The sequence below is a fragment of the Stegodyphus dumicola genome, chromosome 12 (genome assembly GCF_044657685.1).
Source record: "Stegodyphus dumicola isolate Sdum_Otavi_A_Nest chromosome 12, ASM4465768v1".
NCBI classification, from domain to species: Eukaryota; Metazoa; Arthropoda; class Arachnida; order Araneae; family Eresidae; genus Stegodyphus; species Stegodyphus dumicola.
In genome coordinates this window covers 86,356,907-86,428,995 of record NC_140779.1, presented here as the reverse complement: position 1 = coordinate 86,428,995, position 72,089 = coordinate 86,356,907, and positions in this window count along the sequence as shown.

The following is a 72,089-nucleotide window of genomic DNA, read 5'->3' as shown; positions in this document are numbered from 1 at the left end:
ATTTCTTTCTGCTCTGCGTCACTTCGAGATTAATCCATCCCATATGACTTTTAGAAAACGCTGATGATGAAAATGGAACAAAAACTTAAACAGCCAAATAATAATTTTTTACGTACGTATTAATTATCCAATCAAATGCACTGAACCGAAAACAACTCATTCTGAATTAAGATTTCATCCTGAATACAACTTGCTTGCTTCATGCACTTAGGCGTAGCTGAACTGCTGCTTCCTGCTCTCTGTTGACTGTAAAGCTATCAAAAATATAAACGTTTTGATATAAGCATGAGTAATGTGCCAAGTTGTTCTTGCCGTAACACGATTTTTGAAATAAGGATGGATATTTAATTCGCTTCGGATGCCAAGTTGCTTTTCAGTATGTATCAAAGTTTCAGCATGTTATGCTATCAATATTTCTATAACAGCAATATAGCTAAGCTTGCTTCATTACAAACACTGAGACGCATATGTAAATATAGTTGTTTTATATTTACATATGCGTCTATGAGTTATAAAGAATAATAAGAACTTCACGAATGTAAAATGAACAAGATGAATAAAGATACATAATTTATAACCCAAATTAAAACACTGGATTGATCGCTAAGATGGAATGGATTTGTTCTTATTGTGTTATTATAAAAAATCATACTTTTTGTATAATTTGTGACTGGAAACGACAGCATGAATAAATACCTTTTTGAAAAGCAAGCCCATATATTTAAGAAATATATGAAATTGAATAGAATTCCAGATTACAACAATTTATGTCGTGCCACATTTTATTAAAAATGAACAAAATGTAAATCTTTATAAGGACTCTGCGGAAAGAATTAGACAGAAGTAAGGATAAAAAATAAATTGTCTCACACGTTTAAATTAAAATCTGTGAAAGTCGTGTACAAATGCTGTTAAATATCTATGTTATGCACATTTAATTAGACTAGAAGGATATGTACTGCTTTTAATAGCAATACGATCTATCACTAAGATAAATTTAGTCTCATCATTATAGGAAATAATGGGTATGAAATTACGATATATTTTTTCCAATGGCAGATTGTGAACAAGCAAATGTACCCCAGTCCATTAATCTATACAAGGCTAGATGTGGTCTCTTTATTATGGAGGCACCTAGTAGGTGGGCCACTATCGCCTTTCCTATTAAGAGACGGACAGTTACAACCATGTCTTCTCCGAGATTCGAACCCAGGCCCTTCGGCCTCGCAGTCAGCTTCCCTGACCACTATACCGACTGGGCGGCTGAAATTACGATATTAGACATACGATTTAAAAATAGCCAGTTTTTGAAAATGGCTTGTCTTTAATTATATGTGTTATCTATAAATTATATGAATTTCATTATTGTGAATTTTTTTCGTGTATGTAAGTTTTTTAATGATAATTAAAATATATTTTACGTAGTGAAAAACAGAGGGACAGGTAAAAATTTCAATTACGATTTATAAAAGATGCTACAATTCGACAATGATTTTTTAAGTAAGTTTGCAAGTTCTAAAATTGACGTTTTTCTTTAATCGTCGGAAAAATTGTATAGGTCAAATGCTTTTCAGATATGTTTTTGGCTTAATTTTGCACATTACGGTATCATATTTCTTTAAAATTTATTTTTTCATTCTCTTTTCTGAAGTGGCATAAGAAGAGATTTACTAATTATTTCATTTTTGAGTATAAATATTTTATGTGTAAATTTTATGTGTTTTGTAATTTTATGTGTGTTCATTTTAAGTGTTCATAAATTTACAAAATTTGTCATATGTTCAGAATTGTTGTACTCTACACATATTTATTAATTTTTTAACTGTCATCGATTTACAACCTGGAGTCTTTTATGTCGATTATCGATCTAGGTTTCTTTTAATTCGATCATCGATCTGCTACCAGCTGTTTGAAAAATCTTATAGTGTGTGTGATTTTTCGTATAATAAACATTTTAACAGTTCATAAATAAAACTCACGATTTAAATCTAGTTATGTCAAATATATTCTTCGAGAAGAATTAAATAAATTTTAAAACTCATTAAATGGCGTTAAAATGCTTAGAAATTGCTCAATATTTTAAAGTATTCTTACAAAATATAAAGCAGAGACTATCAAGAATGTCATACAAAAACATAATAAAGCAAATCCTCTTAAGATAAATTTCGCAGAACTGTCTGAAAGAAACAAAAACACATTTTGTGCGAGTGGTAAATTGATGAGATTATGAACGAAGTGGCATAGAATAAATGGTATTTAAATAGAAAATTCCTTCATACTTTACATTTTTGTTTAGCTGATTTCTGAATGCTATACACACTTAATTACTCTAGATAAGAAGGACATATATTGCTTTTAATAGCAATAAGATAAATTTACTCTCACCATTATAGAAAATAATGGGTATAATGGGATTTATCAATTATATTAATTTATTCTCATCATTATCGAAAATAATGGGTATGAAATAACGATATTAGACATACGATTTAAAAGTAGCCAGTTTTGAAAATGGATTGCCTTTAACTGCATGTGATTTCTGTAATTTTTTATATTTCATTACTGTGAGTTCCTTTTGTCAAGTACATAATAATGTAAGTATTGTAAGAGAACCTAATAAACATTCGTAATATATATGTATAGTTATTTTAAATTTGGAGTTTCAAATGTAGAATAAGAACTTCAGTAAAATGAAGGGAAATGGATGAAGATGCTTTTTCTTGACAACTGAAAAGCTTGAAACAGATCAAGATATCAGAATTGATGATTCTTGTTTTATGGTACATTTAAATAAATATTCTAGAGTTGAATTAGTAACTATTCCAAGTAAACCTGTATCAAAATAAATAAATTGTACAGAACTCAAGCGTTTTCTTCTATGATATAGAAATGCTTTTTTTGTATTGCTCTTATACATGCAATGATCGAAAAGAAAATACAATTTTATGAACTTATCTAAGTAACGTCTGGTCTCCATCATTTTCAACTTTATTCTTTCAACCTTTATCCACCCGAGCCAGACGTTTTGGTATGGATAAAGTGCTGCTCAAGCCTTTGAATGCTTTAACGTGTCTAACAGGTTCAAAGATATGGCTCGAAATGAGCATGGCATGAAAAGTTTGATCATTCATATGGAATTTTGGTTTTTAAAATACACTGTTGGCCACCCAAATTGCAACATCAAGAAAGACAAGAGATATCACAACAAAATTATTTAGTAGAAAACATGTTGACCGAGTATCAAATGATTAAATTTATAGACTTCTGTGAAGTGTCGTTCCTTCCAGAATCAGTAGCCAGAGTAGCCGCCATTGTTGGAGATCACCGCTGCCACACGCCTCGTCATTGATTCAAAGAGACTTTGGATGTGTTCTTGGGGTACAGCAGGCAAAGCAGCTTAAACACGCTGCGAAAGTTGATCTGGTGTGGCAGCTTGGGATGTAATCTGGGTCAATCGTTCAGCAACCATGGACCACATGTTTCCTATCGGCGAAATATCCGGAGAGCTAGCCAGCAAGGGAAGCAATTCAATATAGCGATTGACGAAGAATCCTTGGATAATGCGTGCCACGTGTGGTCGCGCATTATCCTGTTGAAATATGACTGTGGGCAAGCCCGGAAGGTAAGGAAGGACAACTGGCTCCGACACCTCGCAGATTAGAGCTGGCTAATTAAAGTACCGGCAATGCGTATTAGAGGATTGCGAGAGTGATATCCAATACCGCCCCATACCATAATACCCGGTGCAGGACCAGTGTGGCGGTGCATAACGTAGCTATTCAGCATCCTTTCTCCACGGTATCTCCAGACTCGAATCCGACCATCGTGGTGTTGTAGACAGAAGCATGACTCGTTAGTAATGATATTGTGCGTCAGATAATGTGCGTCTGCGCTGAAATTCTAATCATTTGTATACCTCACTTCCGCTAATACATGTTGTAAATTTCATGTTATTTGCATGCTTCCTTGTGTTGCATTTACGGTGGCCAGCAGTGTAATAAGAGAAAACATTAGGATGCCATATCCAACAAATTAAAGCGTGAGTGGCAAATATTCATTTCTTTCATTAAAGAAAAATAAAATATAAAAACCTATTTTGTTTAGAGCGCTTAGGTGAAGCAGTTAATTTTTGTCTACATCATGGTGAAGTAACCAGTTTCTGTCCTTGCACGATTTATTAATTAACTATTTTCTGTAAATCAAAGCATCACATTATATAGTCAAAATGGGTGTCTCATCTAAAACAGAAAATGTCTTGTACACAGAGTCATATGAAAATATATGAATATTATCTTCGCTTTTTTTCTAGTCTTCTTTGGCTTTCTAGTCTCAAGGGATTAGGAATCCTTTATTTTTTTACATCGTCTTTCAGTAGAAGCTATAATTCATAATTCTCACTGAAAGCAAATGATATAATCTAAGACATTGATTGTGCAGAGAACTAATTATAAAAGCTAAATGACGGACCCTGTTAGACGCTTTTCTTTTAAGACTTCCAAGGGCCACCTCAAGTACAATCAAAGGCTGGAGTCAATAGATAAATGCAAACTGGAGTAATCTTAAACGGAATTACCAGGAAAGAGAATTTAAGTTTTAAACTTTGGCTTAATTAAAAGCTTGATTCCTTTTTGAAGCAGTTTAAAATATAACAAATATTCAAAATTAATGATGAAACATACACATAATCATGTATAGAAAGTTTCATTTTAAAGAATATCAGACTGAGGACGAAGTATAAAATTAGAGAATGAAAGATATAATACATTGTAAAATTTTGAATTTAATAGCATATCTTTCATTACTTGAAGTGTGACGATTGAAATAAAAACGAACCTTCAAATCTTGAGTGTAAAACCGTTAAAAATTTAGTTCTAGATTGCGATAACTTTCAAAGAAGTACTGAATATAATTTGAGAAAATGTGCTATGTGTTTCTTTTCTTGATACGAAACATTTCTCTTTTTGAAGCCTGAATTAGCCCAAAATAGAAAGACTCACTATACAAATAGAACGCGTAATTGAATATATATTCCACGAAGAAGGAACTCCTAGAAGAAGAAAATTTGAGTGCGCTTAACGTTATTTTGTACCTTGAAGAAAAGATCATTGTGTAAGATTACCTCCAAATACGTAGAATGTTTCTCTGAAAATTCTAAAATTAAATCTTTCCCAGGTTTTGAACATGGTGCTCTATTTTAATTTTTTTGCAGGGTTCAACATATTTAATAAAATCATCTTGCTATTAATGAATCAATGAAACTGTAATTAATCCTTCCTAGTTTTTGAGTAAAATGCTCCGTTTGGAATTCGTTGCTTAGTTCAACTACATTTAATAAAATAAGTTTATTATTAATAAACCAATGAAATTGTAATAAAATCACCGAAAATTGATCTATTATGTGAAAAAAGACCCTGAAAACCTAAAAGCTATTATAACAAACCGTGAATATTACTAAACATTATTGCTACTAGTAAAATGAATCTGCTATTTACGAGCACCTTGGGCTGATAACTAAATTATGCTGTACGCCACGTAGATTATTATGTGGATACGAAATAACATAACATGGACTATATACATAGTATTATCGGAACTGTTGTTTTTAATTTCCTTCTTAAGTCCAAAAAATAAACCTTAATTCTGAAACAGTCTGAAAAATATCAACAGGTTCCTTTTTTATTGAGAGAACATAGGAAAGACAACATTAACTGAAAGTAATATAGATTTTACAAAAATATCTGAATACAATATGTAATGCATTCAAATAAATAATATGATATTGCATCTAAATAAAATTCTGTTTACTTAATGCTTGACTTCAAAGTGTTTTAATGCGAATTTATATAATTTTAGAGTAAGAGGATACACGCTTGCAATAAGCTATGAAGATGTCTAATTTCCTTATGACTAAGAAATCTATATTTTTTAATTGATTTTGCGTAGTATGAAAAATAAAATCGACTTTTGCTACTCAGAGTGAATCACTTCATTAAAAACGATTATTTAAAGCACAATCATTAAGGCTATTTTAATATACAGTACCACTTATTAGTTATCTTTTATCATGATTTGTACAACAAATAAAGATCTTTGTATAAAGATGTATGAAATGCATATTATATATTTTGTATTTATTTGAACTTAAAAACTCTGAAATAAAGAAAAATTTGCTTAACTTTTCAAAATATGAAAAAAAAAAGTCACAATCTTCAAATGGAATTTTAAAGAAGTTTTTAGGAAATGGTAAATAGAACAACAAAATGTAACATAAAACACTTTGCAAAGAAATTCACAAAAACTCACAACACAAAAACTGGAGCATAGATATTGATTTTGAAATAATGAATGAATAGTGCGTAATAGCGGTTATCAAACATAAAAATAAAATTTTTAATTTTTAAAAACTCTAAATTCTAGTTAAATCATAATCCTAAAATGTAATGTGAATATTGACTTTAAAACTATAGTATAACAAATATAAGCCTGAAGCATTAAACGTTAATTCAATGAATTAAAATAGTAAATGAAGATAAAAAATGTAAATTAACAAGCCCCACGCCCTTTTATAGAGAGATAATAAATTTAAACGGCTTCTTTTAAATAGCTTTTAATTGATATTTATCAATATTTTTTCTAATTATTATGCTCTCTTTGTGTGAACAGTATTACGCATAAGCATTTCCTTTTAGAATTTTACATGTTAGGAAAAAAGATACGTTTTAGAAATCTGAGTTTATGAAAGAACTTGAGAATATTTATGGAAGCACTGGAATTTTTAAAAATAGATTTATTGCTGTAAAATCATTGAAATACAGACGGAAGATGTAATTGTATGTTTTGAAGAAAATACTTTCGTTCGAAGTGATGTACTGAAAATTTCAAATTTGAAACAAACATCCAGTATTAACTGCAAAGGACTTTGAAAAATTGATAAAATTCATTATCAAATTTGAAAAAAATGATTTAAAAAACTCATTTGGGAAGTAAAAATCTTTAAATGACAAATTAAAAAATAACGCTACGGAACAGTTAACACAACATGATCAAAGAGGAAGAGAAATAAAAAAAAATTATGTAGCTGTAGAGCATTTTTTTTTCGGGGGGGGGTTGTTTTCCTTAATAAGTTTTTCAAAGTTTAGATATGTATTTATAAAATTCTATTCATGAAAAATATGTGAAATTTTATTTTATAATGTTACTTTTCACATATACGTTGAATGAACCTATTTAAATGAATCTATGAGAAGTAACGAATAATTGAGGTTGTCATTTTGTTTAAAAATATTCCATATTTTTTTAAGAATTAAAATAATTTTTATATATAAATTCGTCAAAGGTTTTAGCTCTTCGTGCTAGAATAAAAATAGGTTCGCTTAAATTTCCGAACATATTCATAAACATTGACTTTTTTCCGAAGTGATTCTATGAAGAGGAACATTTTTCATGTGTACCCTATTTGTAATCATGTATCTGAAATCTACCATTTCCTGGACCTTCTAAAACGTGTTCCCAAGTAATACCTCAGAATGTAAGTAATAATAATGTATCCGATGGCCCTAGATTATAATTGCAAAATGATTTGAAAAGGGGTGGCGTAACTTGGTCAGCGAACTTAGCTGTTTTCGTGAAGTCTAGACTGCTGTTCTCTATTTTTGTTTAGAGACTGCTGTTCTCTATTTAGTTATGCATATAAAATTTCATGTTTTAGATAACAAACTTTTCTAAGCCCCGTGTTGTACATTTGCGGTGCACTGGGAGATTGCATGGGTTAAAAATATGTAATGTTCCAAAGTATAGTATTCTAATACTATTCCAAAAATATAATACTGAGGATAAAGTTAAACATTTATACTAACATAATAGTAAAATATGTAGCTTCTATTAAAATAATTCATTATTCCCTAAGGAGTATTCTTAATACTAATTCATGAAAGACTTCATTAGTCATTATTCTTTTCTTGAGATTCGTACAAAACAGTCTTTTTTATAACTGAAAATTTTCCGTTCTTCGCTGTCGGAAAAATCTTACATCCGTACTAAAATTACAATCATTTATCACTTTGACTGTCCGATGTGTCATATAAAAAATAAAATTAAAGAAATTCCTACGAAAGCCAATAAATTGTCCAACCTAGATTTGAAATAAAAAATTAATATTTAATTAGAATAAAATACAGATCCACTCGAACTTTATTTTTAATGAAGTAGTAAATATGTGTTACAGTATATCATTCTGAGGTTTTATTTCTAATAAACTTAAGTCTATACGAGAATGAAAGTTTTAATTAATGAAAAATTTCTTTCGACATTAGAAAAATTATATAAGATTTCGATCACAGTTATACGTATATAAGTTCAAGAAAATAAGTTTTCTAAACCTAATTATTACTTCAAAATTTAAAAATATTTATAAAATACTTACCATATTCCTTAAATGTGCAGCTTTTTTACCATTCATATATACTGTGATAAAATGAAAGCATGACTTACATAATATTATACATATTATATTGCGATTTTAAGGACAGATGCCGAAAAAGGGAGAGTGAATATGTGGAAAATAATCCATCTATTCTTCCGAATCTTCCTCCTTTTAATCTTCTTACGAAGAGAAAGTTTTTTTAAAAATATTTTTAAGGGCTGTTAGAGGATTTTGTCTCAGTGTGCGGAGAGTAAAGCTGGTATTTTTTTAGGAAATTTTGTGAAAATATATCGAATACTATGGGAGCTGTCGCTTGCAGATGTTATTTCGCCACTGTTATATAAAATGCTTACTTTGTGCTTATTTTATCATTTTAAAAATTATCTTGCTTTTAAAATCTCTCTTGTGCATTCATAATGTAAGCTTAATCTAAAAGTCTCTAAACTAGAGCGACATGATTATGTTTTCCAAGATTTTTTTATACTTATTGTGACAATAAGTATAGAAAAAAAGCTTTTTGGTGATTGGTTGCTTTATTCAATTTTTTTAATTTTGGTTTTTTTCAGTGAAAAATAAATTTAATATGTATAAAATACATAATTAATTAAACTAAAACAATTAAAGAGTTAATTGAATTTAATAGCAAACCTTTCCTTGAAAATGAATGCAAAAAACAAACATTTAATTAAAATGCTAAAAAAGCCTTTAATTTTCTATAAATAATGTCACATTACGAGCTAGATGACGAGCTTATACGAAATTCTGTGGAAAGAAAGATAACTCATTCTATAAACTTCTGTCAATTAAAAGATTTAACAGAAGAGGTTTGTAAAAATATTTTTACTTTTGTTATTATTTCAGAATTATATCTGATCCTGTTTCATTAAGAAATTTTTCTTTTTTTTTCCTACATTTTTATACGAAAATAAATTAAAAATTTTAAATAATGTAAAAAATTGTTCAAGGAAATGAAGTTAAATATAAACAAATGAATATTTGCTTTATGCTCAAAGAAGTTCCCTCAAATTAACAACTTTATAATGAAGTAACCATTAATTTAAATGAGAAAAATCGCTATAAAATCACTAACACTCCAATATAATCAGCAGCAACTAGTAATAATTCTAGCTGCTCGTTATGATTACGAAATTTTGTTTTTAAGAAAAAAATAATTGTAATTAACAATCAATGCATATTTTGCATTTGAATCCTTTACAATGAAATAATTTATTGCAAAAATCACAAACTAGGTAACAAATAACTTAGTTCTATCACGACTACCTATACTGCAATAAAATAAAACATATATTCTTGCAGAAATATATTAAAATGTAACTTAAACGAATTTTATTAGTATATATATATATATGCTTTATCTGTATTAAAAAATAATCTACATTTTCATGTATCCAAATTAGATTGCATAATAGACTGGAATGAAAATGCATCTTTTAGATCATTTTTAATATAACTGTTCATAATGCTGCATTTTTCTCTTACCTGATTTAATATTTCTTCGTATATCAATAAAACGGAATTAAAACATATTTAAAATACAGGAAACCAGTTTAACAACATGTATTATCAGTGCTATTTATTCTACATGTTATTTTTTATCATAAGTAAATTAAAGAACAAAATATTTTTAAATATTTAAAAAGACATTACATTTTATTTTGCACTTCAAGTTATTTTAGTTAAAGCGAAGAAATAAGAGTATTTTGAGTAAAATCCATTTAATTTATGCCAAAAAAAGTAGTCTCGAATTATTCCCCACCAATATAGATTTTTTCCTTACCTCTACAGTAGTAAAATCTTTTTTTCCATAGCACTTCTTCCTATATCCCTATCTTTGCTCCCTGATCAGATGGACGACCCACGTCCCATTGCATCTCCCATAACATCAGACTAACAAGCGGTGCAGGAAGGCAAAAAAAGGACCACTTTGTCAGAGCAGCCTATGAATCCTAAGAACTGGCCAAGACTGCGGTGCTAGCTTTAAGCAACATATCAGGTACGGTTTGGTGAAGACGGTATCGTTGGAAATTTTTTGATTTTTACTTTCGACTGTGGGACGGTACAATAGAATCTTTGGATGCGTATCTTCGTGGTTTCAAGCAAGTGGAACTAGGGGCCTAGAAATTGTCCTATTGTACGGCAGTGTGGAGTCGTACCATTTCTTACCCTGCTCACATCTCTGGCTACACTAGCTAGCTTAAAACCCTGCAGGCAGTAGAAGCCTTCTGCATCTAAAGCGCGAATCGATAGAGGAGAGGCGGGTAATCAAAAATTCCATATCGGACCTTTTGAGGGATGTTTTTATTGCTTACTTGAATGTGGTGCCACGGAAGCAAAAAATAATGTATAAAAAAAAAAGATGTTCCCTAATAAGTTTTAGAGAAATTGTAGTAACATTTGTTTCCGAAATAATTTGATTTAGAAATTCTTTTGGTGGGAATTCCGAAATGGGAGGATAGGTCTGCTCCTCTAACGCCATCTCTGGAGTTGTTTTCGTACTAAAACTCATAACTTAAGCTTGTTAGTAGCAATCGCACTAAAGTCAAACAATTAGAAACTCAAGTAGAAACAGCTGTGGATTAATGACCACAGAAAACTCTCAGTAAATAATTTTAACACATTTAAAAAACAGTTATTTTTTATATTTCTATAATTAATTAAATTGAATTACAATTGCTTACGCTAATATACATATACAGTTTATATTATATACATTACTGTATATAAATATATACAGTTTTTAATTAATCATATCCAAGGAGAATATAATCAAACAAGGATAAAGAAATTTAAAGCAGAGTTACTGAATATTTGGAATTTTAATATTGCTGTAATATTTGTAGTACATATCAAGTGTTAGAAACCAGAATTAATTAGCAATTTTATTTGTATCTGCATGTTAACTCTGCACAAAACTTAATATTTACATTTAGCGTAAAAATGGAAAACTACCACATAAAATTTCTGTTCATGATTTATGAAAATATGCAAATTTTATGTAATTAAAAGTAAAAAAGTTTAGGAGAAAAAACAAGCGTTTTATGCTACTTAAATTTATATTTTTTGCATAATGTTTATGAAATAAGATATAAAAGCAATAACATACATGAAGGACTAAAATCAACCACTTTTGATTATTACATATTACAATACTATTTTCATATTTATGACCTTTTCATGTTCATATCCAAATCTGTTATTCGGTCCACAATTGAAAACAAATAAATTGAAGTCTTTCATTTTTTATAATTTCGTCTTTTGAAAATTTTGAGACCCTTAAAATTCTGAAGCATTGCTATTGCTTAAGACGCCAAAATTCTTTTGGTATTTTTAACGATAAATTTTGAAAATATTTTGTATGAGTCCTCAAATTATAGGAATCCTCAAACAATAGGAAAATACTCAAAATAATTATATTATTAATTCAAACATTTAGATTTATTACATGATTTAGTACTCAAACTGTTTATTTAACTATGGCAAAGACATCGATGGTTATCTGATTAGTGAAGGGATACCTTCGTGGAGGGCTGTCTAAGGAAATCTGGTTCGTATACACGTTACACATGGGAAAAACTACGAAAACACCTATGCAGCCAACCAGTTCGCCGAGATTTAAAATCCCAGACCGAACTACCAGTGTTATGAGACTTTACCCTCGGCCGCTGGCGGGCCAAGTACTATAACCCTGTAAGATCATGTTTAATAAACTATAACCCTGTAAGATCATATTTAATAAAAAGGAGTGAATGGAAACGAAATCACCTTTATGAACAATTTTTTCATTTTACATTAAAATGCATATCTAAAGAAAAAGACTTACTGGCATTAATCGAATCTCCTATACAGTTTCTATTCATAATTAGTATTTCAAATCTGTGAGGTACAACCAAACAAGATAGCTATATATTCTTACGTGGTCATGAAAAGTACAGTTAGACATTTTGAGGGTGTGTGTGTGTGTGTGATTATGGTAAAGCTTCGAGGGCTATCTGCCTAAGGGGAGGGATGCCTTCGTGGAGGACTTTCTTGTAAATGTATAGCTGGCTCGTATACGTAGACATTTTGAAGTCACATTTAATGTGACATCAAAATTATTATTTACGTACAGTGTGATATTACAGATGATCAATGCATACATTCTCGAATGTGTTCATATATATAAGAATAAAGGTTTGTTTAATTGAATAACGCATGGCACACAATCTCTACCTTCTTAAAAATAAGAATGCTTTCATGGAGGATGTTATAACGGAAGCTTACTGTACTGGTATTCAGTGGAAAATAAGGTAAGATGCTAGCCTTTTATTAAAAGTAATTTGTGATTAGACAAATAAGACTGTAAACAACAAATCGCTATGTCTTGAGAAATATTTAAGAGACTTGGGAAAGGTGCAAAAGACCCTTTTGTTTAAATTTTAATAAGTTAAATAGAAGGCACACCTGATGCTTACAAATGAGCCAGCATTTATGGCTAGAACCAAAATAGAATAAATTAAATTAATCTCGAAAGTTGGCTCTTAAGCTTAAACCAACGTGAAAACAACTATCGGCAAGAATAAAGCAACGCCGAACACCAGGATCTCTTATTTTAGAACAGCAAACTATTAACGTGGCCTTCAGCAGGCAGAACACGCTCTGTGTAAACAATCCCAAACCATCACTTAAATACACGAACTAACCTGCATTCTAACGGGAAAACGGAAAGAGAGAAAAGATAGTACAGATTCGCCAACATAAAATAACCGGTCGAGAAAAGTAATAAGAAACTTTACAACTCAAGACAGTAAGAGATCGAAGCTTTTAATTTTTATATATCGGGGTCGTAAGACATTTTTATTCATTAATTTCGTTAGAAGTATCTATCTAAAGGGAAAATTTACATTTTTCATCTATTTTATATAAAAATATTTTTTTTTATTTATTTATGTTTGAAAGTATAATTAGACCTTCAGAGCTTTAGATTTCGTAAATAATAACTTAAAATTTCCAGCTTAAACACATTTACTTATTATTTATTTTATGGTGGTTCAGTTATAAAAGAACTAAAAATCTGCAGCTGTATATTTTAGTTTGAAAACGAAGATTTAAGATAATTTTAAATAAATAAGATATGCAAATACCAATCTGAGAGAAAAAGCGTGAATCTTGGAAACTTGTAGTCATAGACAGCCAATATGAATGAATCACTACGCAACAATAAAGCCTAACGTCAATAGAAAAATGTTAAAGAACATGAGAGAAATTGTTTAATTCATGAGATCAGAAGTGCATTTTAAGTTGCGTATTTCACACTAGCTTTTCCCTAACATATGCATTTTGAAGTTTTAAGAAGTATTAAATCTAAGTGTGTAAACTTTCGAAGTTAAGAAAACGCAAATATTTCCTTCGATATATTAGTTTTAAAAGAATTATGATGCAAAATGGTCATACATTTAATTTCGATTTAAATACATTAAATAAAATACTAAAAAAATTAAATAAAATACTAAAAAAATTAAATAAATACAGCAAGTGTTGCTGTCTTGTCCATGAATTTCATGGAAGACTATTTGCCAGAGTCTCAGGGAAGTTGGATTTTTATCCCTTCCCCCCAATTTTGAGGGAGGTAACCCCGAAGGGAGGTCCAAGGGTCTCTCACTCCTCTCCCTTACCATCAATCCACAAGAGAGGATTTTCGGCACGCCATATATTTTAAAGTATCCCCATGCCGCTAAGACGCTATACATTTACAAACGTCCATGCCTTTTCCGAGATTCGAACCTGGGCCCTTCAGTACTCCTCCAACAACTATTATTTTATATCCTGAATAATAAATGAGATCGCGTGACGCCCTTGATAAACTTATGAAGATAATAGTTTACACTTTTGATAATACAATCTGATCACTCGATTTGTTATTTAGACACCCAACACTTTTATTATTCGAGATTGTAAAATTGATGATAATTTCTTAAAGGAGTCCCAAATGGGAATTAGGGAGTCCCAAATGGGAATTAGTCCAAATGGGAATTAGGGAGTTCCAAATGGGAATTAGTCCCAAATGGGAATTACGGATGTTAGTCAGCAATGGGATTATATGCAAAATGTCGTTATGGGACTAATCCTTAAATACGAAAAAAATTGTTTAATCGAATTTCATGTGATGTAAGCGCCAAGAACGGGTTATTTAATAACTAAAGTGAATTCACAAACATTAATAAAAAGAGGAAAAAAAAAAAAAGCTTACTAAAGCCATGTTGAGTAAGAAAACTTAAACATCGATGTCATGAACTGAGAGAAGACTGAAAGAAACAGAAATATATATGCCAATACTTAACGCTGCATCAAGAATCATAAACGGATACTGCTACGCTGTTTTAAAATATCTGTAATTTTGCTCTTGAATTATATATGGCATAAGTGCGAAGAAATTGATGCTTAATAATAAAGCTGAAAAGACAAAAAAAAAAAAAAAAAAAGGGTTAGTAGGTGTAAGTGTAACAGCGGACTGGTAGACTGCTAGCTTGACGAGAGCGTAAAGAAACTTAACAAACCCTTTTGGGCGGCCTCTAAAATTTGAAACTTTATAGATAGCTTATTTTCATCCTTTTAGTTTGATTGACATATTATATATCAAATTCACTTAAAAAGCAGTTTCGAACAATGAATAATCACTATTTTACTTCCAACAATTCTGCTCCTTCAGGTGATCGAAAAATGTTCAGCGAGTTCCCCAAAATGTCAGAAAATACATTAAAATCTCGGATATACTCTTCCTTTTTAAAAGGCTTTTTCGGATCTATTTGATGGTGTAAACAGTGAAATTATGATCATCAAACAAACGTATGTGTAAAAAATCATTTCAACTCTAAATTAAGAAAAATCTAAATAAGATCTTGAAAAAACCATCCATATTCAGGGTGTGTGCAAAACTTGAGCTCGATAGCCTATCAGAGAATAGTTTAAAAATGGGTGGTAAAATTTTGACTATGACACAGCGAGTTAAATAGAAGCTTATAGAAACGCAACTGGCTAAATAATTAAGAAAGTCAGTTCTTTGATTTTGTTAATCGTCTTTCTTTTAAAAGTAATAGAAAAGCCTTCTGAAATCTCTGTGAGAGATGCTTGTAAATTGCTCAAATCTCTGTAAATTTCAAATCTCTGTAAGAGATATTTTTTTGATGTTAGGATTTTAAAGTCTTATAAAAGATAGTAATAGTTCTCATTATAATAAAACTAAGAAAGTCAGTTCTTAAAATGAAATTCTGAGAAAATTATATATATATTTATGAAATGGAAAAATTATTAATATGCCTTAGATTTCATTATGAGTTTCATTATTTAGTAACATCATAACCTTAAAATCAGGTATTATAGCAATGCCTAAGGGGATGAATTTTGCCTTCCGTTTCAAATTTAATTTTCCTTTCTGTTTCACACTGTAGCACATTTCTTCAAAATGTAGAGGAGAAACGTCGACTTACTACTTTTTATTATTATTCTTGTTTTATAAGAGAGCGAAGTGTGAAAGAAGCGAAGAATCTGTGAAAAGTTCAAAATTTTGAAACCAATTTCTTTTTAGATGCTGACATGTTAAAATTATAAACGTCAAATAATTGAAAATATTGAGCAAATTTCTAAAATTTGCCATAAAAATCAGAAATGATGTTTAAAATTTGAATGGTGCAAACAGTAACATTCTGAAATTTAAAATTTTTTCCTTAAATGAATATATTTAAGAAAAATCGTTTAAACATTAAAGTTTAAAAAAAATATAAATCGAATTTTGAAAAATATAGATTCACAACATTGCATTGCCATCCACAAACAATATGTGTACAAAATGTAAACTCGGTAGCTTATCAGGAAATAAACTTAGTTTCGATGATAATCGTTTGACCATAGCGACAACACCATGAGTGAACGAAATAAAAGTTTATAAAAGCGCCGCATGGACGCAAATGATATCTAAACGCATGTAACTGAAATCTTAATTAACATTCTCATTCCTGGTACATTATTTGTAATCAGAATGGCTTTCACTGTTTTATAGCATAGTTACTATTAAACAATTTTATTAAATGATTAGAAAGAATATGTTTTATAATTAAGATACTTAGAATTTTTTTTTTAGCCGAAACGGGCGTCAACCCAGAAGGCCTATAATCTCAAAATGGCATTCAGCGTCGAATCACTAAAAGTCATTTTTCAGCTTTTTATCACCAAATAGTAGCGTCCTGTATTATGTGTAAAGAAATTAAATAATGAAGAATCTACATGAAATAATGTATATTTTGCCTATCGGAAATTCTAAAGATATGTTGTTTTTAAATATTTTTAGTCCAAAGAGGCGGTAATTCAAATGGTCTCGAAACGTTTATGTGTGTGTAAATGAAAGCAAACGCTCCTATGGGCGTTATATAAAATCTTCCAGATTTTTTTAAAAATACCATTGTGAAGGCTATTAACTTAGTTAAGAATATTTAATTTTTTAATTAATGTAACTATTAAACTATTAGTATAATAAATGTAATGGATTAAATAGATTAAAGTAACATATTTTTCATTAATGCAACCATTAAATAAACTATTAACTAATAAAACGAAAGCAATTATCTAGTTATCATGGGCCGGATGCTTTCTGCTCATTCTGCTAGCCATTAACTAGCCATTAAAGTGAAATCTTTATAAAAATAGACATATGAAGTGAAAATACGATAGTTCCTTCTTCACATGAAGTATTTTATCTTATGATACACAGAGCATATATATATGTAATAAATTCTGTAGTAAAAAGCAGGTGGTAGTATCCACAATGAACAGCTAGAATTGTGATGCCGTAGAATGCTGAAACGCCGATCCACAAGGAATAAGAAATTTGGCAGTCAAGGTATATTTAACTTTTGTTTCAGTAAACATGTTGTGTCCACAAACAAGTTGGCACATTTATTGTGCCTAACTTTTTAGTAAGAAAGCAGTAGCAGACAGCAGTCCAGCTAGGCCAAAGCGTTGAAAGCAAGTGCGTTATGTTCAGACTGAAATCTTAATTCAAACTGAGTTAGGTTTGGTTTTTCAGTGCATTTTGTTTGGATGGTTAATACCGCTGTAAAATTACTATTGGCTATTTTAGTACCATTTACATCATCAGAATTATGTAAGAGTCATATGACATAGATTTTTCTCGAAATGACGCAGTGCAAATAGAAGTTACTGTTTTTAGAATACACAAGGGAATTAATTTTCTCTGCTAATTTAATCTTTTACATATTCTTTATTTTTCTTACATATATTATATATATATATTTACTTATTACGTACTCCACTCTTAGGTACTACTCAGAAAGGGATAGATGTCCTCTAGAGGTCTTTTTAATGGAAACTGGCTCGAATTCCCCTTACACACCGGGAAAATCCCGAAAACGTCCATGCAGCCAGCCCGATCGTCGGGACTCGAATCCCGGACCGGACTACAAGTGATCAGAGGCTTTTTTATCGCTCGGCCGCTGCTGGGATACAGATCATAATTACAGCCAATTTACATTCGATGAATTTACCAGCGCTATGCGTCGCATGATTTTTATCTATTAATATCTTTTATTCTTGAAAATTAAAAAAAAATAAATTATTTAATTAATTAATAATTCAGTAACTATCATTATTATTGTGCATTCATGTTCGAAATTTACTTCGTACATAATTTTAACTTAATTCACAACATGGATACACACTTGGATTTCCTCACACATAATTTTAATACATAATTCACGCTAAAGGTAAAATTAAAGTATTCTTATTTATACTATATTAGGTACGCATTGTTTTACCCAGAGAACTAATAACCAGTTGCTTAAATATCCGAATACAATGTTGCCGAGTCAAATCTGATTTGTGAACTTCAATCATAGCTCAACAAAGCTAGCTTTATCAAAATTCCTTGAAATAATTGAAATTTAATAATTAATTTTGTTTCTAATTATATTGTAGACACATTAACTTATTTTTAACGAGGAAAAAAAAAATAAGCAACGCCCTCGCCGGGACTCGAACCACGGACCTCTCGAATACGCGTCGAGAGTGCTGACTAATATACCACGAAAACGGTGAAACTACTATCTAGAAAACCACTAATTAGGCGAGAGAAATACCTTATATACACCCCCTTTCAAAGGGCGACTGGGGATTAGGGGACCCAATCGCCAGATCCTGGCGGAGACCTTTTTACCACCACCTTTTTAGTTCGAGCACCACTGTAGAAACATTAGGTTATTTCGAAGCAAGAAAGATTAAAAATGAGCAATGTTGTAGCCTGGACTGGAACCACGAACCTCTCTAATATGCGTCGAGTGTGTTGACCACTAACACCACAAAGGCATGCTAAGTATGAGGAAGAAATACTTTATGACATATTAACAAATAATTCAATTCGTTTTCTTTTCTGTGCAAAAGGTAATGAGGAATGCCTTCGTAGAGGGCTTTTCAAGGGAAACTGATTTGTAGATAAGTTACACATGGAAGAAAAAACACGAAAACGCCCATGCAGTCATCCCGTTTGCTGAAATTATGTAATTTGGTGTAGTAGATTATATAGTATGATGTTCCTGGACCGAACTACTAGTGTGCAGCAACTTTATCGCTCTGCCGCTGAATGGGTTTAAATTCTAGGGATTCCCTCCTTTTCATGTTTCATTAAAAGAGAAATATTACGCATCAAACGTATATATATATATAACAGAGTGGGTATATATATGTCAGAAAAATAAAGAATATGTTAAAGATTAAATAAGCAACATTAATTTCCCTTTTCTATTATAAAAATAGCAACATCTATTTGCACTGCGTCATTTCGAGAACACTCTATGTCATATGACTCTTACGTAATTCTGATGATGTAAATGAACCTAAAACTCAAGCAACCAAAAATAATTTTACAGCAATATTAACCATCCAATCCGAATGCTTTGAGAACCAATACTAACTCAGTCTGACTTCAGATTTCATCCTGAACATTACGCGCTTGCTTTCCACGCTTTGGCCTAACTACACTGGTGTTTGTCTGCTTTACTTTCTTGTTACAAAATTATCAAAAATGTAAGCCTTTTGGAACAGGCACATTTAATGTGCCGACTTGTGTGTAGCCGCAGCATGTTGCCGAAAATAAAACTGAAGATTTAATCTGCCTTCGCCTTTCCTGCTCTTGAATTTATTACATATATATATATATATACCCACTAAATTAGTATGTATATATATATATATATATATATATATATCCAATATACATAATAACAGAGTGGACATATAAATATATACACCTACTCTGTTATTATGTATATATATGTATATATATATATATATATACCTACTCTTTCACTCGGCTCAGTGAGTTCAATTTTTTTATTCTTATATGTTGGTAAATTGTGTATTTTTTGTTTTAAAATGATTGAATTATTCTGTTCTTATCTTCTGATTAAGGTTTTTATGCTTTTAGGTAATCTGCATGCAATAGCTGTAGAATTATCAACAATTTAAAAGAGCCTTAAATGCAGCTAAGCCTAACTTTTTTACCACAGCAGCTATATTTGTTTACATTTGAAACTTAGCAGAACAGTGAATTCAGTCAGCTTCTGCACCTTTAAAGTCTTTTCCCTGTGTACGACCAAAAGCAAACTTTCAATTTTGTGCACCGAAAAAACTACCATCTGGCCGAATTGCTTGTTTTTACATAGAGACTCTAATTTTAATTGTATAATTTTTGAAAAAATTTGTTTGTAATTGTATTTGGTCTTTTATATTTTTCTATATTTTTCAAGGAAGACGATTTTGTGTTATTGTACTTTCCATTTGAATCTCTTGCCACTCGGAGAAACGTAAAATTTTTCTTTCATATTTAATATGGCTGTTATTAATTAACTAACTAAACTACTTAAAAGCAATAGATGCAGTTCTTAAGAATATTATTATTTCTTAAATTTTTAATCTGGTTGATTTAAATAAAATTGCATTTAATTCGTTATATACCTTGTAGAGACATCATGTATTTTTGAAAAGCAGGAGAGATGGAGAGATGGTCACTTTACTTAACCTGTTCCGCCAAACTAAGTTAATGGCACTACAGGATTAGGAAGTCATCCTATCCTAGTAATTGCCAGCAATCTGACGGTTAGGCCGCCTTTCTACATTTTACATTAATCTGTAGTTTCTTGGATATAATTATTTTCATTCACTTGCTTCATTATCTCTCAGATGCCCTTGTTGCAGTAATAATCCGTGAACAGTCTATTCACAGGATATGTGATGTAGTCGGAAGGAAAGAACTGCTGTCGAAGGTGCTCTCAGAGGGCAGGAGAGCAGGTAATGAAGTGCGTCCGCGTCTTCCCCGCGAAAACCGCAAGAACGTTGACGTCCCGTCTGAGGAATCGTCTTATTTTCCAAAGGAATGGAAAAATGCAGAGCTAGTATTGTTCCAGAAAGAGGGAAAACCAAAGTCCATGCCCAGTTCTTACAGACCTATTTGCTTACTCTCAGCGTGGGGCAAAGTCCTTGACAAGATGCTTACGCAGAGATTAACGTATTACCTGGACAAAAACAAACTACTAAACCCCGCCCAATTCGGGTTTACTAAAGGGCGGAGCACCACCGATGCCCTCAACCATGCTCAAGACGTCATCTTAAATAACAGACAAAATAACCTCCATACGTGTATAATATTACTTGACGTAGCGTCAGCAAACTATGGTGGCCAGCGCTCAAAACAAAACAAAAAGACCTGCGATGTCCTAAGAATCTTTACCAACTGATCACAAGCTACCTCAAAGAACGTCAAGTGACCTAAAAAAGAGACGTTCTTAATTGAAGAAATTTATCAAGCACAATTCCGTCTAAGCAACCATGCTTCAGTCTTCCAAGCCGAGTCCCTAGCACTCAAAGAAGCAGCACTATGGTTAGGTACGCAATCAGCAGCTCACACTTCATTCTTCACAGATAGCATGAGCGTTCTGAATGCGCTGAATTCCTTTTCTCCAAAACATCTGCACACGGCAGCACTTAGAGAGATCCTCTTGACGTTAGGCTCTTCCACACCTTTAAAGATCAACTGGATAAAACGACATACCGGGAAGAAAGGCAACGAACGAGCGGATGAACTAGCTAAGACTGCAGCTCTCAAACCAGAAATTGACAAGGAAGTTCCGCTTTCCGCAGAAGTTTCAAAAAGGCTCCTCAAGACAACATTTCAAGATACATGGTCATCACCATGGAAGAAGAGACAGGAAGATTTACTTACAACATCTTCCCAATACCTTCTCTCAAGAGGCTCAAATGCAACCGACTCTTCCTCCAAGCAGGAGAGATGAAAAATTAGCAATGCCCTCGCCGGCACCAGAACCACAGATTTCTAGAATACGCGCCGAGTGTGGTGACCACTACACTACTAAGGCATGCTAAGAAAGTGGGAGAAATACATTATATACTCCCCTTTTAAAGAATGATTATGGATTAGGGGAGTTAATCGCCAAATCCTGGAGGTGGAGAATCATCATCCACCACCTTGTTTTTTAGTTCGCGCGCCACTGTAGAGACATTGGGGTTTTTTTTTCTTTTTTTTTTTAAAGCAGGAGAGATATAAAATGAGCAGTGCTCTCGTCGGCACTCTAATTACAGACATTTCGAATACGCACCATGTGCGCTTACCAGTACAGCATGAAGGCATGCTAAGAAGGCGGGAGAAATGCTTTATAACCTAATTAAAAATTTTAATTTTTTTAAAGAATCACGTTACATGTATTTTTCACTGATTAAATGTACAGAAGATATATAAAACTTTCCGATCAAAGTCTAAATACATGTTCATCTAATATTCTATAAAATGTTTTCGCTGTTCAACTTGGGATGTCTTTATAGACAATCTCTCTCTTCTGATAAATTAAATTAAACATTAAAACAGAACGTTTGGACGAGAGTTTGCTTCTTTTTACTTCCTTGTACGAAGCAAAAAGGAAGTATTGTAATCGCGAAAAGTTTCAGGGAGCTTATTTCAACGAAAATATCCATTTTGACCGCTCTCGAATGCAATTTAATGATGTTTTTGCGTGATTTTGGTACGTAAGGACAGAATAAAATACTCGTTTCCTCCAAAAAAATTATAAACCTGCTTTGAAATGAATTCTGAAGAGAATTTTTCGTGGCGTCTGTACGAACGTATGTACGTACGTGCGTACCTGCGTACGTACGTATCTCGCATAACTTAAAAACGAGTAGCCTCAGAACGTTGAAATTTTGTATATAGGACTGCTATAACATGTAGATGTGCACCTCGTATTTTGATTGCAATCGGCCGCACCAAACGTATATAAATATATTTATATATATATTTATCCACTCTGTTACCCGGCTCAGTGATCTCAGTTTCTTTACTCTTATATGTTTGTAAATTGTACATTTTTTGCTTTAAAAATGATTAAATTATGTTGTTTTTATCTTCCGGTTAAGGTTTTGATGCCTTTAGTAAATCTGTATGCAATATTTTTAGAATTATCAACAATTTTAAAGTTGTTTATGTGCCGCTAAGCCTTTTTTATATAGCGGTCATTGATTGTTTACATTTGAAACAGCAGACTAGTGGATTTGTTGCCAATCTAGAGAAACTTAGGTTCGCAAAAACAAAGATAACGCCTTCATTTATTTTTGCCAATTAAATCATGCTTAAGCCTTTCTGGAATTTTTTCGAGGAAATAAGTGTTTAAGATTTACTTCGTAATTTTTAATATAGATATTTTGAGTTTTTATGTATTTTTGCCTTTTCACGAAGTGAGAACTGAATTAATTGAATGAGAAATACTCAATCGGATGTGAAAAACTGTTTTTTTTTTTTTTTTTTTTTTTTTTTGTTGTTGTTGTTTTATTTGCTTAATTTCTTTTATAAATCATTCTAGCTTTATTATAGTATTTGAATAGAACATGTGGCAACGATTAGATAATTCTATTCTTTAAATAATGTAAATTTTGTGCATTATGAGTTATAATATGAACGAAATATAATACTGTTAAATGAATCTAGCGCCAGAGTGTCGCTATGGTAAACAAATACTAGAGTGAATTTTAAAGAATGCATTTATTCTATCGTGGTTTATGCGCTGTCGGCGAAGTAGAATTAATTCAATCCAATAAGTTTAAATGAAATGCAAGAAAAAATGCGTATAATTTAATATTCCGTACAAGGAAGTCATGTGGTATACACATCAGATATTTTTATTTTGTTTTAAAAACTCATAGAAATGTGCAGATATCTATAGATATTTAATAATCATTCTAAACTTCTAAAAATATTTAAAAAATTCTAAAGGCTTATTTCTATTAGCTTGATTCGCACAAAAATGTATGAAATAAAATAATTATACAATTTCTTGACCACAATACTCGAAAACTGCAACTGCTGTTCATATCTTTACACTTACTTTCCTCCTAATATAATTATATTTAATGGCTCCATTAGAATTAACATAGAAGTCATATAATTACTTTATATTTCATACTTTTAGTGTAAATCAAGCTAACAGAAATAGTCTTTAGAGTATTTTTTTATATTTCATTTTAAAGTTTATTTGTTTTGAAATTTATTAAGCATAGTTTTCTGTATTTATAACCTATAAGATATTTATTAAGCTACTGTAATTTCATTCAGTTTTAATTAAATTTTGCTTAATCGATTAATTTTAGAAATTCTTAATGTTTTGTTTATATTTAACAGCTGATTCCGCAAGCAATTTTCAGCGCGTCAGTTATATTTTATGAAGTAATAGCGCCAGCCATCTATTCATGAGATGCTATACGAGTCCATTTGCGGGCTATCCGCACGCAAGCGGATTTAGAATGTTCTTTTATGACAGAGATTTACTCATTAAAATTAGACTTTAATAAAATAATTATATGATTTCACGATCACAACACTCAAAAAATTGCAATTGCTTTTAATAGTTTTATATTTTTATTGGCTACTTTAGAATTAACATAAATATAATGGTATTAAGATCAACTGCAGTTTTTGAGTGTTTTGGCCACGGAAGTTAGAATAAACGTAATAATAAATAATCCATCTCCGTATATCCTGTGCAATGAAAATGAAGCCATGAAACTTCACGGTATGACATCACTTAGCATGGCCGCCGCCATAAGCGAACTTTGTTTAGATTCTAACTGGCGTTGTTAGCATGTTAGCTATTCATTATTAAATGTTTATATATCTCCCGTTATAATTTTAATACTTAACATAAAAGACTTCCTACTTAGTATATAGAAATATCACAAGGATTACAAATAACGTTTTCAATCTTATTAAAATTTTAGTACATGAAAATGTGTAAATGCTTACTATAACACTAATGTATACATAGTAAAACCTGGACGATCACTGGCAGTGGTATTTTATGAAAATTATGCCTAAACACACTTTCCTAAGCCGGGGACATTGGTATTTGCGTTCATATTCAGTGTAATTTTATTTAACAATATGTTTCATAGTCTTTCCTGTGCTCTGTATGGCGGCCATGAGAAGACTTATGTCACTTTGTTAACATCCCCCTTTGCTTCAGTTTTGTGACATCATGACATCATGCTTACTCCATCTATTTTAACCTCCATGGTTGTAGTTAAGATGTTATGCAATTATTTTATTTCATAATTTTTAGTGGGAAACAAGCTAATAGAAACAGCTTTTCTATTAATTTTTTTTACATATATTTTATTTTAATTTTTTTCTTTTTGACATTTTTAAGCATAGTTTTTCGATATTTACTAAGTTTCATTTGTTTATTAAGTAACTGTAATTTCACTCAGTTTTAATTACATTTTGCGTAGTGAAATATCTCTGGAAATTCTTAATTTTTAAAAAATATTTAACATCTGATTCAGCGAACAATTTTGAGCGTGGCCGTTATGAAAGGTGACATAAATGTCCGTTAACATTTGACAATTCAATAATTCACTTAATAACGTAAGTAAACAGGTTAGAAACTGGCAACACATACTTGAAATGTCATGGGATTTTATTAAAAGAGAAAAAGTGCTTAAAACGGCGAACAGATATATGGCACTTCGAATGAAAAGAAAGCATAATAATTAGCATAACAATTGATTTTTAGCAAAGATTATGTTCTTTGCTAAAATGTTCCGCATATCAACCGTCATTTATCATTATTATAAATGTTCCGCATATCAACCGTCATTTATCCACAATACCTGTAATCGAGAGATAATGCTTTGAAAAGCACTGTACAGCATATCTGTAGGTATGTTGAGAAATTGTCACATGTCTGGCTGATAAACACCCATTAAATGATAAGACTTGTATGCAGGATGGCTCTCCCTTCCATATTGCTACATGTGTGAAAGATCTCTTGCACGCATCGTTTGCAGCGTGCTGAGCTGCCACTTCCGTCATGATTAACCTCTCAGTTTGCCATATGTCAATTCGTGTGGCATCCCTGTCTTTTATCATCCCTGATGAGGTGGAACGATCACGATATACTTGCGATTTCAGGTAAACCCACAATCGATAACCACACGAATTGAGATCTGGAGACCTGAGAGGTCGATCAGGACGGAAGTGGTAGCTTCCGTCCTGATCGTCCCGATCGTCCAGGAAAAAAATTAAAATAACAAAGTGACATAAGTCTTCTCATGGCCGCCATACAGAGCACAGGAAAGACTATGAAACATATTGTTAAATAAAATTACACTGAATATGAACGCAAATACCAATGTCCCCGGCTTAGGAAAGTGTGTTTAGGCATAATTTTCATAAAATACCACTGCCAGTGATCGTCCAGGTTTTACTATGTATACATTAGTGTTATAGTAAGCATTTACACATTTTCATGTACTAAAATTTTAATAAGATGCAACCCAAACGATGAGTGCAAGAGATTTTTCAGACGTGTAGCAATATGGAAGAGAGCGCCATCCTGCATACAAGTCATATCCTTCAACAGGTGATTATGAGCCAGACTGGGGATGATGCGATTCTGTAACATATCGGCGCACCTCGCACCCGTCACACTGACAGTTTTAACAGCAGAACCACGCATTTCGTGGAAAAAAAAAGAATCCGATCACAATTGACATAATAAGTCTGCATTACACAGTAACCAACATCCGGAGACTAGGATAGAAAAGTGACAATGTCATGAAGAGACTGATTTCCTCTCTCACTACAGTTAATTTCTTATGCGATTCTCATGCGTTATCACTGGTAAAAAGCTCAGCGACATCACTGGTTGCTGTACAGCGCCATATGTTGGCCCTTTTTTTACATTTTTTTTAATGTTTTCAATAACACTCGAAGGTTGACGCACTTTTGGGTCACCCTGTAATTTATTAGCCAGAGCGACCCCGCCATCTATTAATGCAACGCTAGATGAATCCTTTTGCGTGCTATCTCACTCAACGCATATTCGAAGGAGCATTGTTTTGTGATAGATATTTGTACCTTAAAGTAGCCTTTAAAAGCTAAGACCACAAGTCGCTTCTTGCAGTAGGATCTATCGCATCCGAAAAGCAGTCTTTTCAACATAAACAAATTATTACTATCTCATCACTAATGCAATGTCAGGAATCCATTCTTGTATTGTGAGGCTTGAAAAAATAAAGTTTTCAATGCGGAGAAATTTAATAGTTTTCGAATTTTCTATTGGCGAAATAGCAGAAAATTTGACTAACTGATAATACCTAAAGGCAATTTCTGAAGATTTTAACAAACGATTCCAGAGTACTTCAATATAAATGTACCCGATATGTCTTCAAAGCTGTTTTTAAATTCTAAACGAAAAGCACCCAGAGGTTTAAAATTAAAATTCTTAAAATGTGAATATCAAACCTTGGAGCGAAAGTAAATAATTATAACATGCGGCGTATATAATATTTCGTTTCTATTACTTTAATTAATTAAATTTGGATTAAAAGAAATTTTCACGAAAAAAAGAGTTTTTCACGAAAAAAAGAGTAGGTTCTGAATATTTATATTGAATTTTGAGACTGCTAATGATAAAAAGACAACGAAATAGAAACAAATTAAAAGCATTATACTTCACTCAGGTTTCTCACGTTGTATTTCTAAATACTTTTTTTTTTCTTTTTGTAATTTAGTAAATTCCATCTGTGGTGCTTTATTTTGATAAAAGGTGCTTTATTTTGATAAGTCAAAATAAAGCACTTTTTATCAAAATAAAGTGTGAAAAATTATATTTTTTTATCAAAATAAACTGAAATTTTATCAAAATAAGGTGTGGTGCTTTATTCTGATAAAATTTCAGTTTTTTTCAATCTAAGATTAAAATTTCAAAAAATGCATGCATGACTGGGCCTAAAAATTTTGGTGACAGAAAGAGCTTAATCAAAGGGTTACTGAATTAGAAAGGATACACTGAAAAGGTATTATAATCCAAATATTGTCGGGAAACCCTATCTCAGATGATGGGTAGTTAACGTCGTAACATTATTGTTTGACACAAGTTTATTCCTATTCTGTTTTTCCTAAAATTCTGAAGGAGATTTTGGGTATAGTAGTGACTGTTAAAATAATGGAATAGAAATAATACCTATACAATTAAAAACCCGGAGTTCGAGTACTATATTAACATAAAAAAGACATTAGTAAAATAAGAACACTAACCACTATAGAACACTAACCACTATCCCGCCCAGCCGGCATAGTGGATAATGAATATGACTGCCTATCGTAGAGTCTAGACTCGAATCCCTAAGAAGGCATGGATGGTCGTAAATGTACAGTGTACTATGCGGCAAGGCCACTCTAAATGTGCGGCAAGCGAAATGTCCTCTCAAGAAGTTGCTGGTAAGGTAAAGTGGTGGGAGACCCTATGACCCGCTCTTTTAGGAGTGCTTTCTCTTAAAATTGGGGGTGGAAGTGAACTAAAGTCAGGCTGTCACCTATATGATGATCAAGGTTCTTACCAACGACTCGCGTTTAATTCCTTGTCACGATGGATGCCTTGAGCTTGTGCAACACCTTCTCTGAAAATAAGACTTAAGAACGGGGAGTTAACTGGTCAATTATGTCATGACCAGAAGACCGACGCTAAGCAGCAGAAAGTGTGCCCTATAAGTTCAAACCAATACTTCAGCAATGAATGTATAATTGTGCGTTTTTACGACGTTCTAAATTTGGATTTTGCGTTGTATTCAGAGCTTAATTTTAAATTAAAATTTTAGAAAACTTTTGGAAAATTGATCAGAAATAATGAACTAATATAAATACTGTGGGTATATTGTTTTTCGCCAGTTGTTTCTCAAGCAGTGTGTGATTAATTAAAATAAAATATAAGAAAAAGCGCTAAATAATAATGAATTAATTTTAATTAATGAAAACTACGCATATGTAGTTATTGAATAATAATATAAAAATTACATAATTTAAATACTAATAGTTGATAAATATGTCACAAAAACTAATGAAACAAATAAACAATTTGTGATATTGCTGATATTAAGACAAGTGTGAGTGCGTGATTTTGGCAAAGCCTCGAGGGCTACCTGCCTAAGAGGAGGGATGCCTTCGTGGAGGTCTTTCTAAGGGAAACTGGCTCGTTACACATGGGGAAAACCACGAAAACGCCCATGCAGCCAGCCCGTTCGCGGGATTCGAACCTCGGACCGAACTACCAGTGTTCAGCGATTTTACCGCTCGGCCGCTGGTGGGCCGATATTAAGACAAGATACTAGAAGAAACTTGGATGAAAGTACACTAAATACTTTGAACAGCTTTTCATTTCTTTTATGACGTATGCGTCTCATTAGCATCTTTTGGGGAAAGAGATAAAAAAATTTTATCTCAAAAACAAAACATTTTTAATTCAGTAAAATAAATATATTCAAAAGTCTGTTCTAAATTTGAATGTTTATCTGAAGATGTTTTAAGGAATTCGTGTAGGAATACTTCAACTGCAAAACAAAGTAAATTGAGACTCGCACTAGAAAGGATTTTTACGCTCAAAATGAAAAATTGAATTTCATATGTTGATATAAACACAGCACGTAGAAGATTTCCAAGCTGCACAAAGATTTTACTTGTCTCACTTTCGCAAATAAATCTTGTTTTCTATGTAGATTCAGAATTTGAATAAATTTCAACAAGCTAGACTATTTGACATAAAATTAACTCGATATGTTTTTCAACAGATTTTATATTCAGCGAAATTTACGGAAAAAACTTGCATTTAGATCATGCATTATTTTTATATATTCATACAGGTGTTTGTGTATATAGTATATACGGCTTAAAATCTATAGTTTTATCTTGTGAAGCCCGTTAATCTCTCTTTTTGACTTGGATTTTTTTTTTTTAATTTGCTGTTCGTTTTATTAGGAAAAGGTAATCTTTGAAAGAAGAACTAGATACATTTGTTAGCGACTTAAAACAGAAAATTAAACTATAATCAAACAACTTATAAGGTATTTCTCCCACCTTCTTAGCATGCCTTCGTGGTGTACTGGTCAGCACGCTCAACGCGTATTCGAGAGTTCCGTGGTTCGAGTCCTGGCGAGGGCACTGCACATTTCTTCAGTTTCTTGCTTCCAAAAATATTCCAAATAGATTCTACAATGGCGCCTGAACTAAAAAAGGCGGAAGATGATGATGATTCTCCATCACAAGGATTTGGCGATTGGGTTCCCTAATCCCCAGACGCCCTTTAAAAGGGGGCGTATATAAGGTATTTCTCCCACCTTCTTAGCATGCCTTCGCGGTGTAGTGGTCAGCACGCTCAGCGCGTATTCGAGAGGTCCTTGATTCGAGTCCCGGCAAGGGTCTTGCTGTACTGAGTCTGATAAATGTCAGTTACTGTTACAATGTAATTCAAAAGTTACTTTGGTTTGGATATGAACCATTGTTTTTAAAAAACCAAAATCAGAGATATTTCGTTTCTTCAACCGCTGTTAATCAGCTGCCTTCTTCAGAATTATATAATCAGTTAGATATACGTTTTTTAAGGCATTTTGGTGAAGATGTTATTAAAAATGGTTTTGGGGTTTGTTCAAATATTTTGCTGAAAAATTATTGCTAACGTCTTGTTAACATTTAATAATTTTTAATAATTATATTATTTGCGTCAATCAATTATCTAAAAAAAATTTTAATTTTGTGTAATTATTGATACAAAAATATTTTATTAGTTTATTACATTTATTTGTATTTAGTTGTTTAACTTGACACAAAAATTAATTATCTTCGATCGTACGCAATTATTACAAATTATTATTATTATTAGTAGTAGTAGTAGTAAAATTTTTAATGTGAAATCAGTTTTAAGTCCTTAAAAATATCACATTTTTTCCCTTCAAAAACGTGCATACTTTTTATGGGAGCAATATTTTATTCACTTGAGAAACAATTTTCAATGCTTTTACTTCCTTGTAAGAAGTAAAAAGGAAGTATTGTAATCGCGAAAAGTTTCAGGTGTGATATTTCAACGCAAATATCCATTTTCATTTTATCCGCTATCGAATGGAATTTAACGATGTTTTTGCATGACATCTGTACGTAAGGACAGGATAAAGGAATCATTTTCCTAAAACGGGTTGCAAAAAGGATTTAACATAGATTTAGAAGAGACTTTTTTTCGTGTCGTCTGTACGTATGTATGTGTGTATGTATGTATCTGGCATTACTCAAAACCTAGTAGCTTCGAAACGTTGAAATTTTGTATATAGAGCTGCTATAATATGTAGTTTTGCCCCTCCCTTTTCTTTTAATGGTAAATTATGCAAATGAATATTAATTTAATTTCATTCTAAAATTTGTATCTTTATGTAATCTGAAACTGCATGTTGATATGTCACAACGTAATTTCATTAGAAAATTTCATCTATTTAATCAACTTAATTTAAGGTTAATTCTTTCAGCTGTATGCTAACGTGAAGTCACAGGTTGTTGTATTAATCATCTGGTAATAATAATCAGTAAAGATTTTTTTTTTTTTTTTTGCTTTAGGAAGGGGAAAGCATTTGTGAAAAGTATTTTAGAGAAACTGGCTTGAGTAACCCGTATGTCTTATATATCCGAAAAGGAATGGAATCGATATGCAGCCAAGCAATCCAGTTGTCAAGAAGAGAATCTAGAATCGACCTACTATTGTTTAAGGGATTAGGGATTAAAATTAGGAACGTGGAAATAAAGGTAATGAGGTAAAGTATTAAGATACACGATTGCTTAAAACAGTGATCCCAGGCTCAAATTGCTTCTAGGCCGAAATTACAATCTAAAAGTTGGTTACGGGACGATTTTTGAATTTTTATCACATTTTATTATTACTAAAATTATTTTTTTTTACAAAATATATTTTAAAACTAAATTTAACATTTTATTTACTAAATATTTATCTTAACATACATAAACAGAAACAATAATAACACAAAGGAGAGAATTTCTATTTAATTTCTCTCTGACATCTAGAGGTTGGCATTTACAAGAAATTTCCTTTGGCTACCCTTTGTAATTCGAGATTGATGGCTAAATACTAAATTTTCAGGCGAACATTTATTTCAAACAATTCTAATATGTTGAATTAGCTACCAAGTACTTTATTTTTAACTTGAACTAAAAATGAACAAATTTCGAAAACTTTCTAGGTGAAACAAAAATTGAGAACCATTAATGTCAATCTAATATCTTTCTTTTATTTATTAATCTTTTCTTTGACGCATGAAAAAAACACATATATTTGTATGCAAATAATTATCAAAATGTGTATTCCTTAATACAGGCCTAGCGGCGGTCCTGGAGTTCGATTCCAGACAAACGGACTGATTGCATGGGGATTTTCGTATTTTTCCTCATATGTAATATGTAAAAAAGGCACTTTCACTTAGAAAGTCCTCCACAAAGGCATCCTTCTGCTTCGGTAGATAACCCTGATGTGCTTTGACATAATCAAATAAACCCAATAAAACTATTTATTACTATAATTTTCATCTACTACATCTCATAGTGTTTCGGTTTTGATAAAGTAATTGATCATCTTGGGGGGGGGCTACTAGAAGTTATCTTTAAGTGTAGTACTGTAGATGCTCATCGATCCTTTGGTTCTATAACTTTTCCGATTTAACTAATTTTTCACTGCAAGCAAAAAAAAAATTCACATATAAGTGTATTCTAAAACCAAACGACCTTTCTCATTGAAAAAACTCGTAACTGAGGGTTGTTATCTTTGACAAGGTTGAATAAAGATTAATCAAATCTGTATCTTGAGATTTTTCAATAATATTTATATAACAATGTAATTGAATTATCCCCATCTGCAGATTTTCTGGTACGTTACATAGGTTCGTTTTCAATAACAATGAAAATAATGTCAAATTGGATTTGAGAATCATTAAAATCTTCTACCATTTAAAAATTATTTCAATACTAATTAAAATCATAATAATGCTAATTAACGTAAGAGCAATGTACTCGCAATGTTTTCAGTGACTACAAGTCATATATTTAATGGCCGTATGCTGTCAGTTTGTGACCACTGGCTTAGCATTTAGTGAGATATTTTAATACTTACATATTTGCCTCAGAGTTTAAGTGATTTCGAATGCTCTAATTAATTAAAAGCCTCAAATATCCCGCGATTTTACATGCTCCAATCACTTTAGAGTTAGATTTCAATTTCATGAATGGATAACTGAGTCTTCATTTAACAATATATATACATTATGCAATTAATATTGCAACATTTTAATGAAGGAAAATGTACTTTAATTCATGATCAGAGGCTCTAAGACATAACTGAAATATTTATCTATACTGCAGTATTGGTTTTTGCAAACATTTAGCAAAGCAAATGTACATTATTTAGGAAGCATACAAATGTTTTATTAAATTATAGTTTAGATATATGTTATTTAGCTATGTACATTATTTAGTACATAGCTAATGTAAATAATGTACATTATTTAGGAAGCATACAAATGTTTTATTAAATTATAGTTTAGATATATGTTATTTAGCTATTTCTAAATTACAGACAACGTAGCTTAAAGCATGAAAATTCTGATGTGGACATTACATGATTCCTTGTACAGCCTATTAAAATTTACGCATTCATTTAAACTTATTTCCTGGAATTATTCTGACTTAATTAACCAATCTCACAAGAAAGGATGCGTGTGTGAGATTATGGCAAAGCCTCGAGGGCTGTATGCTTAAGAGGAGGGATGCCTTCGTGGAGGAATATCTAAGGGAAACTGGCTCGTATACACGTTACACACGGGGAAAGCCACGAAAACGCCCGTGCAGCTGGCCCGTTCGCGGGATTCGAACCTCGGACCAAACTTCTAGTGTTCAGCGATTTTACCGCTCGGCCGCTGGTGGCCCCACAAGAAAGGATGAAAATGACATCAAAAATCGCAAATTTTGAAATTAAATATCTCAGTCAATTTTTTTCGCACTTGAGTCTAATTTACTGTGTTCTTTTATTTTCTCTCAAAGTGTATGAAACTTTTCCAAATATACGTCTACGAACCGGGAAACTGTATTAAAATTTAGAACTCGTTATTTGCTGAAAATTCTTATTTTCTTTTTTTAAGTTTGACATTGCAAAAATATCAATATTTTCGTCATTTAAAACTCTTCCGTATTTTTGCTGTATTTAATTTGAACTTTTTTTCCGAATTTTTCTTACTCAATTAACCGGTTCCGCAAAGCAAGTTCGAAATGACATCAAAAATTGCGAATTTTGAAATTAAATATCCCGGTCAATTTGTATCGTATAGGAGTCGAACTTCTTGTAATTTTATTTTTCCTTAACGAGTATAAAAATTTCCCAAATGTAAGTATGAGAACCAGGAGACTGCATTAAAAGTTAGATTTCGTTATTTGTAAACAATTAATTTTTTTTAAATATGACATTTCCGATTTTCTTCATTTAATACACTTCTGTCTTTTGGCTACACTTAACTATGTTTTCTCGAATTATTCTAGCTTAATTAACTAATCCGTCAAGGCAATTTGAAAATGACATCAAAAACTGAAAATTTTCAAATTAAATATCCCAGTTAATTTAGCTGTTAAAAAGGCATCTGTAACTGAAAGTATATGACTACTACCAACGGTTGCGAAAATAAAAAGCGGTTGAGGAGCGTTATATATACATATATACACAGATATGCATATGTATATGTTTGGTGCTATAGAATGCAATAAAAAGGCGAGGTTCACAAGCAGATGGTTGGAGCAGTCCCACATACAAAATTTTAACGCGACATACAAAATTTTAAATAATCTGTGACTAATAGTTTTCGAGTTATGCGAGACACATACATACGTAAAAGAATTACGAGACGTATCGAAAAAAATCCTTTTTGAATTCATTTTAAATAAATTTTACAATACGTTTTGAGAAAAAAAAGTCTTCTTTATTCTATCCATACGTACAGACGTCATGCAAAAAAATCGTTCGAATGGTTCGCGAAAGGCGAAAATGTAATATTTTTGCCGAAATATGATAATGAAAGTTTTTCGCGATTGCAACACTTTTTCCCTTCGTTCAAGGAAGTAAAAATATACTGAAATCTGTAAATAATAAAATATCACATTCATTTTTATAAAGTTATAGGATATTTTCCGGCCCTTCCTAGCGTGCCTTCGTGGTGTAGTGGTCAGCACACTGAGCCGGCATTTCAGAGGTCCGTGGTTCGATTCCCGCCGAAGGCGACTGCTCATTTTTCATTTTGTCTGCTTCTAAAAAATCCTAATATCTCTACAAAGTAACTAGCTGAGGTACTTGGGTTCGCTCAGAGAGTTGACTTGAGATTGTGTGGACAATATTCCAGGACATTCCACAATATTTGAGAGTGTTCTGGAATATACCACAACGATCTGGGATGTTTTCGAACGTTTTAGACTACTCCTGAATATTCCGCAACATTCCAGAATGTTCTGGGATATTCTAGAATGTTGTGAAATGCTTTCGAATGTTCTAGACTGTTCTAGAAATTTCTGGAGGACGAAACTTCCAGACCTTATATCTTCAAAAGCACGCCCTTCAGGTAAAAACATTCTTCACGGATGGGACATAGAGGACTACCACACCATCACACCATGTACGTAGCGGGACTCAGACATGTACTCGTACGCACGTACGTGCTTGATAGTACAGAGACTCGTTTCTGAGGTTTAGTGGCACGCACATTGTACACTTTTTATATTGATTTAAATAACAACCATATTAATATTTTCATCGTTAAAAGTTGTACATCTAAGAGTATGCTAAGTTTTAGTTTTGATGTAATTATATTTCAATTGTTTAAATTCCAAACATAACTGCCATTATAGAAAATTTTTGGATTTAGAATCAAATATTTAATTTAATTAAATATCATTCTACACAGGCAAGTTACATTGCAATATATTATGCGAACAAATGTTTAAAGTCTATTAACTGTGCGAAACTATTTCAGAGAAACCTGGCAAATTGTTTTACAGAAAAAGTAAGTATTTTATGAATATTTTTATCTTGCAACTTTGAAAACAATCGTTGGATAAAATGTAAAATCCAAATTGTTTCTAAATTAAAATTTCTGATTTAGTAGAATTAGAAACTGTATATTTTCTTCAGTACTAAAATGGTAAGTTTTTAAAAACTATAGAGATGCCTGTTTCAGCATTAAGTGCAGAAATAAATTTTAATAATAAATAACAATTCATCCTATTTAAAATTAAATGTATTCTAATATGAAATGAATTGTGTTGAAACATATGTAATTCCGGACTCATTGATGACAGTACATCAAACAATCTTCTTTTTACCCTTTAGTACTAGAAAGAATAGCGACTTTTCTCTCTTTTACGCGCAATGGAAAATACAATTTTTCTACATTATAAGATATTTCTCTCGCCTTCTTAGCACGCTTTTGTGGTGTATTGGAATGCACGCTCGATGTGTATTCGAAAGGTCCGTTGTTCGAGTCCCTGCGAGGGCATTGCTCATTTTTCATCCTTCCTGCTTCGAAATAACCTAATGTCTCTACAATGGCGCCCGAACTAAAAAGGTGGTGGATGATGATTCTCCACCATCCAAGATATGGCGACTGGGTTTCTTAATTCCCAGTCACCCTTTAAGAGGGCATTGCTAATTTTTTTATCTCTCCTGTTTCTAAATAACCTAATGTCTATACGACATAATAGAAACATTTTATTCGTACAGAAACATTTACGGAAAAACATTGAAAAGCCAAGTAACTCTGCTCGAGGTTTCAATATATGCATTGCAACTTAATATTTTAATTTATACATATATTAAATTTAAGGAATTCTTTAATTAATTTAACAATTTCTTCTGAAACGTAGCTCTGTTGATAATTCTTTTAGATGCTCCTTGAAAAAGAGCAACAAAGTATCGACTGTTATTTTATATTACATTAATTGTATTTAACGTTCTTACTAACTCACTTTTATTTCAATTTTATTTTCTAGGTTTTTGATTCAATTATTTTTAATTTATGTCGTCCTGTTGGAAAATTCACCGCATTTATTTGATATTAATTCTATATATTTTATTTATTTATTTCTTAATTAATCAAGCAGCCTTTATTAATCAAATTTATTACTTAAATTTTACAGTTCCTGATTTATTTGTCTATCTATATTATTATTATTATTATTATTTGAAACGTCTTTAATTAATTACTGTATCGCTGCGCATATTTTAATTTATATCAATGAGCTATAGTATTAAAAAATAAAATTAAAATGATTAAGGGCTGCGTTCGTTACCCTTAAATAAATTGAATTATTAAGGAATTACAAATTCATTTATCGATAAATTCGAAAATAAATCGAATATTTTAAAGTGGCTCACAGTACAATTGTTTTCGGATATTTGTTTTTATTTTTATTTTTATTTTTATTATTTTTATTATTTTATTTTATTTTATTTATTTATTTATTTATTTATTTTTTTTTTTTTTTTGCATAGATTTTGTACTACATATTGAAACAGAGGCTTCAGAATGTTTTCTAATATGCTATTTTCGCTCTATTTTAAGCCCCATTTGTTTCAAATATATGTCGTAAAAGTATTCCTTGTAATAATATAATTTATCAAAACCGTTTATCAGGAATTCACATATTAATTTGGACACTCAAATGTTTTGTATAGATATTTTGGTAGACAATGTTTCTTATGATATTTTTTTGTTTTAGATAAAAATACATCACAAGAAGTATGGTCAGCATTCGAAAATTATTATTTGCTAAGCAAAAAACATTAACTGTTTCATATCTGACAGAAACAAGGCAGGATGCCAAAAATTAACGATAATTTCTATTAAAAATTTAATTATTCATCATTTTAACGATAGGGTAAAATATTTAAAAGCATCAAAATATTTTTGATATAAAGCATTAATTATCTTTAATGTTATAAGACGGTGGAAATTGTGTGGGATTTTTGAAAGTGCGCTGAAGTTTCCAGTTTAACACCAAGAATTGTGAGATTTATCTTATGAAAAATTGAATTTGACCCCAAAACTAGTGCTGTGTAAATAACAACTAAAAATGCACAATTTACCAACATATAAGAATAAAGAAACTGAGCTCACTGAACTGAGTAAACAGCGTAGGTACATATATATATATATATGCCCTTTTGGTGCGGCCGATTTGAACAAAAAAGGGAGGGGCACAGCTACATGTTATAACAGTCCGATATACAAAATTTCAACGTTCTGAGGCTACTCGTGTTTAAGTTATGCGAGATACATGCATACGTAGGTACAGACGTTTAGCTTGGTTTGACGTTCAAACATTTGGCTTGAAAACCGTTTGCCAAAAAAATCCCAAATGCTAAATTTACCGTATTTATGATATATTTTGTTCATTTGGATAGAAAACCGGACAATTGTTTTTAATTCAATGTGTTTAATAATTTAATAATTGTGAAAGGGTTAAAGGAGAACTGGGGATTAGGGGACCCAATCACCAAATCCTGGTGGTGAATAAACATCATCCACCACTTTTTAGTTCGGGTGCCACTGTCATTATGATTTTTTTTGATGTAATAAAACAAAAGGGATCCGAAATGCCCTCGCCGGGACTCGAACCCTGGACCTCTCCAATACGCCCCGAATATGCTACTGTTACAGAACGAAGACATGCAGAAAGGCGGGAAAAATATCTTATAGTATTTTAGGGTGAAGTGAAGGGGGTGGTGGAATTTCAAAGGATTATTTAAACATTAAAATTAGAAAGGTTTATAAAATATGCATTTAAATAGAAAAAGCAAATATTAAACTCATAATGACTTGATTTTGTTATTAAAAACGATCTAAATTCATCTAGTTCATGCCTTAATAGACGAATTATTTTTTTGTGATCTTTCAATAAATATTTCATAAAATAATTAAAAGTTACTGGAGGTTTAAAAATTGTTTCGTATAATTAGTCTTGCTCTTGATTAATGCTACGTTTCAGATAATTCTTTCAAAACGTTTTTCTGAAAAAATATTAACAGTAGTATAAATAATAACATTTATGCAATTTTATAATTCAGTGTACTGAAATGCTTTTGCAAAGAAGGATTTCGCAAAATAAAATAAAATTTTCTCTTTTATAAAAACACTAGATGAAATAAAAGCATTTGTATGCAACAATTTTAAAGGCTTAATTATATTTATTATTTTAATAGTGTTAAATACAAATTAACTATAAACGTTTGTTTAAGCGAAATCTGAAAACATTATTTACGATAATAATTTTTTCTCAATAAATTTTTACGTACAAATTAAATTATGCAGCTATGTTAATTAAATTAATATGTGCTTTCAGTTTAACGATTAAAATGAATTTGATAATTATTATGATGCGGCATAAGCCAATGTATTTTTAAATTTCTAATCTTCTCGTTTACTCTATTTATTTGAGAGAAAATGTAGTAGATACCTTTAGGTATTATTAAGCATGAAACAAATAATATTTATGTTACAGTTTCATGTCAATTCTGCAAGTACATCAGTAAAAAGAAATGACATTATTAAAAATATAAAATTCATTGAAAGTAAGATTTACTCTTTAAAACTGCTAAAAAAAATTTTACCCTAAATTTCCATTCTTGGACACTCTTCGATTAACAAATAAATTAAGAAAAACTTTGAAATACAATGGAAAATAGCATTCATGTATAAATATTAACAAATAAGTATATAAACGCACAAATAATTTAGCAACACATTATGGACAATTTAGCATCTCTGCGTACTGTGATTGTTTAAGTACCGAATTTTCCAGAAAAGCCGTACCAAAATTTCTACAGAGTAGAGAAATAAAACTTAATTATGTCAGTTTTTAAAATGAAGAAAACTATTTTCTTTTACTAACTCAAGCATTTAATGGTGTGGTGGTGTATTTAATTATGGCAAAGCCAACTAGGGCTATCTGCCTAAGAGGAGGGATGCCTTCGTGGAGGACTTTCTAAGGGAAGCTGGCTCGTATACACGTTACACACGGAGAAAACCACGAAAACGCCCATGCAGCCAGCCCGTTCGCGGGATTCGAACCTCGAGCCGAACTACCAGTGTTCAGCGACTTTACCGCTCGGCCGTTGGTGGGCTCAAGCATTTAATAATTTAGAAATTATATTACATTAACTGACAGTTATTTCAAATCAGAATATCAGTTATAATACTTTTTATTCCAGAAAGCAATATTTGGTAACAGTGTATTTGGTTGTAGTGAATAAAAATTCCGTAGTCGGCAGAAATTCTTGTTAATATTCAAATCTCGACATAACCGGAAAATTTGACGCGTATAAGCTTTTCAAAACTGTTACAATTATGGATTCAAAATTATAAAAGCGTACAATAAAGTATTGATTATGATTAAGGATGTATCGTTATCCATTAACTGAAAAAGGACTATTTTCTGAAGTATTTTTGCTTGAATACTAGATTTCCTTTTGTGAAGCTTTGGAATTAAGATAACACAAGAGCCTGTCATAAGAATGAGCAATCGAGAAATTACTAATACTTTTTTTTTTAATACAAAATGCATTATATGTCAAGTAAAACTTGTTTATTTGTAACTTGTTTATTAGATACATTGTTTTTAATATCGTGTATGTTAAGGTTTTATTACAAGCGTCAACATTATTCTAAAATCATAAATCTGCAACATCTTTGTTTGAGAAGTATTATTAAAAGGAAAACTTTCTAAAGTTTTTAATAGAAAGATCAAGGTTATAAGTATTAACCCTTTGAGGGTCATGAATGAGCTCAGCACGCATTACAATTACGCACGGCAGTGGGCATAAAAGAACAAATTCGCATTTTAAATTTGCGACTGACAGATATCACGCGTATTTGGGAGGACAAATTGCTTAAGAATTAACCGCGGAAGTGTTAATTCTTTTCTTTGAGTGTCTTCCTCGTTTGGTAAATTGCAGGCCCACTAGTAGCCCAGTGGATAAGACAGATAAACACTAGTAGTTCTACTGGGTTCGAACCTAGTGAAAGATCTGACTGCAGTGTCATTTCTGTGCTGCCTATTACTACATAGTTAAAGTATATTCTTACATACACAGGTAAAGAAGGCAATGTTTTCCCAAAAATTCGATGGTGAGGTTTTAGTGAGTAAGCATGAATTAGAACACCCACAACATGTTTTTATTGTGTTAAAAATGATGTTTGTCCCTGCGCCTGATTTCGTATGAAAATTTTGTCCATAATAACACCTATATCAAACTTCCAAAACTTTCTGTTTTCTGTATTTTCTAAAACTTTTTGCATTTAGTGTTGATTAGATTTTGGATAAAATTTAACATCTATAAGTAGCACTTTATTAAAAAAATTTGTTATAAAATTTTTCTTTATAAACTCCTCTATGAAGGCATGAAAAATTCGCCAGCGGCCGAGTGGTAGAATCGCTGGTAATTTGATCCGATTTCAGTTCCGCTGGCTGCATGGAAGCCTTTGTTGTTTTCACGATGTGTAAAGTTAATAGGATTTAATATCCTTTAGGAAGTCCTGCATGAAGTCCTACTTTCCTTAGGTAGATAATCTTCGAATGCTCTGAATAATTGAAATGATTCTATCTGATCCTAAAGCAACTTGCCCTATGTGATTTACTGTAATAAACTAAACAACAAGCATTGATGGCTTGTGAAGTATTGAAAATTAAACTAAGCTAAACAACAAGCATTGATGACGTGTGAAATATTGAAAACTAATCTACGAAAAGCAGTTAGACGAAAACAGATAATTATATATATCACATTCTCCAATCTGCCCATTGACTGAATTTATTATATCGAGTCATAATTATCTAACTAATATCACAAATTATTTTTACCCTCTCTCCACTCCACAAAATGGGAAATATACAACACGAAATTTCGTGTTGAAAGTTTCTTTCGAAATTAATGGCTTTTATGATCATTATAGTTTATATTATTCACTTACATTATTTTACTATACAACATGAGGAAAATAGTTTTTATTAAATAGTTTGTATAAGTTAACGCAAAGCACGAAATCCGGTATTCTAAAGAATATCTAGGCATTTTCCAGAACGAGGAAAACTAGTCGGCAATGCATTCTTTAGAATGCTAAATCACAAACAGGCACAGCATGAAATACATCTTACATATTGTATAGTATGCCTAGAAAAAGTATAGAACAATTCGTGCTATACATTGGTAGTTGCAATGAGTGCGAGAGAGGCTAGTTTCTACCGACTTAAAATGACTAAAAGAACTTTAACACAACTATATACGAGATTACAGCTCATTTTATGTTCTAAGGGCTTGCTTAGAATTGAAGATATTCCTGACCTTGAAATTTCTGTCTGGTCAGTTGCAGTTGCTTAGTCCAAAGGAAGTGACCAAGGATTTGTCAAGTGCATACCTAAAACAAAGTGCTGAAATATGAAATGTCTTTGCGCAAAAAAATTCGAATTCATTAGGTTTTTCGTTGCTGCAGATGTGAAAAATGTGAAGTGCTCCCTCTGAGACTCGAATCCTGGACTTTTCGAATGCACCTCGAGTACGCTTCCAATTACTCCACGAAGGAATGGGGGGGGGGGGTGGAAGGAGAAAACGCATTATAAACTATTGAAGTGAATTCAAAATGTTATCAAGGCCTACCATGTTGCAATAAACAGGTTAATTTTAGTTTCTTATTTTTTGTATGAAAATTTTGTTTACTTTGATAAGAAATTCATAAATTTTGCTTTGTACAACTTTAATTTTATGTAGTTTGAATATTTTTCTTAAATTTCCTTTTTTCGTTATTTTTCCAAAATAATATTTGTATTTCTAAGGAATGAACGCCTTTTAAATATCGGCATAGGCTTATCGACTTTTTTCATACTTTGGTAAAGATTATTTGTCATTCTATAGAATGCCAAGGTATTATATACAATGCCCAGGTAAAGTATATAATAACAATAATCTCATTTATAAAAATTAATAATAAATTAATAACCTCATTCATTAAAATTCTACATAACTCTTTACGAATAAGTAAATTTTTAATTAGAGTTTCTGCTCACTATTCCAGGATTAAGATTTCCCCTCTCCCCGATTTCATATAGTGGTTTTCCAACTCCAAATATCATATTGAGAACTTATGATATTGATTTTAGCGAATTTGTTAAAATTGAGCCCAGTAGTTACAATACTGAACCATAACAGTGACTTTTTATATAGTACTACGGAAAAAAAAAAGAAGATACCAGCAAATGTTGCAGAAAAAAAATTGATATTTTTCCGTAGGCAAAAGGCAAGAGATTTCCATTGATGATATTTTCAAAAATGGAAATCTCATTGCTTTCATGTTAAATATTTCGGAGTTTTTCAGGATGGAAGATCATATTCGAAAGGCATATCATTTACATTAGAGACAATAGCTATAGAGCACTTATATATGCTTAATCACTAATAGACTGCAACTAGAAAACTGAAACAAAAAGACAGCTTTATCGAACATCAACAACTTTCACTTTACTTTACCATGGTTCCGTGTGGGCGTATGATGCCAAAAGTAACATAAATCAATAGGAAATTTTCCAGAATTAGATTCTCTAATTTTCATTAACATTATATTGTTGTTCAGAAACCCCACAATTCATAAGGAATTAAATATTATTTGAACCGTCATTTTTCAGTATTATAATGCTATAAGATTAAAATTTACAATTTATATATTGGAGAATTAATTATATGTTTCATATCATATGTGGATATCTGCTACAATTTGGAAAACTTAAATCTTAACTGGAATTAAGTTAATCACAAAAATCAACAACGTTATGATAAAAATTCTAAACTTAATCTCCTAAACGATTTTTAATCATTTTTCCTAAATAATACTCAATTAATGTTATTTGCTACTTAAAAAAATAAATTCTTTTTAGTTATTAACATTATATCCGAGAGATTTTTCAACAAAGTTATCTATCCGAGAGATGTTTTAAGAAATATTGTGACACGACTAACAGGAAGGGAATAAGGAGTCATTAATTCTTATTTCTTTTATTTAGATTTCACCAGTATTTTAGATATTTATTTGAAATAGGGGGGAAATAGAAAAAAACTGAGTAAGTATTGTTTAATGAAATTTTGTAACCTCGAAAGAAAATACGAATTTTACCTACAAAATTTGTGTTTAGTTTCCAGTTTGCCCAATAGATGGCGACACCATTTACAGCTACCTTTTATTCGATGAAAAGAGATATGAATGATAACCGTAAAATTCTAATAAAAAGTAAATAAATGGTGTATGAACGAAATTAATCTTGTTATTTTTACTAGTGTTACCTTATATCAAAATTTTTAATTTTTATCGAAAAGGTTAGAAAACGCACGCTAAATAATATCAATCGGAGAAAACCTTATTTAATTTTTAACGCATTTTCATTGTTTTTTCCCCTGGTTTCTAGCTAACATTTTTTTCAACTTATCGATTTTTTATAACGGCTAACTTCAATCATGAAGAAAGAGTACCAATAACTGTTACTAATTAAGTGAACTTAATAATAGTTGTTATGGAAATTAAGAAAAATGTACTTTTATCATAAGGTAAATTGTTCATATTCTTTGCTTAAATAAAATAATTTCTTTATTATAAAGATTTAATAATTGCTTTTCCGAGGTTAATAAACAGCTGAGAATGCGAAAAACAAAAAAATAATTAAGTTTTTGAAAAACCGGTGTTATTTTCACCTGTTTCCGATAGATGGCGCCAAGATTTGAATATGACAAATTAAGAGTTACGAGTTATGCGTTTAAAATGGCATAAAAAAGACGTCATTTTTATTTTTGTAAATGTAGATGTGAAGACTCTGAAAACTCTCATTATAAATTGGAACGCATATGCGCATGCTAATTTAAGGAACTAAATTTCAGGTATTTTGATATGTTATAAGATAGTCTAATTTTAGTTATGCAACGAGTTTGCTTTTTTTTTTTTTTTTTTTTTTGGTGCCTATTATTTTCAGTAGGATATCCCAAGTAAAATACATATAGTGCCTAAGAAAATAGTTTTATATAATTTTATTGGAATTTTGCTTACTGATTTATAGCAAAAAGAGATTACTGAACCTACAACTGATATATTTCATCACAGAAAGATGTACAACGAGTAATTTTCCTCTCTTGGTATTTAGCAAGCAAAATTAGGGTTAAAAGTATGCATGAATAAATGCAGTATTATAATTAAATATAACATCGTTTAGCAGATGAAATTCATACTCTAAAGCAGCAGGAGTTCCCAACAAGGTCGCTGTGGGCCCCCTTGGGGGCAAATGGAATTTTAAAGGGAGTCTATGACGATCAAGGTGACGACTGGGGATTGATAGCCAATAATACACGTCAGCATAATCAATACCACCCCGATTGGTTGGAAGATAAGTGTTAATAAAATAATTAGTTGTTTATTGATATGAAACTTTATAGTAAGTATAAATCTAGTCTTATTCAAACACATATGGGTATGCTAAGTTTTGCAATTTAACAGTCATCCGAGACAAATACCTCCGAATAACAGTTCTGACAGAACCAACATTATTGGCTTTACGCTTCACTTACCTAGTTAGTATAAGCAAGCTTTAGTCAAGTCAATAATTTACTAAGGAACACAAAAACACGTTGAATATTTTGGAACGAAATGATTTAAGAATTAAATTAAGCAAATTTGTGTCAAATATTACAAATATTACTCAAATACATCAAGCCAAGCCATCATATTCATTAAAATCGAACTTTGAGGTTATTAGAATCTGTGAAATTTTGCGTGTGTATTTGTAAAATTAAAAACAATCAGAACACAAAAAGTAACAAAGCATTTGTTTACATTCTTAAACTAATTGTTAATTCTTATTGTTACATTCTTAAACTAATTGTTATCTTTAAAATATGCATACGCAATTACTTCTATTATGATAATGTTATATGCTATATATTATAGAGGAAAGTGTAAGTGGTCGATGAAGAAAGAATTATTCCTTTAAAACGGCTCTATGCAAGAAAAAGGTTGGGAAACCTTGCTGTAAAGCAAGTATATCTTTGCTGCATGTTACAAAGATACACACACACATGTGCACACATATATGTTATGTGTACAGTAAATTGTTTAGTGTTTTAATTATTGTATGTGTATTGTATTGTTTTTAATTTATTAAAAGGCAGTATCGTTTACATCTCGAAATAGATATACTGTTTCAATTAACGTATAAAATTCTATTCTATAATAATAATGATTAAACTCTGAATATTTGCTCCAAATCAATATAAAATGTTAATTTACAATTAAAATCTAATCTAATTGGTTCAGTTCTTTGCACAATTTGAATCTTAATTCTGAGACATTTAGTCAATTCCTTCAAGTGTTTTCGTTATTAAATTATGATACTATTTCAAGCATGAGTTAACACAATTCTTAAATTCGCTTAGTTTTTTTTTTTTTTTTTTTTTTTTCCATTGAGTTTCAACATTTCATATGAGAAAGTGCACATAATTTTATGGAATAAGAAACTTATAACAGGATAAACGGTAAATTTTGAAGAAAAATTGAAAGGTTGCTGAGGTGTTAATTATACATAAATTTATCTTAGTATCAGTCTTATGTTTTTCCCCTGGAGAAGTTAAACTAAGCTAAAAATAATAGCTAAAATCTGGATAAAAGGTACTTTTTAGGTCTAGTAGCCCACAAGGGCTATTATTCTCAAAACGGCATTTCGGGGCGTTTCACTATAAACGGCGAATCACTTTTTAAATTGTTGCCACCAAACGTTACAGCTCTGTATTATGTTTAAAGAAATTAAATAATGAAGAAACTGCATGAATGTATGTTTCTTTCTCGCATTGTAAAAAAAAAAAAAAAAAAAAAAAAAAAAAAAAAAAACCACAATGCGAGAAAGATACATATAAAGGTACCTAGAGCCATCAAATTTTGAATAACGTAGTTCTCCACCCGAATATGAGCACCTGGAAATCCGAATTTGGAATTTCTAATTTGGTTTACTGTCTGTTTCTTGTTCTGTAAAACTTTAACTAATTCTCGATAAACAAACTCAATGATTTCAAAGCGAGCTATGGCAACACTCTACGGACAAAAACATTTTTACCTCCAGCGCGCGAGACTGTCTATCAGAAATTCTAAAAATATACTGTTTTTAGACAATTTTGTGATATTGCTATTGAATTGAATTTTATGTGGTTTAAGTGCCAAGAACATGATATTTAATAAATAAAGGTAACCCAAGAAACGTTAGAAAAATTTCCGTTTGGGCGTAATAATAAAATCTGAAAGCTTTCGTATTTTATTTTATTTTATTTATTTATTTTTTATTATTATGTTGGTTTATTTATTTTCCGAATGTAAAATAATTAGTTCCTATTTTTATAAATGCAAATAAGCTACAGTTGCAATAAAAATATTTCTATTACTTTATTAGTCTGTATAAATTATTTAAAATAATAATTTATAATATTTTATTTGAATAGTAATTTATAATAATTATATGGATTCTTATAAATTGATCAAACATTTATTAATACTATTTGTAATTTCACTAATGGCAATAATATTAGTTATAATTTATCAATGATTTGAATTATAATAAAGTTTTGTTGACAATAATTTCTGAATATTTTTTATTATTACAATATATTAATAGTTATAGTTTAGTTTTTATTTAAAAAGATTGTTACTAAGATTATTTATACAAATTTTGATCAAAAATGATTTGTTTTACAAATTCAGCAATAAAATGCTAAAAGTAAAGCATAAAACAGTAATAGAGAACGTAATAAATTACATTTAACTTCTCATTAAACAAATAATAATTTGAATGTTACATCTCTCTAATTTCATGCTGCTCTTCAAATGCAGAGCTTTCACAGCTTACGAATACAGAAAGCGAATAGGAAGAAAATCAGCGTCTCGAAGTTAATCTGAATTAATAAGCTTTAAAGAAAATCAAATTTCTACATTTCCAACTAAACTGAAAAGCATATTCATTACTTCAAAAAATTTATAGAAAAATATAAATATAATAATATATATTTCCTTATTATACTATTTGTAAGAATAGCAGTAAGTCCTGAATTAAAATTATAAAAAATAAAACTTACAGTTTTTGATCAGAGGAGTTTCATTTTCAATCTCAAAGCTACTTTTTTATTTCTAAAGGCTGGCAAATTTATTATAATAATTTTAAAAATAATTTTGTATAGCTTAATTTGCTCATATAAGCCGGAATCACATGTTTGTTGTTTTTCAGTTTCTTTAACAAAAATGGAATAGCTGAAAAATTCTGGCAACATAACTCAAACAGAGATTAACTATATATTTTCTTTCTTGTTTGTATTCTGATAAAAAAATGATCGTATATTAAATACTAAAAGTTCCTTTCTCAGATATTTTTCTTGTCTTTAATAATTTAATCAGATTAACGTATTAAAATAATACAGATGTCAATTTGTCACAATTAAAATAATACAGATACTTCTAGAATGCAAGTTTACTTGCATTCTAGAAGTAAATTAATAAGCTACTTTAATCATAATTATTGCCTAAATTTAAAGGATATTATTGAAATACTGAATTCCTTGGACAAAAACACATCTGTATTCTCTGTTCATTCAGTATGTGAGCTTTGGATATTTTTCAAAAACAGTTACAGCTAACTGTTACACTACTAAGTGTCTTTCAAAAATATTTCAAGAAGTGAATATTAGGGAGCGCATGCTGACAGCTGAATTTCTTGAAAAAAATACTCATCAATGTGATAGAACATCCACTCAATTCCCTATCTACTCAATCTTGCATTGCGTGATCGTTGAATATTTTTTAAACATTGGTATACTTAAGTGTCTTCCAGAAATTCTTCAAGAAGTGAATATTAGGGGACTTATGCTTAATCATGATAACGTATCTTCTCATTCAACAAGATTGGCAGTTCAATTTATTGTACAAAAATGCATTAGAATGATATGATAGAACACCTATTCTATTCTCTTCCACTCAATCTTGCATTACTTTACCACTGAATACTTTTTAAAGACAGTTACAGCTAACTGTTACACTACTAAGTGTCTTCTTGATTTACTCTATTTTGAAACATACTGTAATGTGCATGTAATTGTTTAATCTAAATGTAATATATTAATTCCAATGTCAATAGAAGATTTTTTGGACATTTTTTTTAAAACAAAAATATTTTCATTAGCATACTTGTTATCCTACGCGTGTTAAGAGAATATACTTCAAGTTAAACAAACTAATGTTTCTTACCAGACTGGTATTCGTAATTTACTTTTCATACTGTAAAGTTTTGTAAAAAATTGTTTATGAGGTATGGAAAACATTTTGAAAACATTTTTTTGACTTCAGTTGCTTCCAACTTAGCATTTAATTAAGAAATATCTTGCTTGATTTCATCAACAAAGGGAAATACAAAATTATAAATCGAATACATCAAATTTAATAATTAAAATATGGTTAATAAATGACCGGCGTCGTTGCGTCAGAAACTCTGAAATTTACAAGTAAAGCACTGTTACAGGCTCCCCACGAAGTGTTCTTCAATAACTCGCTCTGTTTTTAGATTCCATCTCGTCATACAGACATAAAGGACAAAATAAATACTCATAAATGTAGTACCATGAAAAATGAGATTTCTCAAATAGTCATTACCTCTCAATAGCCAAAACAAGGAGGCAACTTCATATTGTGGCTTAATGGAAATATAAACATTGTCCTCGGTAAGTTACAAGAAGTTATTTAGCAATGGCTTACGGGTTAGCAGTCCTTGGCGATTGGCCTATAGATTACGGTGTTTACAGGTGATTAAATCTAGGTAAAATTTTAAATTAAAAGAAAAATCTAAAGGCCATCGCTGGCCATGATAACTGTTGGTCAACGGTGGCCTTTAAGTTGACGGTTACTGATGGCCAGTCTACAATTCACCGGCACTGTGTAATGCAGTAGAATTTTAAATTAAAATTGAAATTTAAGCACACCACTGCTGGTCAAGGTTTAAATTTTCGAATGATGTACAGGCTAACGGTCATTGTGATCAGTCAGTAAGTTAACGGATTGGGCAACCCAGTTCATATAGGCGGATACCGTCAGTACCTGTTAGGGATGCTGTATCCTGGTGACGAACAAATTGGTGACCATTGAATTCTGTCAGGTGATGCAGTTCATTTAGTTAGAATTTAAAATTTAAGTGAAAATAAAGCACACTGGAGCCGGAAAGGACTCTTGGTCACTGGTAACTTGCAGGTTAATGGACACAGGTGGTTATCAATGTGAAGTGGCGTAGTAAATTTGATTATTTTTTTAAAATGTAATTTAACCGAAGCACACCTAAGTCCGTTAAAGGAGTTGGCCATCAATGACATATAGGTTATTGGTGGCCATTTGATTATCTATAGGGTATTCGTGGTCATCAAGCACGATGGCGCAGTGGCTAGCGCGTTGCGCAGCAGCACCACAAGTCCGGGATTCGAAACCCGGGCTGGGCAAGGTCGATTCAGCCTTTCATCCCTTGAGTGGGTCGATAAAATGAGTACCAAGTTCGCTTGGGGACTAAAGACCGGGGTTCTTGCGACAACCTGCCCACTTGTCCAGGGCATATGTTCATGTACACCGGGGCACACGGTCAAGAAAGCAGATATAGAGGCACTGCAGGCCTTGGCCCACTAGAGCTCTTACGCCGCTGAGTTTAATTTATTCGTGGCCATCAATGACCTATAGGTCATTGGTGGTCATTAATGACCGTTATTGGTTAATATCGGGCAAGATTTTTCTGAGGATTTTAACAACATCTATAGGAAAAGAACTGCCAAGTAAAGTTTCGGGTAAATACTCTAAATTCTTTGATTCAAGATTTTTATTTTACTATTAAAATATATATAGTAGCTTAAATTAAATAATTTTAAAAATGCACTTTCTCTTGAAGTTTGATTTAAAAGACACTACTGACGAAAGATAAGTGTTTATATTGAATTTACCGAAATAAATTTTGCATATTATGTTTCAATAAAGTTTAAGATGATAAAATTTAAGTAGTTCGAAATTGCTAGAAATTGCAAAAATGAACATTAGTATTTCTATATAATGATTACTTATAATCATTATATAGAATATATTATATAGAATATGGTGAAGAAAATATTTTAAAATGTATTGCCAGAATAACTATTTATGTCCAAAGAAAATAAGATAAATGAAAGTAATTTTAAATTTAAATAAATTAGCTACACGAGTTGAACTCTGAAATTAATTATCATAGCCTTTATACTGGAGTAAAATTTCAATTTACTTATGTAATTATCAGTAAAAAAAATATTCGAATATTCTAAATTTATTCTCACAACACTGCTCGCACTTAATTCTTCCATTAATACAATTACAAAACTGCAATTTTTATCTAAAGAATAAAAAAGTTCTTTCATGAACAAGACTTAAGAATCAAACTTGGCAGGTTGTAATCTAATTAAATTTATCTCCGTCTTAGTAATGAGCAATTAGTGATTCTTCAATTTTTTCTAAATATACCTCATAATCTTTCCTTAAGTTATTGTGCTTTTGGGAGATTAATTTAGCTTTATTATGTGAACTTATATTATCTTTCGGAAACATTTCGCAATTAAGATACTTTTAACGAAATGTAAGTAACTTAAACGAACTTTTAACTAATTTATTAAATGAAGTCACTCAAGATTTTAATCAATTTTGCAACTTAAAATAATATTTAAAGTAAATGGCAATACTTATTTATGTTTAAATAAAATAAAAGAAAGGATTAGCATGACAGTAACTTCAAATTCGCAGATTTAATATTTTAGCGGTTGATGCTAAAACTTAACACTATCAGTTGTGCAGTCATGATTAGTAATCTCTGACGAATTATTTCCTCTAAATGAAAAAGAAAGGAATAAAACTTCCGGAGATATTAAGCTCCTTAACTTGGAATTAAAACAGAATAAATGAAGGATCTGAAATGCATTGGCAAACGTAACCTCTATTGAATATTAATTAAATAAACTAAAATTTCTAGCAATTACATTCTGTAAGTTAAATAACTAAATGAATAAAGAGCACGTTACGCGAAACAAAATTTTGCTAAGTGCTGTAGTAAAATTACAGATTTAGTAAGTAAGGGAGGCATATTTTAATTCCATGTCAAATATTATATATTAGAATGTAGCTTTATTCACGCTGCACTTCGTAGCGACAATATAACTACTAAAAAGACAATATTTATTCCAAATAAAAATGTAATGGTGAAAAATTTCCTAAGTATAAAGGTTCTTTTAGTCCAATGGGGCAATTTGACAAAAGTGCTATTAATTTCGGTTTGGCATTTTTCATCGATTCACCACATACCTTGTCTCATTTTTCAAATTGTTGCCACCAAATATTAGAGACCTGCATTATATTTAAAGAAATTAAATAAGGAAGAATCTGCAAGAATGAATGTATCTGAAAAAACAACGGTACCTAGAGTAAAAAAACCAACCTACGCTGCTGTCTGTTTCAGATCACACTTTGTCTATTTCAACTAAGACTAGCTGGTGTATGATTGGGTTATAGGAAAACAAACAACTGGTTAGACTTTACATATCAAGCTACGTTTTCAAAAATTGGCTAAGAACTAGTGCTTTCATATTGTCTTTCCTTCGCATTTAATAATTTGAAATCAATTTGATGTGGACACAACATGATTTCCCTGTCCGACTTATTAAATTACACATATTTTTTGCTGCACTTCATTTAAATTTATTACCTAGAATTTCACTAGAGATATATTTCTCATTCAATTAATTCAGTTTTCGCTTCGCGGCAAGCCAAAAATACATAAAAACTCAAAACGTCTTCATTAAAAATTGTGAAATGTGAAAAACCTAAAACACAAAATACAGTTAAAAAGAGTTTAAAAACAATTTTATAACTAAAATTGGAGTTTCTATGGAAAAACAAGCAATTCGGCTAACGTGCAGGAAGACAAAATTTTTGAGGCATTAAGCCGCAAGTTAATTTTTTGTCCCACTCGGCAAAGAGACACAAAGGCAGACTTGGCAAAGTTCATGCACAATCACTGTTCTAAAAAAAACTTCAAATTTAAACAGATGGGGGCCTCATTAGTACTAGCGGCACTTAAACTTTTAAACTGTTGATAATTCTACAATTATTGCATGCAGATTAACTAAAAGCATAAAATCTTAACCGGAACATAAGATCAAAATAATTTAATAATTTTTAAAGGAAAAAACGCGCAAGTTACCATAAAAGACACCAATTACTATAAAAATAGAAAACAAACTAGCAGGGTAAGAGGCGGGTACATATATATATATATATATATATATATATATATATATATATATATATATACATATATATATATATATATATATATATATATATAAGAGGCGAGGGTGTATATATATATATATATATAAGAGGCGAGGGTGTATATATATATATATATATAAGAGGCGAGGGTGTATATATATATATATATACACCCTCGCCTCTTACCCGGATGCGCACACCTTCAGTACAGCCAATTGCAATCAAAAAAGGATATGCACAATTAGATGTTATAACAGTCCCATATACAAAATTTTAACGTTCTACAGCTAATCATCTTTAAGATATAAGAGACACATGCATACGTACGTAGGTACGTACATAAATACAGACGCCACAAAAAACTCCGCGCACCAGCGGCCGAGCGATAAAGTCGCTGAACACTGGTAGTTTGGTCCGAGGTTCGAATCCCGCGAACGGGCTGGCGTTTTCGTGGTTTTCTCCATGTGTAACGTGTATACGAGCCAGTTTTCTCTTAGCAAGTCCTCCACGAAGGTATTCTTCCCTTAGGCAGATAGCCCTCGATTACTCTGCCATAATCACAGACACACACACACACAAAAAATCTCTTCTGAAACCATTTTAAATCCATTATACAATTAATTTTGGAGAAAAACAATCTTTCATTTTGTCGGTATGTGCAGATGTGAGACAAAAAGTGTCTAAATAGATTCGAGAGCAGCTAAAATGGTTATTTTCGTTGAAATATGATACTCAAAATTTGCCGCGATTACAATAGTTCCTTTACTTCGTAGAAGAACGTGAAAATCTTTTGAAAATTTCATAGAATGTTAACGAAGTTCATTTAGAATTAAACATTTATTTTGCGACCGATTTCACTTGTGAAAAGCACTGTGACTAGTATCTGGTTTCCTACTCTCGTGACTCATGATAAGCATGTTATACTGCTCATCCCATAAATATCCATTCTAATACTTTTCTCCAGCTTTAGTGCTGCTCCCATCCCATAACTCACTACCATAATTTTATGGGATGGGGCATTATTACAAATACTCTGTGCACTACTAATCTAGTTTTGTTATATTTATCAGACCAGCAATTCCATTATCATATCGAGAACGAACTCACAAATGATTTATTTGTGACTTTCTAAACAATAAAAACAAAATTCATGTGAAAATTATAATATTTATGAAAAAAAAAAAATGTTGTCAAAAATGTATTTTTCCATACTACCTTTTTCATTGAAAAATGCAGAATTTTTACGCAACAGAGAGGGTGCGTTATTACTTCCTGGCAAAGTTGTCTAGAAACACGCTGAGGGTTTGGAAAATAGTTAGACGAAAAGAACGACAGAATCCACATACAGTTCTTGGCATGTCTGAGCGAAGGAATTTGATAACGCATAAAATCTATAATTTATTTTTCCTTTTAATCGATGTATCGAGCGGTTTAAAGCAATAAAGGCATTTGTTAGTGATTTAAATTTTAATTCTGCTTTTCTAAATGAATGTAGTTGATTGCTAATTAAATACATTCAGTTTAAAACATATTTAACAGCAAAGAAGAGAACAGTTATTTAACAGAAAGTCATTTTCTAGCACAAATATTAAGTAAGTAGTACAAAACCAATTGCTTCCCTCAAAGTTTTCTATCGCTCAGTTTTTTGAAATTTTAGTTATTTGCGATGTCAGACTGTCATCTGAAGTTTTCAGATTACATTTTTTGAAAATATATTTTGCGGAATGAAGTGAAACTTACAATCATATATTTTCAGTGAGCTGTTTTACTTCTGCAAAAGGTATTTGATGTTTTTCCTCATACTGGAAAAAAAAATTTTGCTAACATTTTTTAAGTTTGAATAGAAGTTATGCAATTTTTTTCCATTGGGGAAATCTAGCCGTTTATAGGTGTTGGCCATTACAAAGGCCAGAAGCAGTGGTCACTTTAAAACGAAGGCACGTAATAAGTGGGCCATTGTTGCCTCCTATGAAGGGACGGACTAATTAAATTAATATCTTCTCCGGGATTCGAACCCAGGTTCTTCGGTGATGCAGTCAGAGTTACTACCCATTTTCCCGTCTGGTCGACTTAAGAAAGTGTAAACAGCTAAAATCATTTCTCTTTGTGTTAGACCTGAACTAAGCTAACAATAAACATCAAGAAATTTGTAGCACACATTATTGATAATACATATCCATTACTCGAATTTACGCAAAAGGCCTTTTTAAAATTCTTTTATTATTATTATTATTATCATCATTTCAAGTGGGTATCATCCCAGAAAGGTTATTAATTTCGTTTTGGCATTTTGCGTACCTTCAGTATAAAAGTCTGAATCACTTTTCAAATTGTTGCCACCAAATATTAGAGCCCTGCATTATATTTAAAGAAATTAAAAAATGAAGAATCTGCATAAACGTATGCCTGTTTCACGCCCTGTGAAAACACAACGGTGCCTAGAATCATCAAATTTTAATAACGTAGTCCTCCACTCGAATATGGCCATCTGGAAGCCCAAATTTGCAATCTCGAATTTGTTTTATTATCTATTTCATATTGTTACGAAATGTCGAGGCGTGGTAAGATAGCTTCCCCGCAAAGCAGGTTTAGGGTTGCTATTAAATGGCATAGAAAGACAGGGTTGCCACATTTGGCGAGAAATCGCCCATTTGGAGACAAAATTGGCAATATGCCATAGACGGATGCAGAACCTTCTGGAACGAATTCTTACTAGTTTAGCCCAGACTGTTCTCGAACACAAGCCAAAAGCTATATAAACCCTGCTGGTACCCGGGAAGGGAGTTAGTTAGTTCGTGCGGAGAGTCCATCGAGTTGATAGACAGTCAGTGAGTGCCGAGTTGGTCATCGAGTGCACCGAAAGAGTCTCTTAGTGTATCGCGGTTACTGTATAGTCGCGGTTAGTGTATAGCATTATCTGTAAATAATTCTAGTCGGTCTGCAAATATCGCATTCAGTCAGTAATATAGTTCTGTCGGTACTATAGCTATTGTTGACAATATGGATAGTTTCAGTCAGCAAGTATAGCTTTTTCCGCAAATTCTTCTTTATTTGTAAGCAACTTTCTGCCTTTGTATATGTTTTTGTTTAACTATTGCATATTTTTACAGATGACTTGTTTGTTTGTTCCGTACTCTCCTACTGTTCATATGCATTTTTCATTTAATTACTTTTTTTTTTTTTTTTTTTTAATATAATAGCAAGCATTATTATTCAGTTAGCAAGTATAGCATTATCCGCATACTATGTTACTAAGTTCTATTGTACAATATGTTAGGTCAGCTCTTTAACATACCAGAAACTGTAAATGTTAGTTTGGCATCATGTTTATTAATTGCATTGTACTATCTATCGCTGTATGAAACTGTCAACTTTTTAATTAAAAAGTAAATATTATATATATTATATAGCATATAGCATTTGTATATGTTCTTGTTTACCTATCGAATTTTGAGCGAAGCATTTATACAGATTTCATGTTGGTTTGTTTGCACTGTACTGTAGTTTCTACTGTTTTTACGCATTTTTCATTTATCTACTTGTTTATAAGAAAATAATTGTTGTATGCTTTTCTTTTTATATTATATTAGCATGCATTATCATCCAGTCAACAAATCTAGCATTATCAGTACACTATGTTACTATGTTCTATTGTACTATATGTTCAACTGTATTATTTCTGTCAGCTCTTTACCATACCAGAAATCGTAAATGTTAGTTTGATAGTATCATGTTACTTATTTATTTTGAACTTATCTAATGTAGTAAGAATTTGTCACGTTAGCCTGCATCGTGCTCCCAACTATTTATCCAGTTTGTATTGTACAATTTTTTACTGAATGTAAGAACCTTATCCTACTGAGCCGACTACATCCTACTGACTTGCAAAATCTGCAAATTTGAGCAATATACATGAATTACATAAACAAAATATTTAACTTGCAGACTTTGATCTATAGATTTTGTACTACATCTATAGAATATGGACTATAGATTTTGAACTGTGAATTCTGAATATAGACTTTGAACTATAGACTTTTGTTGGAACTACAAACTACTCTTCATCACTACTATTTCTTTTCGTCGCATATTATATTCAAAATTTCGCACATATTTTAAAGAGTTATGTCATATATTATGTTAAAAATTTTTGTATTGCATTCAAAATTCTGTACGTTTATAATTATGCTATCTTATACATTATGCTTCAATTTTTTTTTTTACATTCCAAACTGTGTATCATTGCAAATTATGTATTCACATCAAATTATGTATTCATTTCAATTATGTATCATTGCAAATTTTGTATTCATTTCAAATTATGTATCTGTTTGCTAATATCAATAAACGGCTGGGATCACGTAGTGGGGAGACGGCGCTAAACCAATTAACCAAATGGTAAAGGCGTGGTGCCCGTCTTCCCCGTTCCTAAATCCTAAATCCTAGTGTATAGTCGAGAGAGTGTTGAACTCCGGGAACTACTAAACCGAGAATTCGAGAGCTGTACTCTAGTGTATCGTCTAGTGCATCGCGAGTTGTAGCGTGGAGAGTCTCAAAAGTATGTAAAGCTCCGAGAAAGACCGAGCAGAGTCGGGAGCTGTACTCTGGTGCTTTGCCGTGACGCTGTCTCCACCGTTATAGCCTGATAGTGTGAAGGCTGTGTCGCTGATCGTGTCAGCGTGTTTATTGTAGTTCTTCGACGACTATGTAAACGTGATTCTGGAGCTGTCCTGATTAATAGTGGCTAAATAAAGTGTGTTTCTTTACTTCATCAAGTGTTGTAGTCGTTTACGAACCGTACGAACGTAAAGGAAAAAAAAAATAAGGCAAGAATATTTTGTAAAATTTTAACGAATTTTTGATTAACAAACTCAACGATTTCAAAGCTTTCCATTAACATAAACATCACGCGCAACTTTAAGCACGAATATTTTATGCGCGAGGTTTCTTCATATTTCTTAGAATTATGTTGGTAGCAAAGCAACACGAAGACGTTACGCGTACAACGTCTAATGTTTTTTTTTTTTTTTTTTTTTTTTTCGAATGACTTTGAATGTTTGTATCACTTTTCCAATCCCGTTTTGAATTTACCGCGAAAAAAAGGCCCCTTTGGGCGTAATATAAAAATGTGAAAGCTTTCAGACTTTTATATTTAGTTTTTGTTTATTTACTCGTATTTTTATTATTTTACTGTTGAAATGAAAGAAAGGCAGACAGTTTATAGTAAATTTTACACAGTTAAGATTAATTAATTCCAATAAATCATGCAAAAATAATATTCATATCTGTTTGAATGAAACCATCTTAGTAACATAAAAAACATCGTTCGTTGCAAACACGTTAATCTTCTAGTCATTCTTCATGACAACGTCTACTCATACAGGAGTGATAAATGAAATCTCTACCAGAACGTAAGATTAATAGGTTCTTTTATATGTGGTATGAAATAAGTAATACCATAACATGAAAGGATATTCATTTTTTTGGAAATGTATTAACTACGAAAGTTCATAAAAGCGTTTGCATTGATACAAAATGGTAATTAATCATACATAGATACCATGCTATGCTTTCTAGAAATATGAAAGCACAAACAGATATACATAAATACAATAAATATATTGTGTAAGTTACACAGTTTTGTAAGAATTTAATCCATATATACTTCGTACCATATCACCTAGAAGGTCATACTTGGTTATACCATATTCAAGTCTTTAAAGTGGCTAAAAGGATTGAAAACATTCCCTAAAATAAAATCTTGAAATATGGTCTGCTTACGCGGTAGGGAAAGTTTAGTTTCGGCTATGAGTCTAACTTGAGATTAATATTAATTACATGAAATGAATAATGTTTAAAAATAAGTTATGGTAATAACATTAGTCAATCATTATTTAATTTCGGATTTGACTTAAGTTTCTTTATTTTAAATACACATACATGAGAAAGTACAGGTGATACACAATTCCTTCCGGAGCATAGAAAATTTATAGTGCAATAACTAGCAGATATAACAAAATAGTACATAATAGTGTATAAAGAATACATCAAAGTTTTGTATATACTTTACAAGCGCTCGAAATATGCACCACTATGGTTGGTGTTGGTGACAAAGTAGACAGATGTCTTGTTTTGCACCCGCTAAGTCTTTCTGCACCGATGGGCGAAAAATCAAGCATAGGTGCGAAGGAAAGGTATATAGAAAGAGGGGCAATTTCGTATTTGAGGAGAGTAAAAAGGAACTTCGTACATCTTGTACGAGTTCAAAAGGCCAGGAAGAAAAGATGGGACAAAATAAAATTTAAAATAAATGGCCCAAAAATAATAGAGGTAAAAAAAAGGGCCTATAGAAAGAAAAGGAAAAGAAGTAGAAAATATCCTAAAATACGATTGTGTCCATGAGTGTAGTTAAAAAGAGAAGAAGCTGTCTTCATTTACAATAAATAGTGTCTCACAGGTGTGTGTGTGTGTAGTGAGTGTGTTTGGTAATGGTGAATAGATGTGTTACTGAGGAAAAAACAAATATTGACGGTGTTAAAATGCTTCGTATCAAGGTAGCATGGAATATAAAGTAATATGTATGCTTGCATCCTGAGATATCAACAAAAGTCATCAAACAAAAGTATATATTAATTTAACCAAAGTAACTTATGCTACTTTCATTTTCAACATTTTCATACATTTTTCAAAAAACAGCAGCAGACTAAAACCATAGAACCAAAAAGAAAAAAAAAAAAAAAAAAAAAAAAAAAAAAATCCGCTCACACCCATATATAAAATATATATATATGTGTGTGTGTGTGTAAATTACTGAGTATATGTATTAAAAACACAAATTAAACAGTATTTATTAATTTAACTATCATAATTTATTATAAGATTAATTATTTTACTATCATAATTTATTACTAGTTAATTAATGTTAGTATAACACAATGAGGCACACTGTTATTTATATAAGCTCATAGTTCTAAAAATTCATTTAAGGCGGTGAAGAATAAACCATCCCTTACATATGGACATTTAACAGATAGCAAAGAACAGTATGATAAAAAATCGGTGAGGTATAATATTATTTAAAGGCGAAACTATATTCAAGCGATCTAAAAAGAAGAGAGAATACAGAAGATCCGAGAGGGAAATAGCGCGATGCCCAAATTTTCCCTCCCTCGAGATTCCTTAAGTGCTTTGTAAGTGTTGACAGACGTGAACTGATAACGTTGGCGTCTGTTTGGAGTTGATACACAAAGGAAGCCACAAGCAATGGCAATTTCAAGTATTTTTTAATGCTTTAAACTGATGAAAAATTAAGATTTATTGATTTAAAGGCACTTATTTATAGAAATTTTATTTAGTTTAGATGAAAGAAAAGTACTTATCTTAAAATTCCAGGCTTTTGGAGTATATCCTTACATTGTCCGCTGTTTTATTCTCGTCAACATCGGAGCCGAAATTCATTGGAATGATATAGGTGTTGTAGTTAAAAAAAACATTTTTCAAAGTAATTTAATTGATAATCACAAAGAGGAAAGGAAATTTTTTCACTTTTTTACGGAGCGCAGCAATCGTGCTGCCGCCTGCCTAGCTGCCCTGTCTCTCACCGGTTTCAACTGACCTTCCGAACTCCTGATGACAGTAACAGTCACGGTGACAGCCAGTCTCTTTACACTCCTTTTTTGTTGTTTTTAATTCTCTTAATGTAGTCTACGGTCACATCAGGTCTATAAAATTTATTGCGGCCAGGAGTCAAGGGTTATATCTATCGTTGATGTATGATTTGGACATCTTAAAGCTGACTGTACGAAAGCTCCGCCCAATTTTTATTGGCTTAGGGAATTTTATTGGCATTTTTTAGGCCTAGGGAAATGAATCTTTGAAGCTCCAAGTCCTCTTCCCCTACTACTAACCTTTTGAGAGGACTTTCGTGTGAACAGTATTTTAAGCGTCTCCATACCGAAAAGGCACTCAGCAGTTATGAACATCACCTTTTCCAGAATACGAACCGAGCCCAACAACCATGCCAGCAGGACGGCCTTTCATTTGCTGTACCGCTGGATAGTCTTTCGTACGGGGTTTTCTGTTTTGTATTTTGTACAAATTCTAAGCTATAGTAAACTTTGTATTAGCCATTGAATTCCGTGCTTTGTTTAGATTCACAAGTACAGTTACGAATAACACATGTGGGTTAAATATACAATTACTTAATAGAGCCTAATGCAAGTTCAAAGTTTAGAGAATTACTTTATGCAATTTTGCAGCATAAATTTTCGAAGTGGTAAAACGTTTCATTAATTGTGTGTACACATAATAAAAGTTAGACCTCGTGAAGTATATACAACTGATTCTAGAGAATATTTTATTTTTATCATCGTTATTCTTTTATACTTGGTGGTTCTAGTGGTAGCTGTTCAAATGACGAAATTGTTATCGTTCGGAAAGTAAGTTTTTTCTTTCTTGACTGTTGTTCGCGGACAAATGGCGAAGAGATAATAACATTACTAGATAAAAAGTTAATTATAAGATTAGCAATTTGCTGTAAAGAATTCTATAAAGATCATCTGGTTTACCTTTTATATACGAATAAAATGATGATGGTTTACAAAATCATAAACCCTTGCATTTTGATTTATATCTTCAAAAAAAAAAGTAAGAGAAGTGAACAATACATTACATTGTTTTCTTTGAATGTGATTAATTCTAAAATCTTCAATAATTTAAATTGAAAAATCTGTCAATAAAAATTCGCTCTAATGTTTTGCAAAGCACTTTTCATCAATCACAGAAATGCATATAATGAGGCAAGGAATAATATTAAGATTACTATTATTTCCATTTCATTGCTTTAAACTCGATATAAATAACTGTTCACATAAATTAAAGGGAAAATAACTAAACAGATATTTTTTTTTGTTCTAACGGAAAGAATAATCAAAAATGGAATCATAAATAATAAGCAATAATCAATTTCTGAAAATCCAATATCCGAAAACAATAAGCATCAGAAAAACTCAAGAAAACATTACATTTCTATTTAACACAAAATACGTTATTATTAAAATATAAATTCTTATTTTTTAAAAAATGCCATTAATACTATAGTCATTAAACGTGCTTGTTTTGGAACTCCAACAATATACTAGATAATGCATGTACAAATTCACAACGCAATAGGTCGTTATTAATTTATGATGGGGGAAACAGTTATTTGATCAATTTTATTTGGGAAAATATTAATTTTCTTTCAGAAAAATAACATAATATACTGGGGAGAAAAGATTTTAAAATGTAATTTTAAAGTACAGTGCCCTATATTTTTATTTGCGATCATTATGAGTGTTTCTTGAAAACTCTGAGTTTAATTTGTAGTTCAAAAATATTGCCACTTGTATATAGAAAACTGTCGTGATTGGACTGAAGGTATACTAGTAAGACATTATCGAGCTTTACACTTTGTGGCGAACAAAGCTTTTATTTTAAAATGTATGTTATTATTTGACTAATATTGCAGCAGTAGCAGTTCATTTCATAAACGTTTATGCTAGTCGATTCAAATTAAGGAATCTATTTTAGAATCGGTACATTTGTTCTTATAATATATGTGAAAACTAAATGCTAAAATGTCTAACTACTCATGTAACAATTGCTAAACAAGTAAACGAAAACACTTTAATTGTTTGTATAACGATACTGGATATCTCGGATTTTGAACTGAGAAGAGAATCAAAAATCAAGATATTGAGATGAATTTTGTAGCAATCACCTCTGAAAGAGATGAACATTTCGAAGAACTTGAATAAAGACTAGTACCGAAAATATCACACTTGGCTACAGTGTGATATTTCGGCTTGGCTACAGTGTGATTCCGAAAATATCACACTTGGCCTGCTAGACGGGTTTCTTCTGAGAAAGGAGATTCTAGTAGCACCGGTTTAAACGGGAAGATTTCTCGAAAAAAGAGCCCCGCCTGAAGAGAAGTAACGCCTAGCTACGGAAACGATGTTGCGGCTAAGCGGGATTTTTTCAAACCTCACTGAAAATATCTCGGCTGGACCTGTGCCCCGGTTAGTGACAACCAATCTGACGATCCGTATCCTGTCCTGAGTAATTAGTATATGGCCTTAACAACAAAGCCTTTACTAATATATAATATCATACCCTAAAAAGGGTGTTTTGCTAAAAATTCGTACCCATGTAAGACATGGGAAGTTCAATACCTCCTAAGTGTTAGAGAGAGGTAACGGCTCCAGTGCCTCCATCTATCAGCTAGTAGGTTCGTAAGCTTTTCTGAAAATTCAGATGAAAGTTCTGCTTCTGGAGCATCACGTGATCTCAGTCGGAGCGATAATTGATTAGTGTTTGGCGTTCAAGTCTCTGTAATGAGTGAAAATGGTAACCTAGCTACGTGGGTTTCCTAGAATTGAGCGGGTTCTGAGAATTGTCCCTTTCGACGTCAAGTCCCGAGAAACCGAAGAATAATGTGTTTGAGGTTTCATACTCTCTGAAACTACACCTCTTCGATACACCAGAATACACTCAAACGGAGTGATCGTTCTAAAACTTTACATTGCATACGTATGGATACAAGTTGTCATATGTAGGTTAATCATAATTAAATCTTTTTCATTATAGATAAGCTATGTTTTATTGCGTCCCACAAAACATTATGTCGCCTTACACATTATGATACATCAGCAGCCCAGTGTATTAGACCCCATGGGGCACTGGTACTTGAATTCTGGTTACATTTGCTACAAAACGGACCGACTGCATGTGGGTTTCACAGTTTTATCATAGCCTAGCTACGTACCATTTATCCTTACAGTGCCTTCATGAAGATGCCTCTTGTCTTAGGCTAGCCTCCCAATTGCTATAGTGGTTAGTGATACTGACTACAACACCGATTAGACAGGGTTCAGATTAAGAAAAAAGCATGGATGTTTGTAAATGTATAATGTCTGTGAAGTAAGGGTGCAATCAAATCAAATATGGAGTCGAAAGTTCTCTAGAGAGTTTACTTATAAGGGAAGAGATGTGGGTGACCTGGCTCTACCCACTGGGAAGTTCTCCCTCGAAACTGGGTTGGTGTGTGTGTGTGTGTGTATTTAATTATCGCAAAGCACACTAGGGCTATCTGCCTAAGGGGAGGGATGCCTTCGTGGAGGACTTTCTAAGGGAAACTGGCTCGTATACACGTTACACATGGGGAAAACCACGAAAACACTCATGCAGCCAGCCCGTTCGCGGGATTTGAACCTCGGACCGAACTACCAGTGTTCAGCGACTTTACCGTTTGGCCGCTGGTGGGCCGAAACTGGGTTAAAGCTGCTCAGTTAGTGCGGTAAGACCTATACCTGTACCATTAATGGTGAAATTCTGGCGTCCCGCCTACTTCTCCTTTGCCTGCAACTTTGAGCTCATATATGTGTTGCCGCATTAAGTAAACAAATGATCGCATGATATTATAGCTTTATATATAGATCCCAATAGGATGTAATCAGTTGTTCTGCCTAAAGAAAGGGAGATTATCACTACTATATTTACCGAAACTACGTTATTTTGTAAACGTTCCTTTAGTTCCAGTTCTAAATATCTAAATTTCATCCTCTCAGCGGATACCGGAATGCAGAAGTCAGAAGCAAATTTAAGAAATTTTAATGAGTAAGAGACCTGTAGATATCATTCGGTTCCACTATAAATACTTTTTAAAGACTTAACAATGTCTTCAAAAAAAATGCTGTTAACAGCAGTATAACAAAATGTTAGCAAGTTGATTCGGTACAAATAATTCAAAGGCTATTTGTTTATGCAAAGGTGAATATGAGAATGATATTTTTAAATGTCTTCATGAACTCGTAAGAATGAAATAAATATATTTTTTAAATCATAAATGGGTTCAGTTTGCGTTATAATAATTCTTGTATATATATATATATTCAAAATTTAAAAAATATTAATCAAAAAATTTATTTTTAATTTTTCATCATTAAAAGTAAAGCACCAAATTCTGTACTAACCTATGTTTCACATTTTGATTAAAATTTAAGCATTTGAATTTTTTATTCTGCTATATTAAAGACACAGTTTTCTGGAAATCGTTATTTTCTGAATTTGTAGGCTGTGAATGTTTTTGATATGACAGCTTCCTTCATTTGTGCGAAATTCCTGCGAGACCGATACATCACTAGGAGGCACTCAAGCAGTGACAACATCGCGCTAACATTTAAAAGAACTTAGTCATCAAAATGAGCCACTATAGCAATTTATATCCAAGTTTTAGAAGCTTTTCTTCACCCTTAAAGTACTTCAACAATGGCAGATTTCTTATTGCTTTTAGAAAACTTCTTTCTTTTATATCTTCGGCCTTAATCCATTTCTTTTTGAAAAAAAAGTAACTGGTGTTCCAAGTTTTCGTGTCTTCATTAACGTATTTAGATTTAGTAATACACTTCAACAAGTTTCGGCTATTAAGTTGGTTATTTGAAGGGTCCTGCAATTGACGTTAAGGAACGTTGCTCATGACATAACTTCATGTCGGAAACTTTGAAATAAGGTCTATCACCTTGGAAAGCATAAATATGCAGAAAATATGCATATGGGAAAATTTCAGAGTTTTATCAAATTAGTAGTAAATCATGTTTTGCAGAAATGAATATTTCTTGTAGACGGCTATAAAAGCTAATCGCTGACAATCTGTTCATATGGAAAGGAGACATTTATATTTATATGACCTGTATAATGCTCAGCATGTTCAATCTTTAGCAGCAGCCAGGTTATATTGTCGTACAGGTTTGCTTTGGAAATTTTTCCAAATTCGCTGTGAAGCAGTATAATAGCTTTATAATACTCTTCATCCCCTAAAAATAATTATCTTTGCTATACTCAAAACAAAAATGTCTGATAACGGGCAATCAAATTCATATTTTAGATTCTGCATTTTATATCCAAAAGCATTTGTCTGTCACAGCCATTAAATTTACGTACGCAGGTGAGACAAAGAAAATTCCGTAGCATTACTGTTTACATGTGCACTGTCTATGTGTAAAATGTCATTTGCTGCTTATTTGGTAAAACTGTACAACTATACGTTTATCCATAATCTTGATACCATAGATTATAGTGATATCGTGATACTATAGTGATACTGCAGGGTAGCTATATGGTAGCGCGCAGTCGATTTACTAAGCCAATAGCCCACATACAGTAGAACTACAACTATCCGAATCAATTAGAACCGGATTCCATTCGGATATTTAAATTCGGATAATTGGATTTTTCCTGAAGAAACGGTCTACGTACACTTTAATTAATTACTGCATGTACTACTGTATGTTGAAAATGGGAGAAAAATTTTTTTAAAGAAAAAGGGGTTTTAATTAATTAAAATGAAAAGGCAACACTTTTACGTACATGTTATTGTACAGTACTTGCAAGTGCTGAAACTGATTGCTTGCTGAACATCTCGGCCCAAAGTAAGCTGTTTGACTGCCTTCATCCGTTTTTATACAGCCCAGTCTCGTATTCGCTTGACAATGAGAAATTACATGTGGTCACATTCGGGCTGACGCTCCATCCACTTCAACGCAATTTCAAGGCCGGCAAACGTTTCACTATAGCTGATCGTCCAATGTCTGCTTCAATTTCGACATTAAAGTCTTCTTCTTCCTTGGCACTTTTCTCTCACACTTTCAGTATTTTTATTATCATTTAGAATTTGAAACCTAGGATCTGAAGAATCACACACCATTTGCTCTTTTTAATGTCTGAAATCTTTGATGGCTGAGATGAGATCATTGATGGCTTAGGTGTTGGCTGAGATGTCCAACACTGAACATATCAGCCAACAGTTTACTTTTAACTCTTTTATCTAATCGCTTTATAATGTTTAGTTTATCTGCTAACGATAACACAACACGTTTTCTTTTAGAAGCCGTGGTGAACGACAAAACGCACAAATCGAACAGTAACAGAGGGTTGGGCCGGCCACCTGACTGTGGACGATAGTACTTCAGCCAATAACAGAGCTGCACTATGAGACAGTGACTTATCATTCTAATAATGTTCGCGCTGCGCCTACACGGGGAGGTACAATAGCGCGTATAGACAGAATAATTACTTTGCTAATCGCAGTACCTTTCCGTCTTAATTTTTTTCTTAAATTCTGAAAGCGATTTAGATAGTCAGAGTTCGGATAGTTGGAGTTGCACTGTATCTCTAATTACTTTCATTTACAAGTTATTTAAGAGACTTAGTATTTCGGTGGGACCCTTAGGAATTTTACATAGGCCCTTAGGAATTTTACATATCTTGCATCAATTAAGGATTTTATTCAAAACACACGTGAGCTATTACAGATTTGTAAGTGTAAATTTTTAACCAACTGTGATAAATTATTTTAAGAGCAAAAGTTACCGCTTGTTCTAAATTTATACATGTACGAAAGGCACCAGCCGTTATAAATCTTCATATGTGTGTAGGGCAGCAACTGTTATAAATATTAGTAAGTGCGAAAGCTGCCAACTGGTCTAAAACTTTGTAAGTGTGTAAAGCACCAATTGTTCTAAATTTTGGTAAGGGCGAAAATCATCAACTTCAAAACATTTTAAAGCACTCGATCCTTTTGGGACCCTGCTATATATTGCTGTCTAAATAGTTAATGCAGCAGGATTATACTTTGCTTATACTTAAACATTGGATGTCCACTAGACTTCAACCTGACATTACCTGATCCATGCATGCATAAAGATGTTTATGATTGTAATTAAATAATGCATTTATGTCAGCTTCCGTTTAAGGATGAAAATATCTTGGAAACTATTTTCATAGTCGTATCTATTTATAATTATGTCATTACGTCTATACATAAAAAAATGTAGGCTTGTCACCTAGTAAATAATATTATCTGATGGCTTTCAATAAGCACGTTACTTATGCACACCAAATTAAATGAACTTATTTTGTTTCCAAATTCACAGGAAATATACCACACAAGTATGCTATGTCCTTCTTTTACTGTGTTTTTTGTATCTTAAGCTTCAGTATAATTACAATGTAATTTTTTGAATGCTTATGTAATTTTTTGAAGTTTTTCATTTCTTAAATTGGAAGTTATTTCGTTTGAATAAACGCTTGGTTTCGGGGGAATTACTAAAGGAAGAAAAAATATCTTAAATATCATACTTTTAGGTAATTTTTAAGAACTAATAAAAGATCATAAAAAACTCATTTTCACCCAAATTACATAACAAGAGTTTGAAATGTATGTATTAAATAAATTTGATACGCTATTTGATAATAAATGATAATTTTGTGCTTTAGTTCTTTGTTTCGGGTAATTCTATAATGCAAATTCAGATTTCTTTCAGTTGTGATATCCTGAATAAAATATCCTTAAATTAAAACATAATTCAAAATTTTTAATTTAGCATTTAAACGCATCATTTTAAATTTAAATGGACTGAACAGTCATATTATCTTAAATTATTAAAGAATATTACTCAAAAGAACATTTGTATTGTAATGAATTATGAATGACGTATCATCATCTCTCGTTCTTTTCAACCCTTCAACTCTACCATGATGAAACCGTGATTAACCGCGAACAACGACAATGAGGAATATTATTCTGAACACAAATACGGAATGAGATATGATGCCAGCAGACAGTAATCCTAAGATCATACATTCTGCGGCTAGCTGCAAGCAAACTATATTATGCACGTTCTAAACTGACACAAAATCCAGCTTCAAAGGTAAATATTCATACAGCGCTTCGTAGTCAGCGCAAATAAGGGTTGATTAATGCGAATCATTATATGATGTATTAGTTTAGGCTAAAATTAAGGTGAATTCAAGTGCTTATGGGAGGATTCAGAATATATCTATTGGTTCACGTTTTTTGAATTATCAGTCCTAGACATACATTTATGATTGCAAAGTTTCTTAAAATACAAAACAGAATTTTATAAAAAAAAGATTCGTTGGGACGATTCTACATGTCTTATACTAGAAATTTAAAAATTCCAGACGGTACGCGATTCGTTATTTCTTAATGAGTTATAAAAAATCACATGTTTTGTTAGAAATAACATTTCTAAAGTGGATTAATATAAAGAATGTGGTCAAAATGTACCATTTTATTATCCTAAAAACACTTCCTCATTTTACATTCTGGTGTTTCTAAAAATTAAATAATCATTAAAAAAATTTCGCTAAGCTTCTGCATTTTACCATATCGCTGGCATTACTCTGTAATGATAGTGTTACGAATTTGGTATTTAAAAAGCTAATGTTAGTTCAATTATAAATTAAATGGTTTTATTTCTCGGGCAGTGCAGCGCGTGACGAATATTAAAAGAAAGCTAAGCCGGAAAAATTAAAAATACAAGAGCGCGTGCGCGAAATAAATAAATATCTCTTTTTGATTTCGAGAAAGTGCTGGAAAATTCTAGCGCGTGATTTTAAAATCTTATAAAAGGAGGAAAACATCTCAGTTTGTAGTAGTTGCTTAATTTGTTGTTGTTTAGAAAACTGCTCTTGTTGATTGTAGCGAATTCGCGGATTAGCTTTCTTTAGCTGTTTTGAATTACGTTCTATAAGACATTTGAGTAGTTAAAAGATTACTACCGTGAGATATTGTAATACTGCATGATAATTTGAGAAGGTTTAAGCATTTTTGTTGTGATAATAATAAATTTTTGTTCATTTTTCATCGGACTTGTGCATTCATTTCGTAACGAACCCGTACGCACGCAACAATTTTTGGTGGCAGCGGTGGGATTTGAATGCCAATCACAAGAGCGATGGAAGAGCAGTTAAGACAGCTGATATCAGCCTTTGCTGCATTTAAGGAAGAAATGAAATTGGGCCAGGAATCCGTTAAGGAAGAAATGAAATTGGGCCAAGATTCCGTTAAAGGAGAGATGAGATCCGTTAAAAAGGAAATGGAAGCCGTTCACGAAAAGTTGGAAGCTGGTCAAGTAACTTTTAAAGAAGACATAAAAGCTGTACAAGAAAAGATTGAAGCAGGTCAAGACGAAATGAAAAGAGAAATAACCTGCGTAATAGAAAGTAAATTTGAGGCTATGGAAGACAGAATAGGAGCTGTCGAAAATAAAGTCGGGCAAATTGAAGAAAAGGTTTCTTCTGTCAAAGATAAAATAGAAGATAGAGTGTCGGCTGTGGAGCAACGAGTCGAAGGAAGAGTTTCGGCCTTCCAACAACAAATTGAAGAAAGAGTTTCTGCCGTCGAACAACAAATTGATGATAGGGTTTCTGCTGCCGTCGCCAAAGAAGTTGACAGCCTAAAGAAGTGCATAGCGACGGTAGGAAACAATTCTGAAGGTTTCAAATTCTTATCGATGCCTGCTCGTCCATCTCTGAAGTTATCCACATATGATGGGAAGACATCCTGGCAAGTGTATAAAACACAATTTTCTATCGTTTCGGATGCGAATGGATGGGATTCCCAAACTAAGGCCTGTCATCTCGCCGCTTCTCTGAGAGCAGACGCAGCGGATATCCTGCAGACACTTCCAGAAAACCAAAGACTTGACTTCGAAGCTCTATCCGGCGCATTGGAGCTGCGCTTTGGCGAGAAATGTTTAAAGGACTACAGCAGGCTTCAATTAAAATCCCGTCAACAGAAGCCCACCGAATCACTCCAGGAACTCGCCACGGATGTTGAAAGGCTGTCCCACCTCGCATTTACGGAGTGCCCGAGAGAAACGAGGGAAATTCTGTCGCTGCAATATTTCATCGATGGCATCCGGGACCCTGAAATACAGAAAGCACTGCGAATGGCAGATGTAAAGGATGTAAAAAGCGCTCTGTTGTACGCCGTGAAATTGGAGGCAGCCCAGCAAGCAACTCTTAAGGATCTCTACCCAGTCAGAGCTGTGCGAGTCCACGACCCAGGGGACCAATTGATGGCTCGTTTAGATGATTTATCCAGACAAGTCGATGCTTTGATACGGAGTAGCAGTGAGAACAAAGTGGCTGTAAGATGTTGGAGATGTGGTTCTGAAGGTCACCTACGACGGCATTGCAGAACACCCCAGGGCACGGATAATGAAACGGATGAGTTGACAAGACCAGTGAATGCTTTAAGACGGAATAGTGGTGAAACAAAACCGACCCTAAAGTGCTGGAATTGCGGTGTTGAAGGCCACCTACGAAGGAACTGCAGAACTCCCCAGAGCACGGAAAATAAGGCATACGATTTAAACAGACAATTAAATGCCACGAGAAGGAAAAGGACTGACAAGAAACCAAAGTGCTGGAACTGTGGAGCTGAAGGCCACGTACGAAAGAATTGCAGAACACCCCAGGGTACGAAAATTGAGACAATTTCTGAGCAACGACGCAGGAAACAAATTAATGACCATATCAAGGAACGGAGGTTGCCAGATAATGAAAAACTCTGTTTTAAAGCGCTTAAGATCTCTATAGTGAGTGGCAACAATAACGGACTGTCCATCAATGGGAATATCGATGGAGTTCCTTGCAATATGATCATTGACACAGGAGCTAATGTTACCATCATTAGGAAAGATTTAGCTGAACAGTTTAAAGATAAACTTATTTGCACGCCATCTTGTGTTACCCTTCAGACTGCGTCTGGTGACAAGATCGACATAACTGAGAAGTTAAACGTAAACATCACGTTTGGAAGTGCCGCCTACCATCACACGACATATGTGGCGGATATTACAGATCCATGCATACTCGGATTGGACTTTTTAAGGAAATACAATTTTTCCTTAGATTTCAAAAACAATAAGCTGCTTTCAGCATCTGATGGCATGACTATCCA